General features: G+C 40.1%; 3 protein-coding genes across 3 annotated transcripts in view; 2 read left to right on the top strand and 1 right to left on the bottom strand.

Moving 5' to 3' along the window:
* The window catches only part of LOC124776390 (proline-rich protein 2-like), a 2,937-nt gene extending 2,548 nt beyond the window's left edge, over positions 1-389 (bottom strand). The window contains exon 1 of the mRNA XM_047251361.1: positions 237-389. Within this exon, the coding sequence (XP_047107317.1) occupies positions 237-275 (39 nt within the window). The 5' untranslated portion in view covers positions 276-389. The remainder of the gene's footprint in view (positions 1-236) is intronic.
* Positions 390-19,136: 18,747 nt separating this feature from the next.
* LOC124776386 (proline-rich protein 2-like) lies at positions 19,137-22,749 on the top strand. Its single transcript, XM_047251355.1, has 2 exons — positions 19,137-19,288; positions 22,334-22,749. The coding sequence occupies exons 1-2, from the start codon at positions 19,250-19,252 to the stop codon at positions 22,592-22,594; spliced, it is 300 nt and encodes a 99-aa protein (XP_047107311.1). The 5' UTR covers positions 19,137-19,249; the 3' UTR covers positions 22,595-22,749.
* Positions 22,750-39,888: 17,139 nt separating this feature from the next.
* Positions 39,889-49,234, top strand: LOC124777832 (proline-rich protein 2-like). Its single transcript, XM_047253360.1, has 2 exons — positions 39,889-40,040; positions 48,788-49,234. The coding sequence occupies exons 1-2, from the start codon at positions 40,002-40,004 to the stop codon at positions 49,097-49,099; spliced, it is 351 nt and encodes a 116-aa protein (XP_047109316.1). The 5' UTR covers positions 39,889-40,001; the 3' UTR covers positions 49,100-49,234.
* Positions 49,235-72,089: the final 22,855 nt, after the last annotated feature.

Here is a 72,089-nt window from a genome sequence, read left to right as displayed (position 1 = left end):
TGAATTTTGTACCATCTCCCAATTCTCTTTATTTGTACGTGTAAACTAATGTGAAGACGCTTACAGAACCGACGAAGTTTCAAACACTTTCCAACACTTAGTTTCAAGAATTGCATGTTACGGATAATTGTGCTACATTTTCAAGCATTCATTGTTTGTAAGTGGATGTAGAAGAATATACCAATAAAGATACGTAGAGCACAAATTTCGATAAAGTCTCACTCATTACTACTCACCACAAGACACAGGAGGAGAGCTGCCACTGTCGCCCTCATGGTGATGGAAGTGCTGAGGTGAAGATGGGCTGCAGAGCTTTTATAAAGCTCGCCACTGCGTGATGTGGAGTACTCGTGATTCCGTGACTCTTCAACAAAGGGACGAGCAGAGACAGCAGTGTAAATGTGACAGTGGAGTATCTGGTTGTATCGCAAGCTTACAGAGAACAGCTGCGAATAACTGAATATCTTATTGTCGCTCAGTTTTTCATCGACACCTGCTTGTTCGGAGGTGGCTGCCTCAAAGAAATAAAGAACCAACAAGGCATGACGAGAGTACTCCTACATGAAACTTTTTGTGCCTTGACACAACAAAAGATAAGCGAGGTGGCGCAGTGGTTAGCACACTGGCCCGCGTCGGGCCATCCTGATTTAGGTTTTCCGTGATTTCCCTAAATCTCTTCAGGCAAATGCCGGTATGGTTCCTTTGAAAGGGCACGGCCAACGTCTTTCCCCATCCTTCCGTAATAAGATGGGAGCGATGACCTTGCAGTTTGGTCCCCTTCCCAAATACCAACCAACCAACCAAGTCGTCTTTCTCCGCACACTCCTTCATCGACCTGTTGAATCTCAAAGCTCATCCAGAGTCCTCATTATTTTCCAGTGTGTAAACTGGGAGATTATCTGTCACGTCGAAAAAGAAAGTGGTTATGCGTTATTAGGGGTGACGTACAACATTATCGTACATATGCGACTTCATGAAGTATGTTTATGGTCCGGTACCGTGGTATCAGCCGTTTAAATGACTAATATACTTGTAGCTGCCTTGTAAAAGCTTATATTTGAAGTAAATCATGAATGCAATTTGTAGGATAGACATCCTGAAACGCATAAAGCAAGCACGGTTCTGCAGCTGTTCAGGACTGGGAAGAGTGTGGTTAAAAACCCTGGCCAGCCGTATAGAGTTATGTTGTCCGTGGTTGCCATAAAGATCAATGGTGTTGGGGTTCCTGTGATAAAAACACGCCACGGTTACTGTCCAGGTTTATCCATTTCAAGTTTGTGGTCTGTCAACATGTTGTCGTGACGTTAACTCCCTATCATTCTTTCCATCTTCAGCCTCAGAAGAGAAAATCCTCTGCAAAACTATAGCGAATCCTCGATATATAATTACTAATCTATATTTCGCAATCACTCCTCGAAAGTTGTCTCCTGGTGAACGGAAAATGGCATAGCCAAGCTCTTTTCACGTTTCGGTCTTTGTGGCACCCCACGTAGCCACGTCGTGAATTCCGTTTTCTACTCCTGTCCATAGATTCTCTTCATCCTTCTCTTTCCTTCTTTCGAGATCGTCAGTACATTTTGTCCGCTCCACTGGTGACTCTCTGTCGTTTTCTTGGCCCTCTCTGCCATCGAAGTCTGGTGCGTTGCAAAATACATATGCACTTGCTTCCTCAGTTTCCCAACTTCATCAACAATTTCGAGCAATACTTCCTGAGCTTAACAAGCCAACTCCTACTTGCCTCACGGCTTGTCATACTAGTTTTATCCTACACTCTTTTTTTTCGTACTATCCACATTCATCCTCATCACATATCCTGCAAATCTTACCCTTTTCAGTCTGTTTTTCCTTATACAAGTTTCAGGCACTGCACCCCCAATGGAATAGAATAGAAGCATCCCATCTATAGGAGGCGGCATAAATGGTGGGCTGCGAACGTCCCTTGTCTTGGAACTACTGCACGCTTCGTGTGGTATGTCCCCGTTAACGGCAAACAATCGTTCGTGTCTCCACAAAGTTCATCTCGCCGACTCTCCGATTTTCTGGGCGGAGATCACGTGCAGTAGATGTCTGGCAGCTGGTCCAGCGATTCTGGCTTTCTTCACACGTGCCACTCTTCACAGACTCACACCACAAATGATACCTTTGTTCCAAGATTATTTGTATTACCGGCAGGCGAATACTCACTGTGTGAATTGGTTCACACAGCAAGTTCACTCCAAGAAAGAAAAATTCTGCTCTGGTACACACATAAACAAACCACTAAAACGCAACCTCATCATTAGAATAAAAAATATTTTCTTCTCTCTTACAAACATATGATATCCTCTCGCCCCTTTCCGTTTCACCTTCGTTATGTTTAGGTACAGTTATTGGGATAGACGTAGTTAGGGGTACATGTCAGAAGTGACGTGGATGTTACTTTTTCTTTTATGGTCTAATTGGCGGTGGTAAGTAGATCCTTCTTCTGTTGTAGTTTCCTTTATAATCAGGATAAAAGGAAGGCTAGCTGCCATCTGTAATAAAGGAAACTGTGAGAAGAAAAGAGTAAAGAGTTTTTGACTAGTTATAAAAAAAGTCCTGGATTCCAGATGCGAACATCTCAACTACTTAAAATTTTGAATAAAAACCATCAGCAATGGCAGCCAAAGAAATCTGGCAAAGGAGTCACCCTCGTTCTGCCAACGTCTTTGTTAAAGAGGATGGAGGAGCGGACAGAGATCCAGGGCACTCTCTCGCCCCATGGTGTAGGAGACTGCCCCTAAAAGACGGAAAAATCAGCAATGATCACCGGTATGAGGATGCAGAATCCAATGGAAACCACTGCGCTAAGGACACGTAATGTCTATCCCTAGTACGTGAGACCAGTACTGAACAAGTGTCATGATGATCTCTCTGTAAGCAAAAGATTTCGGACAGTCCCCCATCCAGATCTGCGGAAGAGGACTGTCGAGGGGGGAGGTGACCATGAGAAAAAGATTGAATGACCAATGCAATGTTGACGTTCTGAGAGTCGGGGTGTGGAAATGGCTCTGAGCACTATGGGACTCAACATCTTAGGTCATAAGTCCCCTAGAACTTAGAACTACTTAAACCTAACTAACCTAAGGACATCACACACATCCATGCCCGAGGCAGGATTCGAACCTGCGACCGTAGCAGTCCCGGACTGCAGCGCCAGAACCGCTAGACCACCGCGGCCGGCTCGGGTTGTGGAAGTCAGAAGTCTAAACATGATAGGAAAGCTAGCAAATCTGACGAGGGAAATTCTAAAGCTCAGTCTAGACACAGCTGTGTTCAGTGAAGTGAAAGGGAGAGAAGACAAGGATTTCTGGTCAGACGTGTGTAGGGTAATATCAACTGAAGCAGAAAATGATATATCGGAATTGGGATGCGTTGTGAGATAGGAAGATAAGCAAAGAGTGTGTTACTGTGAACAGTTCAGTGATAGGGTCGTTCTCATCAGCACCGACAGCAGATCAACACCGACGACAACGTTCAGGTACACATGGAGATGCCCAAAGCTGAAGAAGAAGAGATAGGATATCTGTATGAGAATACTGAACAGGTCATTCAGTACCTAAAGGGAGATGAAAATCTAAAAGTCATTGACGATTGGAATGCGGTTAAAGGGCAAGGAAAAGAAGAAAACGTTACTGGAGAATATGGGTTTGGTAACTGAATGAGAGAGGAGAATGACTAATTGAGTTCTGCAATACATCTCGGCTAGCAACTGCAAATACTTTCTTCAAGAATCACAAGAAGATTGATATATTTAGACAGGACCTTTATATATAGGAAGACTCCAAACAGAGGATGGGTAAGCGAAGATTTCGAAATCGAATAACGGACTGTAAGTCGTACCAAGGAGCAGATAAAGATGCAGATCACTATTTAGTAACGTTGAGGAGTAGGCTGACGTATAAGAAAGTAGCCAGAAAAAATAAATTCGTAGATCAGTAGTCGGTTCAGTTATAGAGGTAACGACAGTTGTAGAGGGCATTCACAGAGGCGGAAAGATAAAGTTACGTTCAAGGAAGGTAACTGCGAATAAGCTATGGCCGATACAGAAATAGTTCATTTGATCGACCAAAGAAGGAAGTACAAAAATATTCAGAGTAATTCGGGGATACTAAAACACAAGTCACTTACGGATGAAATGAATAGGAAGTGCATGGAAGCTAAGGATAAATGTGAAGAAATCGACAAAGAATGATTGTCAGAAGAACTGACTCAGCAAACAGAGGCCGAAACGATCTTCATGGAAATTAAAATCAAAGACGGTAACATTAAGAATGTAGTCGGAATATCACCGCTAAGCAAGAGTCTACAAGCGGGAGAATTACCGCACAGCTCATGCATCAAAACTACTGGCAGGAATAATATACAAAATAATAGAAAAGGAAATGAGGACCTGTCAGATGACGATCGGTTTCGGTTTAGGAAAGGCAAAGAAACCTGAGGGGCAGTTCTGATGTTGCAGTTGATAATGGCAGCAAGGCTGAGGAAAAATCAAGGCATGTTCACAGGATCTGTTGACCTGAGAAAAGCGTTCGAGATTGTAACATGGTACACAATCTTCGAAATTCTGACAAAAATATGGCTGAACTATTGGAAAAGACGGGTACTATACAGTATGTACAAAAACTATGAGGGAACATTAAGACTGGAGGACCAAGAAAGAAGTACACGGATTACTGTAAAATGGGTGTAAGACAGGATGTAGTCTTTCGCCCCTATTTTTCGATCTGTACTACGAAGAAGCAATGACGGAAATAAAAGGTATGTTCAAGGGCGGGATTAATTCTCAAGCTGAAGGGATAACAATGACAAGATTCGCTAACGCCACTGTCTTCAGTGAAAGTGAAAAAGAATTACAGGATGTTTTAAAAGGAGCTGTAGAGGGTAAAAACTGTAGAGGAAGACAGAAACTGTCATACACCTAGAAAATAACTCTGGACGGAGGTTGCAGATGCTAATCTGAGACAGAAAGGTTCGCACATGAGAGGAATTCGCGATAGGACCGCATCAAAGCAATGAGAACTCTGATGACGTGCGACTCAGCAGCTCTTTTTTTCCTTCTAACATAGGAATCAACCGTTTCCAGACATGGATTCCTATGTAAAACGAAATCTCCTAAGTCCCCTCTACAAGTTCTTGAAGTGTGTAAGATAACTTGTGAAACACCCTGTAGTTGATATTATTTATAGTGTTACACTCCTGTAACTTGTGTACAGTTGCACATTATTCTTCCCTTTCACAACTTAGACCCGAACTTGAATTGCTATTCACATCTAAACTAGCCATCATTAATAAGAAATAGAGATCTAGATGGCGTATACCAATGAAGATCCTGGTTTCATGACGCATACCTTAAGCTGTAATAAATGCGAACGGTGTTGTATATATGGATTCACATTCTTGAGAAAAGAACGACTCGATGCTCTTATTCGAGGTAGGTTATGAAAGGGAGAAGATAATAATTAAGATACTAAACTCATATTAAGGAGGCCGAAGTTCAAATGAGTTTATGTCCGACACGATTTCGTTATGAGTGGATCCCTGACACTCACAAGGGAAATGCTGTGAGAGTGTTTGTTAATAGGACTCGTCCAATTCCCTACCTCCTGTTAGCCCTATCATCGATATGTTAGTAGTGACCCCGCGGTCGACACGAAATTAAATCACAACTTTCATTTTCCCTCTTTGTATGTTTTCTAGACGAAATAAACATGTTTCCCCGAAGATTTTACGAGGAGAGAACATAAATGCATATGTCCCCTACAGATAATTGTTTCTTGATTTCTCACAGTTGTATATTCCACCTGATCACAGACGAGATGTACTATCTCTACACAAGCATTCGGACACCCTTATGTAACGCAGAAATGACCAATAGATGTCACCCCGAAACGGATCTGTCACTATAAAAATGACGGCTGTACTCTTTTGTCAATGGAAAAGAAGTAACAGCAGAATGGGTCGATCAGGAGAGCTCAGTAACTTGAGATTTGGACCAGGCATCAGATGTCACCTGAGTAACGAATCCCTTAGTAACATTTACATCCTAATAAAGCGCGCAAATGGTATCATTGTGATGTGTTGGTGAAGTGGAAACGCGAAGGAATAACAACAGACGAACTGAGACCAGGCAGATCTCGTGTACTAACGGGCAGGGAACTGCAAGCACTCCAAGAGTGGCTGAAATCGCACGTGAGTTCAGTAGCTCTTCAAGCAGTCCGGCTAGCGCACTGACTGACAGAAGGGAATTAAAAAGAATGGGATACAGTGGTCGAGCAGCACCTCATCCGAGGTGCAATAGATAGCGACGCTACTGGACAGTGGACGACCGGAAACAGGTGGTCTGGACTGGTGAATCACACTATACTCTGTGGAAATCCGATGGAATATTTGTATTTAGCGAAAGCTTGGACGAAGTTACCTGCCGTCACGCGTCGTGTCAACAGTGAAGCGCGGAGGAGATGGTGTTACAGTATGGTGGCATTATCAGTGGTTAAAGTGTGGTACCCATATTACGCTTAGGAAGATGTTGAATTTGATATCATATGAACACACTTTACAGCACGGTTTATTGTGTACAGTAGAGGATCAGTTTGCAGACGATGCACCATCTCACAAGCCAGCATCATTCCTGAAATGGACTTACGTGAACAGACTTCCGTTTCGGCTCTTCTGGAAGAACGAGCTGCTATTCTTCGACAGACATACATGTACCTCATTGAAAGTAGAGTTCAAGACGTGAAGAGGACAAGACCCCGCATGATAATGTCCACTGATAACTGTCCAGAAACTTTTAATTGGATAGTGTATATTTAGTAGCGATAGGTATAGTGCATTTGCCACTTCATATACGCGCTCTTCGATGCACTAATATGTGTGTTATCACCGTCTGTGCTCGACATCAGCTCGAAATAGCCATGCACAGATGACAGTTGGCAGCATAGATGACAAGGATGACCAATGGCTGTGGTGTGTACCGGCACATAGACATACAGCTCTCGTGAGACTGACAGCCTAGATGAATCATTGGCAACCAACAGCGTCTCCTCAACGACCAATTGGACCTCTACAGCAGGCACGTAGTTCATGGACCCATGCTGACTGCTCTTCATCTGCGACGAAGACTAGAACCTGCACGGCAGTACCTCAACTGGACGTCCACTGAATGGTGACAAAAAAAAAATGGTTCAAATGGCTCTGAGCACTATGGGACTTCACATGTGAGGTCATCAGTCCCTTAGAACATAGAACTACTTAAACCTAACTAACTTAAGGACATCACACACACCCATGTCCGAGGCAGGATTCGAACCTGCGACCGTAGCGGTCGCTCGGCTCCAGACTGTAGCGCATAGTACCGCTCCGCCACTCTGGCCGGCAACAATATTATCTGACATATGTGATTTCATGAAGTACGTTTATGGTCCGATACAGTGGTATCACACGTTTAAATGACTAATACAGCTGTAGCTGTTTTGTAGAAGCTTATATTTGAAGTAAATCATGAATGAAATTTGTAGGATAGACATCCTGAAACGCATAAAACAAGCACGGTTCTGCAGCTGTTCAGGACTGGGAAGAGTGTGGTTAAAAATCCTGGCCAGCCGTATAGAGTTATGTTGTCCGTGGTTGCCATAAAGATGAATGCTGATGTGGTTCCTGTGATAAAAACACGCCACGGTTGCTGCCCAGGTTTATCCATTTGAAGCTTGTGGTCTCTCAACACGTTGTTGACATATTACTGATTACGTGATTTCGATAGAACATGACACCTAAAAATATTCGCTTTGGTGCATACGACACTAGAATAATATTCTCCAAAGCATATAATGCGCTCTGCCTACAAACCTTAAACCATTATATGGATTATGCTTAAATGGACCAGATACTTGGTTCGAATACAATAGGTACCAACGACCAAAGCATGTATATGCGCTTAATTACTCCTACTAAATATTGTCATGGGCATTGTAAAGTAAATTTTCAGAAACTGCTCTGACTCTGAGTTACTAAACAAGTGTCTCCAAAGAATTACACGGAATCAGAATTGGAGAGTGAAGAACGTGGTTTTTACCAGATTTCTGATCCTCATATACTTGAAACTTTTTTTGCAGAGAACGTCGTAGTTGATGTGATCTTATACCTCATTAGAGCTAGGAGCGTTGTCCGCATTATAACAAAAATCCGTTGTTGTTTCGTTACTGATTACGTCCATGAACACTTGATCTTCATACAGTAGCTATTTTCAGGCATATAACAAGTGCAGTGTACTAACGATACAATACAAAGACAACACCATGGTATTATATAATTCTTGAGGCTCGCCATTTCAAACTGAAACATTTGACTGCTGTCCCACGTTCGCCAACTGTAGGAAGATGTGAGACAGATGATTTGTTATATATTCCCAGCTAATATTTTACGAAAAGCTTGTGTATAGATACTTATTAGAAAATAAAATACCGTACTTGGAATTAAGCTAAACAAAAACTAAGTATATTATTTTAAGAAGAAAGTCTCTACTATTTCAGTTCACAAGAAGCACAAAAATTACATTTTCATTATTACCTTGGTCCAGGGAACGTTAATGACGGCGACTTCGAAGATAATAGGGAAATTGTGGTATAATAAGGGAAAGACATCAATAAATAATAATATAACCAGGAAAATGTCATTCGTTTATAGCATACAAATAGGGAGTAGCTGGTACTACACAAACCTGTATATCAACGCATACAAATTTATACACAGCCAAAATTGTACAACATTGTGCTTTGGGATATGTACTCGGAGTACCTAGTCAGTAGTAAGCTACAATAATACAAACAAATCTTGTGTATCAGATGTTTCGCACAAAATCCGACCACACACTGAAAAGTCCGCAACTTTTATCAGGTTCAAGAAAAGAGAAACCAGATAGCTCGGACTGTCAGGAAGTAATTGATCGTGACACATCACTGAGAAAAAGTTTTCGGACTTTGAATTAGATCATTACGTTTGGACAAATTAAAAAAAAAACATTCATCGCAGCAGCAGTGAACGAGCATCTCATCAAAGACGTGATCTCTCGTTACGGAGGAAAAGGGAGGAAGAGACACCGGGAAAAGCTCTGTCGACGAAGCAAAACTTTTGGCACTTTTGTCATAAGAATCAGATCTCAACTAAACATTTTCGTTGTTATATAATCTCAGCAGACAGTCCATGGAAAGAAAATGTACGTTGGTAGTATTGTAGATTTAGAAAACATCTACATCCGCATCTACGTGACTACTCTGTAATTCACGCTTATGTGCGTCGTAAAGGATTTTTCGAAGCACCTTCAGAATATATCTCTACCGTTCCACTGTTTAACAGCATGTGGGGAAAAGAATACACACATCATTCTGTATGAACTCAAATTTCTGTTACTCTATCATGATGATGCTCCCTAAGTATGTTGGCGATAATAAAAAAGGTTTCACATTCAGAGGAGAAAACTGGTATTTGTAATTTCGTTATAAGATCTCACTGCAACGAAAAACCCTTTTGTCTTAATGACCACCAAACTCTTTTATCATATCCGTGACAGTCTATCTCCTGTCTTCCGATAGTAGAAAGCTGCCCTTCTTCGAGCTTATCTGTCTGGTAAGGATCCCATACAGAACAAAAATAGTCCAGCAGAGGACGAACAAGCACAGTGAAGGCCGTCTCTTTAGTAGAACTGTTACAGGTTTTCTGTCAATAAAACGTAGTCTTTGGTTTGTCCAAATAAATGGCTGTGCTAACGCATAACGACAACGGATGCACTGTTATCCTCATCACCCTGACACGCATTATGCACCCTTAACTGCTAGTGCTGCCACCCGCCAACTGTGCGTGGCTACTGAGTTGATGTCGAGCATTAATGGCGATAACACAGACAATAGTGTATGGAAGAGTGAGTATATGAAGTGGCAAATGCACAATACCGCATCGCTACTAAGTATACACTATCTAATCACAAGTATCTGGACATTTTTCAGTGGATATTAATATGCGGAGTCTTGCCTTCTTGACGTCTTGAACTCCACTTTCATTGAGGTATCTGAATTTCTGGCGAGGAATGGCAGCCCGTTCTTCCTCAAGAGCCGCAACCAGTGAAGGTAGTGGAGCTAATGGCTGGAGCGGCCTCGACGTTCTGACTCAACTCAAAGTTGTTCCATTGGCTTCAGGTAGGAAGTCTTCGCACCCCCAGTGCGTTTCAGGTATAATGCTGTCTTTTAAGCGGGACCATCGTCTCCAAACTGAATCTCTACTGTACACAATAAACCATGGATTAAAGTGTGTCCACATGATGTCACATTCAACCTTTTCCTGAGCGTGATATGGCTACCAGAACTAAAAATGCGACTACACTGTAACACCATCTCCACTGTGCTTCACTGTTGACACATGATGGCAGGTAACCTCATCCAGCCTTCCGCCAAATACAAATCTTCCATCATATTGTAAGAAGGCTGTTTAGGTTTTTATGTTGGTAACGCCACCACTGACTGTGCTGTGTGCGGTATGCGGCTGGTTGGACCCATTGTTAGAATATTCGCTTGTATACTGTTGGGCTGTTGGATGTGAACAGCACGTAGCGTTGTACAGTTGGAAGTGCCCCCCAGCAGTGGTGGATGTGGGCAGAGAGATGCCAGAGTATGAGAGGGGACGATTTGGACGTGCGTCCGTCAGAAAAAGGAAATTTGTAAGACTGGATGTCATGAACTGATATATATATACTATGCCTTCTGAACACTATTGAGGTAAATACATTGTTTGTTCTCTATCAAAATCTTTCATTTGCTAACTATGCCTATCAGTAGTTAGTACCTTCAGTAGCTAGAATCTTTTATTTAGCTGGCAGTATTGGCGCTCGTTGTATTGCAGTAGTTCGAGTAACGAAGACTTTTGCGATAAGTGATTCATGAAAGGTAAAGGTTATTGTTAGTTAGGGCCGTTCTATCGAAGGATTATTGAAAGTAAGATTGCGTTGCGCTAAAACATTTTGTGTCAGTTTAGTGATGATCACTATAAGTAATGAGAAATCTGTCTATCGACTTCCAGTTTTGCTCCGCTGTTTGCAAATCAAATAACGTAGAAGTTTACCAGCACAGTCACTTATAATTTTTCTAAGGGGATGTTACAATACAGTCACTTTGTGTACCATGATTCATCGTTCCAGACCACCTGTTTCCAGTCATCAACTATCCAGCAGAGTCGCTCTATATTGCACTTCAAATGTGTGGGTTATGAGGTGCTGCTCGACCATTGCATCCCTTCCGTTTAAATTCCCTACTGGTAGTCACTGCACTTGCTGAACTGCTGGTAGCGCTTTTGAACTCACGAGTGAATCCTTGCCTCGATTTCAGGCACTTTTGCAATGCTCGGAGTCCTGCCTGGAGTCAGTTTACCTGTGTCTGTTCCTTCTCGTTTCCACTTCAACATCACGTCAAAATTAGTCGATATGAGCGCTTTATTTGGGCGTAAATGTTACTGATGGATTCGTTACGCAGGTGACCTCTGATGCCTGGTCCAAATTTGAAGTGACTGACCTCTCCTGACCCACTCATTCTGCTGCCCGAATGCTTTTGATCAGATACTATTCCTCGCCTGTGCTTAGGTAGAATATATAACCGTATGAAATCAGGAAACATCTGTAGCGGACATATCCAGAAATGTTCTCTCCCCATAAAGTATTCTGGGAAAGAACTTTATTCTGTCCACTCAAACATAGTAAGTGAGAAAATGAAAACTGAGTTTTAATCCTGACGACGACTGGGTCACTACTAACATAGCTATGAGGAAGGGAACTGGACGAGTACTATTGACAATCAGTCTCACAGCATTTGCCTTGAGAGTGTCAGGGATCCTCAGAACTTCGGTCCTCTTTCATACGAATCTAGTTTCTTTATTATTATCTCATTCGTCTCATAGGCAACCTTGCATAAGAGCATCGACACGCTATTTTCTCGAGAATCAGAATCCATCTATACAACATCGCTCACGATTCCTAAAACTTAAAATGGTTCAAAGATGGTTCAAATGGCTCTGAGCACTATGGGACTTAACATCTGAGGTCATCAGTCCCCTAGAACTTAAAACTAATTAAACCTAACTAACCTAAGGACATCACACACATCCATGTCCGAGGCAGGATTCGAACCTGCGACCGTAACGCTTGCGCGGTTCCAGACTGAAGCGCCTAGAACCGGTCGGGCTCAGAGGCCGGCCCTAAAACTTAAGGTATGCGTCATGTAACCACGATCTCCTTTTCATTAAGCCATCTAGATTCCTATTTATTATTAATTGTGACTAATATATATCGACTAGCAATTTAGCTTCGCGTCTAAGTTGTGAAAGGGAAGAATGAGCTGGAACTACACAAAAATTACGGGATTGTAACACTATAAGTAGTTCTACCTATGGGTGTTTCACAAGTCATCTTACACACTTCAAGAGCTTGTAGGAGGGAACTAATGATATCTCGTTTTACATAGGAATCCATATGTGGAAACTGTTGATTCTCATGTTAGAGGGGAAACAAGAGCTACTCAATCGCACGTCATCAGTCTGCTGTGACGTGCCACCCCCCCCCCCCCCCCTGAATTCATCCAATCTGCCAACCTTCCCATATCAGACTAGCATTTGCAACCTACGTCCACAGTTATTTTCTAGGTGTATGCCATTCTCTGTCTTCCTCTACAGTTTCTGCTCTCTACAGCTCCTTATAGTACTATGGAAGTCATTCTCTAATGTCTTGACGCATGCTTTACCATCCTGTCGCTCCTTCTTGTCAGTGATTTCCATATAGTCTTTTTATCTCCGATTCTGTCCCTTCTACCTGTCACTGTTTCTTTCCTCTCCAATTTTCTTGAGAACCTCTTCATTCCGTAACTGATCAGTGATTTAATTTTCCACGTTTTTCTATTGCACCACATCTCAAATGCTTCGATCCTCTTTTGTCCTGGTTTTTCCACAGTCCATGTTTAACTAGCACACAATGTTGTGCTCCGAACGTCATCAGAGTTCTCATGTACAAAATTTTCCATCTCAGAGTAGCACCTGCAACCTACGTCCAGAGTTATTTTCTAGGTGTATACCAGTCTCTGTCTTCCTCTACAGTTTTTGCCATCTACAGCTCGATCTAGTACTATTGATTCCTTGTAACACATCCTAGAATACTTTTTCACTTTCACTGAAGTCAGTATGGCATCAGCGCATCTTATCATTAATATCCCTTCACCTTGCGTTTTAATCCTGCTCTTGAACCTACCTTTTATTTCCTTCTTCGTTGTACAGATTGAAAAGTAGTGGCGAAAGACAACATCCTGTCTTACACCCATTTTACAGTAATCCGTGTACTTCTTCCTTGGTCTTCCATCTTATTGTTCCCTCATAGTTTTTGTACATACTGTATATTACCCATCTTTTCCAATAGTTCACCCGCACTTTTCTCAGAATGTAAAACATTTTGTAACATGTTAAATGTCTAACGCTTTTCTCAGGTCAACAGATCCTGTGAACGTGTCTTGATTTTTCTTGATCCTTCCTGCCATTTTCAACTTCAACATCAGAACTGCCCCTGAGGTGTCTTTGCCTTTCCTACACCCAGACCGATCGTCATCTAACAGATCCTCCTTTCCATTTCTATTATTTTGTATATTATTCCTGTCAGCAGCTTTGATGAATGAGCTGTGCGATAATTCTCCCACTTGCAGACTCTTGCTTAACAGTGATATTCTGACTCCATCTTAATGTTGCTGTCTTTGCTTTCAATTTCTCTGAAGATCGTTTCGGCCTCTCTGTTTGCTGAGTGAGTTCTTCTGACATTCATTTGTTTGTCAGTTTCTTCACCTTTATCCTTAGCTTCCATGCACTTCCTATTCATTTCATCCCTTAGTGACACGTATTTCAGTATCCCAGAATTACCCTGCATATATTTTTGTACTTCCTTCTTTCGTCGATCAAATGAACTATTTCTGTATTGGCCATAACTTCTTCGCAGTTACCTTCCTTGTACGTAACTTTTTCTTTCCACCTTCTGTGAATGCCGTCTACAACTGTCCTTAGCTCTATAACTGAACAGACTACTGAGCTACGCAGTGATTTTTCCTGGATAGTTTGTTAATCGTCAGCCTACTCTTCAACATTACTAAATTGTGATCTGGATCTTTATCTGCTCCTTGTTACGACTTACAGTCCAATATTCGATTTTAAAATCTTCCCCTGTCCATGCTCTGGTTGGCGTCTTCCTACATATACCGGTCCTGTCTAAACATGTCAATATTTTTGTGATTCTTGAAGAACGTATTCGCAATTCCTAGCCGAAATGTATTGCAGAACTCAATTAGTCATTCTCCTCTCTCATTCAATTACCAAACCCATATTCTAGCGTAACGTTTTCCTCTGATCCTTCCCCTTTAACCGCATTCCAATCCTCAATGACTATTAGACTTTCATCTCCCTTTAGGTACTGAATGACGCGTTCAATTTTCTCATACAGATTTTTCCTAAAGCCAAACCGATCGTCATCTAACATATCCTTATTTTCTTTTCCATTCTTTGATACATTATTACTGTCAGCATTTTGGATAAATAACCTGTCTAATAGCTTGTGCCTTAATTATCCCAACTGTAGTCTCTTGCTTGACTGTGGTATTCACATAACATTCTTAATGTAACCGCCTTTGCTTTTAATTCCCCTGAAGATCGGTTCAGCCTCTCTGTTTGTTGAGTAGTTTCTTCCGACAATCATTTCTTTTTCGATTTCTTCACATTTATCCTTAGCTTCCCTGCACTTTCTATTTATTTCATCTGTAAGTCACTTGTATTGTAGTATCCCCGAATTTCACAGAAAATTTTTGTTCTTCCTTCTTTCGTCGATCACCTGAACTATGTATTGTGTTAGCCATGGTTTATTCCCAGCTGACTTCCTTGTACCTACCTTTTTCTTTCCAGCTTCTGTGAATGCCCTCTACAACTGTCCTTACCTCTATAGCTGAACTGACTACTAAGCTGTACATTGATTCTTCCTGGCTACTCTGTTAAACTTAAGCCTACTGTTCATCATTACTAAATTGTGATCATTATCTGTGTCTGCTCTTTGGTACGCCTTACAGTCCAGTATTTGATTTCTAAATCTTCGCCTGACCATGCTCTGACTGGGGTATTCCTATACCTTCCAGTCTCTTCCAAGCATACATCCTCCTCTTGTGATCCGGAAAATTTTTTTTTTGATATTGCTAGCCGAATTTTATTGCAAAAAACAATTAGTCTTTTATTTCTCTCATTCAAATATCAAGTCCACATTCTCCCATAACGTTTTCTTCCGCTCCTTCCCTTTCAACCGAGTCCCATTCCTCAATGACTGTTGCACTTTCATCTCCCTTTACGTATTGAATTATCCGTTTGATATTCTCATACAGTTTTCCTATCTCTATGTATACCTGAGCATTGTTGTCGGTGTTGAGTTGATGTCGATTTTGAGGAGAGCAACCGTATCACTGAACTGTTCACAGTAACTCACTCTTTGCCTATCCTCCTATTCACAATGAATGCTACTACGGGTATATCATTTTCTGTTGCAGTTGATTTTACGCTATACTCGTTTGACCAGAAATCCTAGCCTGCTCTCCAAGTCACTTCACTAAACACCACTGTATCTAGAATGAGCCTTAGAATGTCAGCCATCTTTATTGCATCAAAGTGTTTGAGGCCTGAGAAATAAAATTAATGAATTATCTGCGTAGATGAATTAGTCTTCAAACCCAACTGACATAATCTGCCTCTCTGAACATCATGCGATCACTGGTATAGAACTTTTAAGTGTTACAGGGTTTAGCTTGGCATCTCACTTTTGTAAATCAGAAATGGAGAAAGGAGGAGTTGCCACATTCATCAGGAACTGTCATAAATTTAACAACACAGACATTCATAAATTTTGCCTAGAACAGCATATGGAAGCATGTGCAACAGAAGTAGAATTTAACTTTAATCTATTCGTAAACCACCTTGAAGCTGTACTGGCCCATTTAACAACCATAAACAAAGAAATAGTGGTTGCTGCTGATTTCAATGTAGACTTCCTTAAAGACTCTCCCAATAGGAACTTATTTGAGTTAGTAACACTATCATTCAACTTAATTCCTACTGTAAAGTTCCCCACTAGGGTAGCCAATTATTCACAAACAGCCATTGATAATATCTTATAGAAAAGTCCAACAAACAAAATTATATTACAAAACCAATAGTCAATGGCCTCTCAGACCATGAAATGCAGTTCGTTCTGTTAAATGTTAATACTGAACAGGATATAAAACCTGTTAAATCTGAGCTCAAGAGGGTAATCAATAAACCGAAAATTTATTATTTTTGGACACTCCTCAGAGACATTCACTGGACTGATGTTTACAGTGCTCATGGCATGAATGAAAAATATAACACTTTCGCTAATAAAGTGCTTCTCTTATTCCAACACTGTTTTCCCCCAAAACTTACCAAGGTTAGAGCAAGGCCTACAAAGAAGCCATGGATTGCTCAAGGAATAGGGGTATGTTGTAAAACAAAAAGAAAACTGTATCTGTCAGTCCCGAACAGTTCTGATGATGATACTATAGCACATTACAAGAAATACTGCAAAATATTAAAGACTGTAAAATGGACATCAAAGCAAATATATTACAAGGAGAAGATAGTCATATCAAATAACAAAATAAAGACAATATGGGATATAGTGAAGTAGGAGACTGGTAGAACCAGACATGAAGAGGAACAAATAGCATTAAGAGTAAATGATACATTGGTGACAGATGTGTATAGTGTTGCAGAACTTTTTAACTAACACTTTATAACTGTTACTGAAATGTTGTGGTTGTCAGGTTCAGTAGAAGCTGCTATGGAATACCTCAGACCAGTCATTTCAAGTAACTTCCATATATGAATTTGACCCACACTACCCCAGCAGAAATAATGTCCATCATAAAATCTTTAAAATCAAAAACATTTAGTGGATATGATGAAATATCAACAAAGTTAATTAAAGAATGTGATTCTGTGATAAGTAACATATTAATCTATCTGTGTAACCAGTCGTTTATCAGTGGAATATTTCGTGAATGGATGAAATATGCTGAAGTCAAGCCACCGTTTAAGAAGGGAGATAAAGAAACAGCATCAAATTTCTGTCCAATTTCACTGTTGCCAGCATTCTCAAAAATTTTAGAAAAAGTTATGTACAATCGACTTTAAAACTGTCTTATTTCAAACAGCATACTGTCAAAGCCACACTTTGGATTTCTTAAGGTTTCTGATATTGATAAGGCTATCCACACGTACAGTGAAAATGTGCTTAATCCATTAGACAAAAAATTTCAAGCAACTGGTATATTTTGTGATCTGTCAAAGGCATTTGACTGTGTAAATCACAATATCCTTTTAAATAAATTAGAATATTATAGTGTAACAGGAAATGCTGCAAAATGGTTCAAATCTTATATCTCTGGCAGGAAACGAAGCGTGTTATTAGGAAAGAGACATGTATCAAGCTATCAGGCATCAACCAGTTGGGAACTAATTACATGTGGGGTCCCACATGGTTCGCTTTTGGGGCCCTTACTTTTTCTTGTGTATATCAATGACCTTTCATCAGTAACATTACAAGATGCCAAGTTCGTTTGGTTTCCTGATGATACAAAAATTGCAATAAAGAGCAAAACAAGTATAGTCTTAGAAAGAACAGCAAATAAAATATTTGTGGACATTAATCACTGGTTCCTAGCAAAATATTTGTCACTAAACTTTGAAAAAAACACACTACATGCAGTTCAGAACTTGTAAGGAGCGTCCCACGAGTATATGCCTAACATACGATGACAAGCAGATAGAAAAAGTGGACAGTGTTAAATTCTTGGGTTTACAGCTTGATAATAAATTATACTGGGAGGAGGACACCACAGAACTGCTGAAGCGTCTTAACGAATCTCTATTTGCAGCCCTAGACCTCAGGCTCCCCTGCAACTTGTACGTGGAAAATAAGACTGGGAAGGTCAAGATTCGCAGGGTATGTGATAAGGCTGAATGTGGACAGAATGACCAAAAGAGTATGGAAAAAATGGGTATGACAAGCGGAGAGCCAAGTAGCAATTGGGAAGGATGATTCAAAACTGAAAATGAAGTTGAAAAACTGAGAAGGCAAATGCACACATATTTTGCAATGCACCAGAGATCGATGACAGAGAAGGGCAGGAAAACGACAGAGAGACACCAACGTAGCGGACAAAATGATACGGAAGATCTCGAAAGAAGGGCGGAAGAGAAGGATGATGAGGTTCTGGGGCAGAAGTAGAAAACGCAATTCACGAGGGCCGAAATGAAGGAAAAGAAGAACTTTTCTCACGCTCTAATGGGTGAAGAGAGCTTCGCTATGTCATTTGCTGCGCACCACAAAACAAATTTCCAGGAGTTATAGTTGTGGAATACAGATTAGAAGGTAGGAATGATTCGCAGTAAACGTCACGACAACGAATGTGTTAGAGCCTGACCACAAGCTTGAAATGGATAAACTTGGGGTAGAAATTGTGGAGTGTCCTTACCACAGGAATCACATCAGCATTCATCATTATGGCAACCATGGAGGACATATGTCTGTATGGCTGGCCAGGGTTTTTAACCACACTCTTTCCGAAGGACGGTCCAGTCCTGAACCATTGGAACCTTACATTCCTTAAGAGTTTCAGGATGCCTACCCTACAAACTGCAGTGATGATTTACTTCAAATATATGCTTCTACAAGGCAGCTACAGCTATATCAGTAATTTAAATGGTTGATAGCACGGTACCGGAGCATACACATACTTCATGAAATCACATTTGTAAGATATTGTTGTATGTCACCTCCGCTATCACATTACTATTTTCCTTTTCGACGAAGTTTCGTGAAGTCTCGACTGACAGCTACGTCATGACTTGTTGGTTCATTATTTCTTTGAGGCAGACATCTAGGAACTATGGCGTGTCGATGAGAAACTGAGCGACAATGAGATATTCATTTAGTCGCAGCAGTGCTCTGTGACCTTGTGATTATACCAGATCCTCCACTGTCGCATTTGGACGGCAGTCTCTGCTCAGTTCCTTTGTTAAAGAGTCACGGAATCACGAGTACTTCACATCACGCAGTGGCGAGCCTTATAAAAGCTCTGCAGCACGGGCTCACCTCAGCACTTCCATCACCATGAGGGCAACAGTGGCAGCTCTTCTCCTGTGTCTTGTGGTGAGTACTAAAGACTTAGACTTTATCTACATTTGTGCTCTACGTATCTTTACTGGTACTTACTTCCAAATCCACTTACAAACACTGAATGCTTCAAAATGTACCACAATTTTCTACCTGTAGCATGCCATTCTCGAATCTAAGGGCTGAATAGGGTTTGAAACTTTGTCGGTTCTTTAAGCGACTTCATATTAGTTCCATAAGTGCAAATAAAGACAGTTGTGAGATTGTAACCAATTCATCAACTTCGTGTGAATCGTTTATGAACTATACATGCATAATATCAGTAAATAATCTGCATCCTCCTTCTTACTCGAGCAATGTTTGCGAGGGTAACAGCCGAAATCCGTGTCTGAGCATCCACACGTTATTAATGGCGGATTTCAAAAATCGTAAAACATCAGTCCAAAAACTTTCGAGATTACGTTACTACAAAGTACAGAAAAATTAAGATGGTGGTTTTAATGCTTAAGGTATCCAACGTACCCCTTCCCACCTCCCACATTTGATTACAAGGCACAGAACATCCACACACCCATGAGTAACTGTCAGCGAGATCCATCTTTGACATGTTGTTCAACTGGTGTGTCCCATTGGTTTGAAAGTCGGTTATATCGTCAAAGCGTTAACACTTCACGTAAATTTCTGCACTTTGTCGTTCTACTGTGGCCTCGATTTCATGACACTAAATCTCATCGCCAGTGATGATTTGTCCGAGAAAAGAACTGTCCACGTGTTTCGTTTCAAGCTAGTCACGACAGGTGACCAGGCATCGTCGCTTTCGTTCAGGAGAAAGACGTATGGGACAAACCTTGTACACACTTTCCTTCTCTTCAGGACATTCTCAAGAATGCCTTAAACACTTAGATATGGTGCTCCATCGCGATTTCTGACACAACAGTGATTACACCGTATGGTCGCACGTCGACTATGTACTTGACACAGCCTACTTACCTGCTTAAACTGACTCGTCGAATGTATGTCTGTGTTTTTTAGTTGTTCGGGTTGCCACTGTAGTTACTGGGCTGATTCGCTTATACGCCAGAAATAAAATCAGTCTCGGAATTTTCTGGGTGGTCGGTGAATGTAGAAAAATGCCATCAGATTTTCTTCCTCGTGTCTAGCTGGTACTCCATTTCTAATGCTTCTAATGATCTTGCATCTGCATGTCTACATCTTGTATGAAAGATTAATGGATATTTGTTATCATCTGTTCGCAGCATACGTTTATCGCCGTATGTCACTTCATCAGAGAGGTTGAAAATTCTCTAGTTCTGCAAGTACAACATCAGTAATCCCTTTACAAGAGCCTATTTTCAAGTGATATTATTGGGTCAATCCTTATTCTTCACTCATGTTGTGGTAATAATCAAAGTAGTACAACTCTGACGATACACAGCTAAATATGAGAATTCAACAAACATAGCGATTAATCACGAATATAAAAATTGGAATAATCATGAATCAAAACCCTAAAATATTGCTATCGAGTAATTGAACAAAGTAACACATGTTACGAAAGAACATTATTTAGTATACTAGAAGCTCGTTACCAGGAGTAGTTCGCTTGCTTATTTATTCCACTCTGATAGTAGACAGCAAGGGAAATCAAATCTTATATACTGACGGGGAAAACCGCAACACCAAAAAATAAATAATGTCGAGTAATGAAATTTCAGGAATAGATTTGCCGAGGTAACATATTTAAATCATTAACTTTGCAATATCACACGTTAACGTAAATGCGAGATAAGGTATTGGAAATATAAAACGTTGGTACGTCAGTAACCGATTAACGGTCAGATTGTTGAATGCAAGCACGCAAACACGAATGCGTTGTGTTGTACAAATGACGGATGTCAGTTTCTGGGATGGGGTTGCACGCCTGTTGCACTTGGTCGGTCAATACAAGGACGGTTAATGCTGTTTGTGGAAGACGCTAGAGTTGTCAACCGATGATGTCCCAAGGCACATGTGGACACTGTAGAGCGTAGTGGGTTGCAACACCAATATGTGGACCAGCGTTATCCTTTTGGTAAAAGCTGTTAATGGATGGGAGCACTGCAGGTCGAATCACCAAACTGATGTGCATACTTCCAGTCAGGGTGTGTGGGATGTCCACGAGACTGTTGGTGCTGCCATACAGTGTGGCAATCCACACCAGACCATAAATCCAGTCGTAGGTCCCGTGTTTCTAGCACGCCAATAGATAGGTTGCAGGCATTCGGATGGTCTCCAAAACACAGCCACCATTGGCACTGAGGCGGAGCCAGCTTTCATAAGAGATCACAACAAACTTTTGCCCTGCCCCCTTGCGGGCTCTCGCTTTACAACACTGACGTCGCAAATGGCGGTGGTTTAGGACCAGTCGAGTGGACGTTACAGAGCGTCTACAGTAGACCCGTCCTTGAATTAACCAATTTATAACAGTTCTTTTTATCATTGTGGTGGCAACTTCTGCTCAGATTGCTGCTGCAGATGCAGTACGATGTGCCTGAGCTACACACCGAGCACGATGGTCTTCCCCCTCGGTAATACCACACGGCTCTTTGGAACCCAATCTTCTTGCTACTGTATATTCTCGCGACCATCGCTGCCAGAAATCATGTGCAGTGTCCACATTCCTGCCAAGTCTTTCTGCAGTGTCACGTAAGCAAATTCCAGCTTCTCGAAGCCCTTTTATAGGACCCTGTTGAAACTCAGTGACGTGTTTCTGGCGAAACACAAATAATGCCATGGTACTAACTCAAATTGACATCAATGCATACATTTCTTTATGATTACTTGATGTAATCATCAATAATCGTTGAAATTGTTCATTCGTTCAGTTTCTGTAATAAAACAGTAAGACTAATTTCTAATTTGTCTCAGTGTAAAAAGATGCATCTGGCATACAGTCCTAATAGTCACAAGTCATCATTTCTGCGATTCATTGTCTTTGTTTCAAAACTACATTAGCAGAATCTTAATCTCCGTTCAGAAGGAATACCACTTAATTTCCATCTACATATATGATGTGGTTTACAATATGACATTCTACTACAGGTATCAGCATGCCGCAGCCAAGAGACTCCACCTGGCCCTCCTGGACCAACTGAGGGGCCACAACCAACTGGTCCACCAGGGCCACCAACCGGAGGTCCTGATCCAACTGGTCAACCAACCGGAGGTCCTGAACCAACTGGACCACCAGGTCCACCAACTGGAGGTCCTGAACCAACTGGAGAGCCCCAACCAACTGGTGAACCTCAGCCTACTGGAGGTCCTCAACCTACTGGACCACCAGGGCCGCCTGGCCTTTTTTAGCCTGGTGTTTTCTAGTGATGCAAGATTAGCGCACCTGGAAATGTTAAAGGATTTCAGCTTTTACTTTTATAGTTGGCTTTAACTGCGTTAATCGATGGAAGTGTTCTTATGTATCATAAAAATCAATTCTGATTAAACCAGCAATGAAAAAGCTCCATTAACGTTTTATTTACTGTAAAAGCAACCAGTTCTCCAAAATATGGTACCAATATGTAAAAATTATTACAGTAGTTATTATCGGTTCATACCTCATGAAATTCTTTACCACATGATTTGCAGTTCCAGAAGATCCTGTACGTTGCTGAAGGAGTCCGTGTTACCGACTACGTGCACTTCACGAATTGATATGAGCAAATATATCTTCAGGAAATACTCTTGCCATCTATAAAAAGCCCTTTTCACAGTGTACTGATATATAACCTTTGAACGATATTCGGACTTTGATGTTCTGTAATACAACTTGTGACCTGAGATGATGTCTTTGAAATCTATTTTCTCCTCCTTCAGTTACATATTTTTTCCTCTATTTATGTATGAGAATTGGTACACATATATAATTATTTCGATAGTGTGAGTCTTAAACTTCATGGGTCTTATTTTATTTAATTTATATGTTGCCTTCTAATAAAAATATTCATCTGGGATCTTCGTAGATCCTAGCATATCTCCCAGGACGAATATTAACCGTAACTTAAACCTAACATATCTCCCAGAACGAATATTAACCGCAACTCAGTGTAACATCAGCAGTAGCAATGACAGAATGGATGGGAAGGAACCTCTTTTTTACTGCTCTTACGTGGTGCAACCATTTACAAGGAACATGTCGCTAATGAGAAATTAAGCTCTATTTATCGAGACATAAATAGTAATCAATATGAGTAGATGACTCTCCTCAGTATTGTTTTAGGGTACCAGCACCAATAAAATAGAAGTCAATAAACTTAATCATACCGATATGACCAAACTGTTCAGTTTGAACCAGAATGGCTATGGGGATGCTACAACATTAAATGTAAAAGATTAAATAGGAAAGAAAATGAACTGCGAGTCATTAAGGAAATAACGAGCAGATGCATTTTCTTTACAGTCGAAATATTCTTGAAGTCTCTCTAGGCAATATGCAGCTCTGAGTAATACACAGCCATCCATTTCAAATTGGGTAAACTGGAATATTTTTGAAAGTCTAAAGAAGAACTATTTGATTGCTGATGAAACTTCAGTAAGAAATTCTTCAACCCTGACGTTTCAAATTATTCAAGGTTTGTTTTTCCAAAAATTTCCGAACTAGCTTTTCGTGATGTATATGAGAATATACTACAGCCCATTTATATGTAGGGGCAAGATATTAGCACTACATAAACTTAACGCGTTTCCACATATTTAAAGGCTCATTTTTTCTCGCATAGCATACTTGAATGTGACATGGAAGGGACTATTCTAAAGCACAAGCAATACATTATTATATTGCACTCTTTGAGGAGACCCAAACCCTGCTATATGAGCCATGTCAAATTAATGGAAATTTTATATTGTGCTGCATGGCCTGTAATGATAATGTTGTATAGAGAGATGATGAGTTTGTTTGAGGCATGTTCTCAAAAGAAATTCAACGCAATGGTAATTATTCTTCAGATAATCCATTTTTATTCTCCTTTTCTATAACTAGAAAAATTAAAACAATGATAAAATGCGGTAGTTGACAGGCAGTACAAATGCCAGAAATTGTATGTCATTATCGCTAGTAGTTAACTAAAAAGTGTTCCTTATATACCAAAAGAGAATACTTGTGGGAAATGATGTTCGAATTTTTAACAACAGTTCATGAATGCTTAGCCTGTATTGCTCATGAAAGTATTTCTTTTTCCTCGTATCACTCCTCTTTCTCTCCTTGTGTATGAATGGCATATTACTGGTTACATGATTTCGATAGAACATGACACCTAATAATATTCGCTTTGGTGCAGATGACACTAGAATGGTATACTCCAAAGCGTATAATGTGCTCTGCCTACAAACCTTGAACCATTATATGGGTTATGTTTAAGTGGACCAGACACTTGGGCGAATACAATAGGTAGCAACGACCAAAGCATGTATATGCGCTTAATTACTCCTACTAAATATTGTCATTGGCATTGTAAAGCAAATTTCCAGTAACTGCTCTTACTAAACAAGTGTCTTCAAAGGATTACACGGAATCAGAATTAGAGAGTGAAGAATGTGATTTTTACCAGATTTCTGATCCTCATATACTTCAAACTTTTTTGCCGAGAACGTCGTAGTTGGCGTGACCTTATACTTAATTAGAGCTAGGAGCGTTGTCCGCATTATAACAAAAAACTGTTATTGTTTTGTTATTGATTACGTCCACGAACGCTTGATCTTCATACAGAAGCTATTTTCAGGCATATAATAAGTGCTGTGTACTAACGATACAATACAAAGACAACAAAGATATTATACAATTCTTGAGGCTCGCCATTTCAAACTGAAACATTTGACTGCTATCCCACGTTCGCCAACTGTAGGAAGATGTAAGACAGATGATTTGTTATATATTTCCAGATAATATTTTACGAGAAGCTTGTGTATATATACTTGTTAGAAAATAAATTAAAAATACATTACTTGGAATTAAGCTAAACAAGAACTAAGTATATTATTTTGAGAAGTATGTCTCTACTATTTCAGTTCACAAGTAGCACAAAAATTACATTTTCATTATTACCTAGGTCCAGGGAACGTTAATGACAGTGACTTCGAAGATATTAGGGAAATTGTGGGATAATAATATAACCAGGAAAATGTCATTCGTTTATAGCACACAAATAGGGAGTAGCTGATACTACACAAACCAGCATATCAACGCATACAAATTTATACACAGCCAAAATTGTACAACATTGTGCTTTGGAATATGTACTCGGAGTACCTAGTCAGTAGTAAGCTACAGTAATACAATCAAATCTTGTGTATCACATGTTTCGCACAAAATTCGACCACACACTGAAAAGTCGGCAACTTTTATGAGGTTCAAGAAAAGAGAAACCAGATAGCTCGGACTGTCAGGAAATAATTGATCGTGGCACATCAGTGAGAAAATATTTACAGATTTTGAACTAGGTCATTACGTTTGGACAAATTAAAAAAAAAATACAACATTCATCGCAGTAGCAGTGAACGAGCATCTCATCAAAGATGTGATCTCTCGTTACGGAGGAAAAGGAAGGATGAGACACCGGGAAAAGCTCTGTCGACGAAGCAAAAGTTTTGCCACTTTTGTCACAAGAATCAGATCTCAACTAAACATTTTCGTTGTTATATAATCTCAGCAGACAGTCCATGGAAAGCAAATGTACGTTGGTAGTATTGTAGATTTAGTAATCATCTACATCTGCATCTACGCGACTACTCTGTAATTCACGCTTAAGTGCGTGGTAGAGGATTTTTCGGACCAACTTCAGAATATTTCTCTACCGTTCCACTGTTTAACACCATGTGGGGAAAAAGAATACACACATCTTTCTGTACGAGCTCAGATTTCTGTTATTCTATCATGATGATCATTGCTCCCCAAGTATGTTGGCGATAATAAAAAAGGTTTCACACTCAGAGGAGAAAAGAGCTCACTGCAACGAAAAACCCTTTTGTCTTAATGACCACCAAACTCTTTTATCATATCCGTGACAGTCTTTCTCCTGTCTTCCGGTAGCAGAAAGCTGCCCTTCTTTGAGCTTATCTGTCTGGTAAGTATCCCATACAGAACAAAAATAGTCCAGCAGAGGACGAACAAGTTCAGTGAAGGCCGCCTCTTTAGTAGAACTGTTACAGGTTTTCTGTCAGTAAAACGTAGTCTTTGGTTTGCCTAAATCAATGACTCTGCTAATGCATAACGACAACGGATGCACTGTATCCTCATCCACCTGACACGCCTTTTATACCCTTAACTGCTAGTGCTGCCACCCGCCAACTGTGCGTGGCTACTGAGTTGATGTCGAGCATTGAAGAGATAACGCAGATGTGTATGGAAGAGCGAGTATATGAAGTGGCAAATGCACAATACCGCATCGCTACTAAGTATACACTATGTAATCAAAGGTATCTGGACATTTATCAGTGGACATTAATATGCGGGATCTTGCCTTCTTGACGTCTTGAACTCTACATTCATTGAGGTATCTGAATTTCTGACGAGGAATTGCACCCCCTTCTTCCTCAAGAGCCGCAACCAGTGAAGGTAGTGGAGCTAATGGCTGGAGCAGCCTCGACGTTCTGACTCATCTCAAAGTTGTTCCATTGGCTTCAGGTAGGAAGTCTTTGCACCCCCAGTGCGTTTCAGGTATAATTCTGTCGTCTCCAAACTGAATCTCTACTGTACACAATAAACCATGATTCAAAGTGTGTCCACATGAGGCTACATTCAACCTTTTCCTGAGCGTAATATGGCTACCAGAAGTAAAAATGCGACCATACTGTAACACCACTTCCTCTGTGCTTCATTGTTGACACATGACGGCAGGTAACCTCATCCAGCCTTCCGCCAAATACAAATCTTCCATCATATTGTAAGAAGGCTGTTTAGGTTTCTATGTTGGTAACGCCACCACTGACTGTGCTGTGTGCGGTCTGCGGCTGGTTGGACCCATTGTTAGAATATTCGCTTGTATACTGTTGGGCTCTTGGATGTGAACAGCACGTAGCGTTGTACAGTTGGAAGTGAACCCCAGCAGTGGTGGATGTGGGCAGAGAGATGCCAGAGTTTTGAGAGCGGACGGTCTGGGATCTGGACGTGCGTCCGTCAGAAAAAGAAAATTTGTAAGACTGGATGTCATCAATTTATATATATAGTGTTCAGAAGGCATTATATACACACACACACACACACACATATATATATATATATATATATATATATATATATATATATATATATATATATATATATATATATAATGCCTTCTGAACACTATTAAGGTACATAGATTGTTTGTTCTCTAACAAAATCTTTCATTTGCTAACTATGCCTATCAGTAGTTAGGGCCTTCAGTAGTTAGAACCTTTTATTTAGCTGGCAGTATTGGCGCTCGTTGTATTGCAGTAGTTCGAGTAACGAAGATTTTTGCGATAAGTGATTCATGAAAGGTAAAGGTTATTGTTAGGGCCATTCTTTCGAAAGATTATTGAAAGTCAGATTACGTTGCGCTATAATATTGTGTTTCAGTTTAGTGGTGATCAGTATAAGTAATGAGAAATCTGTCTATCGACGTCCAGTTTTGCTCCGCTGTTTGAAAATCAAATAACGTAGAAGTTTGCCAGCACAGTCACTTATAATATGTCTAAGGGGAAGTTACAATACAGTCACATAGTGTAGCATAATTCATCGTTCCAGACCACCTGTTTCCAGTCATCAACTATCCAGCAGAGTTGCTCTATATTGCACCTCAAGTGTGTGGGTTATGAGGTGCTGCTCGGCCATTGCACCCCATCCGTTTAAATTCCCTACTGGTAGTCACTGCACTTGCTGAACTGCTGGTAGCGCTTTTGAACTCACGAGTGAATCCTTGCCTCGATTTCAGGCACTTTTGCAATGCTCGGAGTCCTGCCTGGAGTCAGTTTACCTGTGGCTGTTCCTTCGCGTTTCCACTTGAACATCACGTCAAAATTGGTCGATTTGAGCGCTTTATTTGGGCGTAAATGTTACTGAGGGATTCGTTACGCAGGTGACGTCTGAAGCCTGGTCCAAATTTTAAGTGACTGACCTCTCCTGACCCACTCATTCTGCTGTCCGAATGCTTTTGATCAGATACTATTCCTCGCCTGTGCTTAGGTAGAATATATAACCGTATGAAATCAGGAAACAGTTATCTGTAGTGGACATATCCAGAAATGTTCTCTCCCCATAAAGTCTTCCGGGAAAGATGTTTATTCTGTCCACTCAAACATAGTAAAAGAGAAAATGAAAACTGAGTTTTAATCCTGACGACGACGGGGTCACTACTAACATAGCTATGAGGAAGGGAACTGGACTAGCACTATTGACAATCAGTCTCACAGGATTTGCCTTGAGAGTGTCAGGGATCCACAGAAAGCGATATCTTTACGGGCAGAGGGTCATTTGAACTACGGTCCTCTTTAATACGAGTCTAGTATCTTCATTATTATCTTATTCGTCTCATAGGCTACCTTGCATAAGAACATCGACACGTTATTTTCTCAAGAATGAGAATCCATCTATACAACATCGCTCACGATTCCTAAAACTTAAATTGGTTCAAAAGGCTCTGAACACTATGGGACTTAACATCTGAGGTCATCAGTCCCCTAGAACTTAAAACTAATTAAACCTGACGAACCTAAGGACATCACACACATCCATACCCGAGGCAGGATTCGAACTTGCAATCGTAACGCTTGCGCGGTTCCAGACTGAAGCGCCTAGAACCGCTCGGCCACAGAGGCCGACCCTAAAACTTAAGGTATGCGTCATGTAACCACGATCTCCTTTTCATTATGCCATCTAGATTTCTATTTATTACTAATTGTGATTAATGTAGATCGACCAGCAATTTAGCTTCGGGTCTAAGTTGTGAAAGGGAAGAATGAGCTGGAACTACACAAAAATTACGGGAGTTTAACACTATAAGTAATGCTACCTCAAAGTGTTTCACAAGTCATCTTCCACACTTCGAGCTTGTAGAGGGGACTAAGGAGATCTCGTTTTACATAGGAATCCATGTCTGGAATCGGTTGGTTTCCATGTTAGAAAGAAAACAAGAGATACTCCATGGCACGTCATCAGACTGCTGTGATGGGGTCCCCACACGAATCCCTCCCTTCTGCCAACCTTCCCATATCAGACTAGCATTTGCAACCTACGTCCACAGTTATTTTCTAGGTGTATGCCATTCTCTGTCTTCCTCTACAGTTTCTTCCCTCTACAGCTCCCTATAGTATTATGGAAGTCATTCTCTAAAGTCTTGCGCATGCTTTACCATCCCGTCGTTCCTTCTTGTCAGTGATTTCCATATAGTCCTTTTATCTCCGATTCTGTCCCTTCTACCTGTCACTGTTTCTTTCCTCTCCAATTTTCTTGAGAACCTCTTCATTCCGTAACTTATCAGTGATTTAATTTTCCACGTTTTTCTATTGCACCACATCTCAAATGCTTCGATCCCCTTTTGTTCTGGTTTTTCCACAGTCCATGTTTAACTAGCACACAATGTTGTGCTCCAAACGTCATCAGAGTTCTCATGTACGAAACTTTCCATCTCAGAGTAGCACCTGCAACCTATGTCCAGAGTTATTTTCTAGGTGTATGCCAGTCTCTGTCTTCCTCTACAGTTTTTGCCCTCTACAGCTCGCTCTAGTACTATTGATTCCTTGTAACACATCCTGGAATACATTTTCACTTTCACTGAAAACAGTATGTCATCAGCGAATCTTATCAATATTATCCCTTCACCTTGCGTTTTAATCCCGCTCTTGAACCTACCTTTTATTTCCGTCATTGCTTCTCCGTTATACAGACCGAAAAGTAGTGGCGAAAGACTACATCCTGTCTTACACCCATTTTACAGTAATCCGTGTACTTCTTCCTTGGTCTTCCACTCTTATTGTTCCCTCATAGTTTTTGTACATACTGTATATTACCCGTCTTTTCCAATAGATCACCCGCATTTTTCTCAGAATGTAAAACATTTTGTACCATGTTAAACGTCTAACGCTTTTCTCAGGTCAACAGATCCTGTGAACGTGTCTTGATTTTTCTTGATCCTTCCTGCCATTTTCAACTTCAACATCAGAACTGCCTCTGGGGTGTCTTTGCCTTTCCTACACCCAGACCGATCGTCATCTAACAGATCCTCCTTTCCTTTTCTATTATTTTGTATATTATTCTTGTCAGCAGCTTTGATGCATGAGCTGTGCCATAATTCTCCCACTTATAGACTCTTGCTTAGCAGTGATATTCGGACTCCATTCTTAATGTTATCGTCTTTGCTTTTAATTTCTCTGAAGATCGTTTCGGCATCTCTGTTTGCTGAGTGAGTTCTTCTGACAATCATTTGTTTGTCAGTTTCTTCACAATTATCCTTAGCTTCCATGCACTTCCTATTCACTTCATCGATAAGTGGCACGTATTTCAGTATCGCAGATTTACCCTGAATATATTTTTGTACTTCCTTCTTTCGTCGATCAAATGAACTATTTCTGTATTGGCCAGAGCCTCTTCGCAGTTACCTTCCTTGTACGTAACTTTTTCTTTCCACCTTCTGTGAATGCCGTCTACAACTGAACAGACTACTGAGCTACGCAGTGATTTTTCCTGGATAGTTTGTTAAACGTCAGCCTACTCTTCAACATTACTAAATTGTGATCTGGATCTTTATCTGCTCCTTGTTACGACTTACAGTCCAATATTCGATTTTAAAATCTTCCCCTGTCCATGCTCTGGTTGGCGTCTTCCTATATATACCAGTCCTGTCTAAATATATCAATATTTTTGTGATTCTTGAAGAACGCATTCGCAATTCCTAGCCGAAATGTATTGCAGAACTCAATTAGTCATTCTCCTCTCTCATTCAGTTACCAAACCCACATTCTAGCGTAACGTTTTCCTCTGATCCTTCCCCTTTAACCGCATTCCAATCCTCAATGACTATTAGATTTTCATCTCCCTTTAGGTACTGAATGACGCGTTCAATTTCCTCATACAGTTTTTTCCTAAAGCCAAACCGATCGTCATCTAACATATCCTTATTTTCTTTTCCATTCTTTGATACATTATTACTGTCAGCATTTTGGATAAATAACCTGTCTAATTGCTTGTGCCTTAATTCTCCCAATTGTAGTCTCTTGCTTGACTGTGGTATTCACATAACATTCTTAATGTAACCGCCTTTGCTTTTAATTCCCCTGAAGATCGGTTCAGCCTCTCTTTTTGTTGAGTAGTTTCTTCCGACAATCATTTCATTTTCGATTTCTTCACATTTATCTTTAGCTTCCCTGCACTTTCTATTTATTTCATCTGTAAGTCACTTATATTGTAGTAACCCCGAATTTCCCAGAAAATTTTTGTTCTTCCTTCTTTCGTCGATCACCTGAACTATGTATTGTGTTAGCCGTGGCTTACTCCCAGTTGACTTCCTTGTACCTACCTTTTTCTTTCCAGCTTCTGTGAATGCCCTCTACAACTGTCCTTACCTCTATAGCTGATCTGACTACTAAGCTGTGCATTGATTCTTCCTGGCTACTCTGTTAAACTTAAGCCTACTGTTCATCATTACTAAATTGTGATCATTATCTGTGTCTGCTCTTTGGTACACCTTACAGTCCAGTATTTGATTTCAAAATCTTCACCTGACCATGCTCTGACTGGGGTATTCCTATACCTTCCAGTCTCTTCCAAGCATACATCCTCCTCTTGTGATCCGGAAAATTTTTTTTTTGATATTGCTAGCCGAATTTTATTGCAAAAGTCAATTAGTCTTTTCTTTCTCTCATTCAAATATCAAGTCCACATTCTCCAGTAACGCTTTCTTCTGCTCCTTACCTTTCAACCGCGTCCCAATCCTCAATGACTGTTGCACTTTCATCTCCCTTTATGTATTGAATTATCCGTTCGATATTCTCATACAGTTTTCCTATCTCTATGTGTACCCAAACATTGTTGTCGGTGTTGAGTTGATATCGATTTTGAGGAGAACAACCGTATCACTGAACTGTTCACAGTAACTCACTCTTTGCCTATCCTCCTATTCACAATGAATGCTACTACGGGTGTATTATTTTCTGTTGCAGTTGATTTTACGCTATACTCGTTTGACCAGAAATCCTAGCCTGCTCTCCAGTTAACTTCACTAAACACCACTGTATCTAGAACGAGCCTTAGAATGTCAGCCATCTTTATTGCATCAAAGTGTTTGAGGCCTGAGAAATAAAATTAATGAATTATCTGCGTAGATGAATTAGAGTCTTCAAACCCAGGTGACGTAATCTGCCTCTCTGAACACCATGCGATCACTGGTATAGAACTTTTAAGTGTTACAGGGTTTAGCTTGGCATCTCACTTTTGTAGATCACAAAAGGAGAAAGGAGGAGTTGCCACATTCATCAGGAACTGTCATAAATTTAACAACATAGACATTCATAAATTTAGCGTAGAACAGCATATGGAAGCATGTGCAACCGAAGTAGAATTTCACAAAAAAATTCTTCATAATATTAAGTGTATATCGAGCACCTACAGGTAACTTTAATCTATTCGTAAACCACCTTGAAGCTGTACTGGCCCATTTAACAACCATAAACAAAGAAATAGTGGTTGCTGCTGATTTCAATGTAGACTTCCTTAAAGACTCTCCCAATAGGAACTTATTTGAGTTAGTAACACTATCATTCAACTTAATTCCTATTGTAAAGTTCCCCACTAGGGTAGCCAATTATTCACAAACAGCCATTGATAATATCTTTATAGAAAAGTCCAATGAACAAAATTATATTACAAAATCAATAGTCAATGGCCTCTCAGACCATGACATGCAGTTCGTTCTGTTAAATGTTAATACTGAACAGGATATAATACCTGTTAAATCTGAGCTCAAGAGAGTAATCAATAAGCCGAAAATTTATTATTTTTGGACACTCCTCAGAGACATTCGCTGGACTGATGTTTACAGTGCTCATGGCATGAATGAAAAATATAACACTTTTGCTAATAAAGTGCTTACCTTATTCCAACACTGTTTTCCCCCAAAACTTACCAAGGCTAGAGAAAAGCCTACAAAGAAGCCATGGATTGCTCAAGGAATAGGGGTATGTTGTAAAACAAAAAGAAAACTGTATCTGTCAGTCCCGAACAGTTCCGATGATGATGCTATAGCACATTACAAGAAATACTGCAAAATATTAAAACTGTAAAATGGACATCAAAGCAAATACATTACAAGGAATGGTAGTCATATCAAATAACAAAATAAAGACAATATGGGATATAGTGAAGTAGGAGACTGGCAGAACCAGACATGAAGAGGAACAAATAGCATTAAGAGTAAATGATACATTGGTGACAGATGTGTATAGTGTTGCAGAACTTTTTAACGAACACTTTATAACTGTTACTGAAACGTGGGGGTTGTCAGGTTCAGTAGAAGCTGCTATGGAATACCTCAGACCAGAGATTTCAAGTAACTTCCATGATATGAATTTGTCCCTCACTATCCAAGCAGAAATAATGTCCATCATAAAATCTTTAAAATCAAAAACAGCTAGTGGATATGATAAAATATCAACAAAGTTAATTAAAGAATGTGATTCTGTGATAAGTAACACATTAATCTATTTGTGTAACCAGTCGTTTGTCAGTGGAATAAGTCCCGAATGGTTGAAATATGCTGAAGTCAAGCCACTGTTTAAGGAGGGAGATAAAGAAACAGCATCAAATTTCTGTCCAATTTCACTGTTGCCAGCATTCTCAAAAATTTTAGAAAAAGTTATGTACAATCGACTTTAAAACTGTCTTATTTCAAATAGCATACTGTCAAAGCCACACTTTGGATTTCTTAAGGGTTCTGATATTGATAAGGCTATCCACATGTACAGTGAAAATGTGCTTAATTCATTAGACAAAAAATTTCAAGCAACTGGTGTATTTTGTGATCTTTCAAATGCATTTGACTGTGTAAATCACAATATCCTTTTGAATAAATTAGAATATTATAGTGTAACAGGAAACGCTGCAAAATGGTTCAAATCTTATATCTCTGGCAGGAAACGAAGGGTGTTATTAGGAAAGATACATGTATCCAGCTATCAGGCATCATCCAACTGGGAACTAATTACATGTGGGGTACCACATGGTTCGATTTTGGGGCCCTTACTTTTTCTTGTGTATATCAATGACCTTTCATCAGTAACATTACAAGATGCCAAGTTCGTTTGGTTTGCAGATGATACAAAAATTGCAATAAAGAGCAAAACAAGTGTAGTCTTAGAAAGATCGGCTAATAAAATGTTTGTGGACATTAATCACTGGTTCCTAGCCAAATATTTGTCACTAAACTTTGAAAAAAACACACTACATGCAGTTCAGAACTTGTAAGGGGTGTCCCACGAGTATAGGCCTAACATACGATGACAAGCAGATAGAAAAAGTGGACAGTGTTTAATTCTTGGGATTACAGCTAGATAATTAAACTGGGAGGAGCACACCACAGAACTGCTGAAGCGTCTTAACGAATCTCTATTTGCGATGCGAATTGTGTCAGACATAGGGGATATAAAAATGAAAAAGCTGGCATACTATGCTTACTTTCATTCCATAATGTCATATGGGATTATTTTTTCGGGATTATTCATCAGGCCGGGCTAAAGTTTTCTGGGCACAGAGACGTGCAGTAAGAGTTATATGTGGTGTGAACTCAAGAATATTCTTCAGAAGCCTGTTTAGGGAACTAGGGATACTAACTACTCCTTCCCCATATATTTATTCCTTAATGAAATTTGTCATTAAAAGTATATCACTTTTTCAAAGCAACAGCTCAATTCATGGAATAAATACTAGAAATAAGAATAATCTTCACAAGGATTTAAAGTCACTTAATCTTGTACAAAAAGGTGTGCATTATTCAGGAACACACATTTTCAATAACTTGCCAGCAGCCATAAATAGCTTAGCAACCAATGAAATTCAGTTTAAGAGAAGACGAAACGATTTATTGGTGGCCAACACCTTCTACTCCATTGATTAATTTCTCAGTAAAACCAACTAATATAACGTCTGCACAATTTCAGTGCAGTAATATGTTGATTGTCAATATATGTGTGTGTGTGTGTGTGTGTGTGTGTGTGTGTGTGTGTGTGTGCGTGCGTAAGTACAATCTAACTTCTGCACCATTTCTGTGCAGTAATGTGTTAATTGTACTATAGTAGTTGTATCACACGTTCATTACCCTATAAATAAATAAAAAAACCTTTTTTATTTTAAATTCAGTGGATTAGTATGTGTAAAATGACTCTTTCATATAGTGTTCATAAAAAAATGACGATCATTCCACTTGGGACCTGTGGAATGGTACATTAGCTTATTTGTTTTAGTTGTAAATATCTGTCATGTATTGTTAATTTTCTGACATGTTCTACAAACTGTAGGACCTACTTACTATGGATCAATTGGAATGAAAGTATATCTAATCTAATCTTAGAATTTCCCTTTTCAGATTGTCTAGCTTCCCTGCCATGTTGAGACTCCTTAAATTCGACAACCCGGTTCTTAGAACCTTAACCTCTGATTAGTCATTCAGTCTTTTTCTCATTGTTACCTTCCTTTGGCAGTCTTCTCCCGGAGATCGAAATCGGGGACTGTTGTGAAATCTTTTGCCTACAGAGAGATTATCAGGACACTTGTTCAGTTACAGGTATCACGTACTGTGGATACACATTATGTGTCTTTAATGTAGTGGTTTACACTGCCTTCTACATGCTCATGCCGATGATAATTGACTATTCGTCCGCCTTTTTAGCTCAGTTTCCTACCCCATGGGGCGAGAGATTGCTCTGGATCTCTGTCCACTCGTCCGCCCACTTTGACAATGACGTTGAGACAGCCAGGGTGACTTGTTATGCCAGAAGTCTGCGGTTGCCATTGATGATGATTTTTATTTAAAATTTATGCAGTGTCGATGTTCGCACCTGGGACCCAGGACGTTTTCATTAATAGTCAAAAGCGCTACACTTCCTTTTCTCTCAGTTTTCTTGTTACAGGTGGTAGCTCGTCCTCCCTTTGTCCTTGATTACAAAGGAAGTTACGAGGATGAAGTATCTATTTGCCACAGCCACTTTGACCCCTAAAGAAAAGATGACATCTACGCTAACTTTAGACATGCCCCCCTAACTATGCATATTCCAGTAGCTCTACCTAAACATAACAAACGAGGAAAGGGGAGGGGCGAGAGGTTTTCATATGTTTGTAAGAGAGAGGAAAGTATTTTGTATTCTAGTGATCACGTTGCGTTTTAGTGCTTGTTTATGTTTGTAACAGAGAAGAATTTTTCTTTGTTTGAGTAAACTCGCTGTGTAAACCATTGCACATAGTGAGCCTTCGCCTGCCAGTGGTACGCATATATTTTGGAACAAAGGTATCATTTGAGGCGTAGGTCTGTCAAGAATGGCAAGTGTGAAGGAAGTCAGAATTCGCTGGACCAGCTACTGGTGATGATCTCCACCCTGCAAAGCGGAGAGTCGGCCAGATGAACTTGGTCGAGACAGGAACGATTGTTAACCGTTGACGGTGACATACCACACAGAGCGTGCAATAGGGTGAAGACAAAGGGCGTTCGTAGCCCACCATATATGACGCCAACTATAAATTGGCTGCCTCAATTCTATCACACTGAGGAGCAGTCTTAGATCAAGGGTTCCCATGTAACTTGTACCAGGAAAGGGGTAAGATTCACAGAACATGTGATAAGGATGAATGTGGGTAGTATGACGAAAAGAGTGTGGGTATGACAAGCCGAGAGGAATGCAGCAGCTATGTTATTAAACACAGGAAGTATTGGCCGAAATTTTGAATGAAGTTGGGAAACTGAGGAGGCAAGTGCGCATACATATTGCAAAGCACCAGAGATCAATGACACATAAGGCCAGGAAAACGGAAGGGAGGCACCTGTGGAGCGGACAAAATGATACTGACGATCTGGAAAGAAGGGCGAAAGAGAAGGATGAAGGGGTTCTATGGGCAGGAGTAGAAAACGCAGTTCACAACGGGGTTACCTGTGGTGCCAAAAGACCGAAACGAAAGGGAAAGAACATTTCTCATGCTCTAATATGCGAAGAGAGCTTAACTGCCCCATTTATCTTGCACCAGGAAAGGAATTTCCAGGAGTCATAGTTTTGGAATACAGTTTAATAATTATATATCGAGATTACACGATATTTTAAAGCCAGTTCAGCACAAAAATATGCAGAGGAATCTCTCTTCTGAGGGTGTGGATGGAAAGAATGATTCCGCAGTAACGTCACAACGAATGTGTTAGTGACAGACCAAGCTTGAAATGGATAAACTTGGAGCAGAAATTGCGGCTTGTCCTTATCACAGGAACCATATCAGCATTCACCTTTATCGTAACCACGGAGGGTATACACTATGTGATCAAACGTGTCCGGACACCTGGCTGAAAATACTAACAAGTTCGTGGCGCCCTCCATCGGTAATGCTGGAATTCAATTTGGTGTTGGTCCACCCTTGGTCTTGATGACAGCTTTCATTTTCGCAGGCATACTTTCAATCAGGTGCAGGAAGGATTCTTGGGGAATGGCAACCCATTCCTCACGGAGTGCTGCACTGATGAGAGGTACATATGTCGGTAGGTGAGGCCTGGCACGAACTCGGCGTTCCAAAACATCCCAAAAAAGTTCTATAGGATTCATTTCAGGACTTTGTGCAGGCTGGTCCATTACAGGAATGTTATTGTCGTGTAACCCCTCCGCCACAGGCTGTGCATTATGGACAGGTTCTCGTTGGGGTTAAAAGATGCAGTCGACATCCCCGAATTGATCTTCAACAGTGGGAAGCAAGAAGGCGTTTAAAACATCAATGTAGGCCTGCTTTGTGATACTGCCATGCAAAACAACAATTGGTGCAAGCGTCCTCCATGAAAAGCACGACCACACCATAACAACACCGTCTCCGAATTTTACTGTTGGCACTACATACACTGGCAGACGACGTTCACCGGGCATTCGTCATACCCACAGCCTGCCATCGGATCGCCACATTGTGTACCGTGATTCGTCACTGCACACAACGTTGTTCGACTCTTCAATCGTCCAATGTTTACGCTCCTTACAGTAGGCGAGGCGTCGTATGGCATTTACCTGCATGATGTGTGGCTTATGAGCAGGCGCCCGGCATTGAAAATCAAGCTTTCTCACCTCCCGCCTAACTGTCATAGTACTTGCAGTGGATTCTGATGGAATCTGGAATTCCTCTCTGATAGTCTGAATAGATGTCTGCCTATTACAAAATACGACCCTCTTCAACTGTCGCTGGTCATTGTTAGTCAACAGATGAGGTCGGCCTGTACGCTTTTGTGCTGTACGTGTCCGTTCACGTTTCCACTTCACTATCACATCGAAGACAGTGGATATGGAGATTTTTAGGAGTTTGTAAATCTCGCCCACAGTCGTATGACACAAGTGACACCGACTCACCTGACTATGTTCAAAGTTCGTGAGTTCCACAGAGAGGCCCATTCTGCAGTGTCACGTCTAATGACTACTGAGGTCGCTGATATGAAGTACCTGGAAATAGGTGGAACCACAATGCACATAATATGAAAATCGTATATTTTGGGGGTGTCCGGGTACTTATGATCAAATAGTGTACATCACCCGCATTTTTCTCAAAATTTCGAACATTCTGTACCATTTTATAGTGTCGAACGCTTTTTTCAGATCAACACATTCTGTGAGCGTTTCTTAATTTTCTATCAGTCTTCTTGCCATAGAAAGTCGTGGGACTAGGGTCTCCCGTCTGGTAGACCGTTCGGCACTTTCGGAGTCCGTGAATTCCGCGGGTGCTACATTCTGCTCTCTCACGATGTCTAATGACTACTGAGGTTGCTGATATGGAGTACATGGCAGTAGGTGGCAGCAAAATGAGCCTGATATGGAAAACGTATATTTTGGGGGTGTCCGGATACTTTTGATCATGTAGTGTAACTATATGCGGCTGGCCACACTCTCCTTAATGAGGACCCAGTCCTGAACAACTACGGAAATGTGCTTGCTTTAAGAGTTTCAGGATGCCAACCTTACAAATATCATTGATGATTTACTTCAAATATAAGATTCTACAAGGCAGCTACAGGTGTATTTGTCACATAAATCGTTAATACCACGGTACAAGGCCATACACGTGCTTCATGAAATTACGTATGTAACATAACGTTGCACGCCACCCTCAGTAACGCATGACCACTTTCTTTTTCGATGTGACGGATAATCTCCAAAGTAACACACTGGACTTAGTTTGAGCTTTGAGAATCAGCAGGTAGATGAAGGAGTGTGCGGCTTAAGACGACTACTCTCTTGTTGAGTCAAGACACAAAAAGTTTCATGTACGAGTACTCCCGACGTAACATATTGGTTAATTTTTTCTTTGAGGCAGACATCATGGAACAAGCGGGTGTCGATGAAAAACTGAGCGACAATAAGATATGCAGTTGGTCGCAGCTGTGCTCTGTGACCTTGTGATACAACCGGATCCTCCACTGTCGCATTTGGACTGCAGTCCCTGCTCGGTCCCTTTGTTAAAGAGTCACGGAATTACGAGTACTCCACATCACGCAGTGGCGAGCCTTATAAAAGCTCTGCAGCCCGCGCTCACCTCAGCACTTCCATCACCATGAGGGCGACAGTGGCAGCTCTTCTCCTGTGTCTTGTGGTGAGTAGTAAGGACTGAGGCTTTATCGAAATTTGTGCTCTACGTATCTTTATTGGTACTTACTTTTACACCCACTTAAAACACTGAATGCTCCAAATGTACCACAATTTTCTGCCTGTAACATGCTAATCTCGAATCTAAGGGTCGGAAAGTGTTTACAACTTCGTCGGTTCTGTGGGCGACTTCATATTAGTTCCACACGTACAAATAAAAAGAGTTGTGAGGTTGTATCAAATTCATCAACTTCGTGTGAATCGCTAATGAACTATACACGCATAATATCAGTAAATAATCTGCATCCTCCTTCTTACTGGATCAATATTTGCGAGAGTGACAGCTGAAATCCGCGTCTGAGCATCCATACGTTATTACTGGCAGAGTTCAAAAATCGTAAAACATCAGTCCAAAAAGTTTCGAGAATATATTAGTACAAAGTACAGAAAATTAATATGGTGGTTTTAATGCTTAAGGTATCCTACGTACCCCTCCCCCCTCCCCCACTTGATTAGAAGACACAGAACATTCACACACCCACGAGTAACTGTCAGTGAAATCTGTCTTTGACATGTTGTTCAACTGGTGTGTCCTATTAGTTTGAAAGTCGGTTATGTCGTCAAAGCGTTAACACTTCACGTGAATTTCTGCACTTAGTCATTCTGCAGTGACTTCGATTTCATAACACGAAATCTCATCACCCTTGATGATTTGTTCGAGGAAAGAATTGTCCACGTGTTTCATTTCAAGGTAGTCACGCCATGTGCCCAGGCATCGCTGCTTTCGTTCAGGAGTCAAGACGAATAGGACAAACCTTTTACACAGTTTTCTTCTCTTCAAGACATTCTGAAGAATGCCTTAAACACTTAGAGATGTTGCTCCATTGCGATTTCTGACGCAACCGTGATTACACCGTAGGGTCGCACGTCGACTGTGTACTTGACACAGCCTACTTACCTGCTTAAACTGACTCGTTGAACGTATGTCTGTGTTTTTTAGTTGTTCAGGTTGCCACTGTAGTTACTGGACTGATTCGCTTATACACCAGAAATAAAATCAGGCTCGGAATTTTCTGGATGGACGGTGAATGTAGAAAAATGCCATCAGATTTTCTTCCTCGTGTCGTGCTGATACTCCATTTCTAATGCTGCTAATGATCTTGCATCTGCATACCTACATTTTTATGAATGATTACAGGATATTTGTTATCATCTGTGTCAATCCTTGTTCTTCACTCATGTTGTGGTAAAAATCAGAGTAGTACAACTCTCATGACACACAGCTAAATATGAGAAGTAAACAAACATAGCGATTAATCACGAAGATAAGAATTGAATTCATCATGAATCAAAAGCCTAAATTATTTCTATAGAGTAACAGAACAACAGTATTATTTAGTGTACTAGAAGCTCGTTAACGGGAGTAGTTGGCTTGCTTATTTATTCCATTCTGATGGTAGACAGAGGGGGAAATCAAATCTTATATACTGACGGCGAAAACCGCAACACCAAAAAATCATTAAGGGGCTCCGGAAAGGCTCAAAATCATGAAAAGTTCAATTTTTACTTTTTTGCGTTTTCTGAATCTGCAGACTATTACCTTTCAATAGCTATATAATTTATTCAATTCCGAAGACTACAACTATTTTTAAATTTTTTTTGAAATGTGTTCTACATGGGCGTGACCCACTGTGGCGCTGTTAAACTGCTGTTAAATGCTGTTATTATTAACGTCCGTGTTCATCAGGTACATTTTAGTGATGTGAGATAAAGTATGTGTTGTGGCTAACCTGTGATGGTTCAATATATATCGCTGGTGTGACTGTCGATTGTTTCATGTTTATTTACTCTGTCGTTATCTCGAAAATATTCGTAATTAATTCTGTTTCTTGAGTCTCTGTTTTGTTGAAGTATAATAATGAGTAAAAGTAAAGTTATTAGAAATCCTCTGAAGGCTTTTAAGAAAAGGAGAAATGTTGGAAAGCCAAAGGTATGTGTTATTACTGTAAACAATAAAGACGATAACCAAGTGAGTGAACCTAACCTCTCAAGTAAACCTGCCCATAGCAGTCAAAGTGGGAAAGAAAATACTTCACAGAAGAAGCTTGGTTCAATGAGTGAAAACTGTGAATGTTTTATGGGCGAATCGGATGTGAATGAAATATTTGATATGTCGGTTCTCAAAGTAATTTTTTCAAACTGTGTAAGATGTATTCATTGTAGTGAAGTTGGTCTGGAACTCTCCATAATAAAGCACGTAGGACTTGCTAGTGAAATACAACTGAAATGTGATAAGTGTTCATACATGACCACCTTTTGGAACAGTGTTGCAGTAACTGCAACTGAAGAAAATGGTAGCAAAATCTACGAACACAACAACGAGCGATGCTTATTTTAGACAAGGAACGCCTTCGGGCTGCAGACAGGGCTGTAAAGAGTCTAGAAATACAAGCAAGAGTAAACAGGAGGAGGAAGAAGAGGAAGCTGGAGGAGGAGTTTGCAGAGGATGAAGATAATCCATCCTATGGACTTGGAATGCACTAAAAAGTTAATCCAATCTTTGTCGCTCGATTCCCAAAACTTTTATTTTCTCATACTAATTACATGTTTTCTAAGGATCTTCCAAACATATTTGTTTCAGACTTTCAGTAAATGTTACACAGTACCTTCTGCATAATTTAACACAGCCTTTTTCCAAAAAACTGTATATTTTTGAATATATAAATAAAAAATTGCAAAAAAATGTAGTGAATTTTCATTACAATTGAAAAAAAAATCATCTTTAATAACTGAACTAAAATTTTGTAAAATCCCTGTGTTAAGCTGTAGCCCATATTCCAATAAATAATCTGTAAAAAGTTCAACTTCCTACCTCAAATACTTTGTGAGGAAAGATGTAATTTATAAGCGTTATTTTAACATTGCAAGTATAGGGCTTTCCGGAGCCCCTTAATGTCGAGTAATGAAATTTCGGGAATAGATTTGCCGAGGTAACATATTTAAATCATTAACATTGCAAGATCACAAGTTAACGTAAGTGCGAGATAAGCCACTGCAAATTTGAAATACTGGTACATTAATAATCGGTGTAGCCTCCAGAATGTTGAATGAAAGCGTTCAAATGTGAATGCGATCTGTTGTACAGGTGCCGGCTGTTAGTTTGCGGTAATGGGTTCCACGCCTGTTGCACTTGGTCTGTGAATACATGAGCGCTTAATATTGTTTGTGGATGATCTGCAATATCACGACTCACTGCAGAGCATATTGAGTTACAACAGAGGTACGTGGGTGAGCGTTATCCTGTTGAAAACACGACCTGGATTGCCGTTTATGAACGGCATCACGACAGGTCGAATTATCAGATTGCCGTACAATTTTGCAGTCAGGGTGGGTGGAATAACCGCCGGGGTGGTCCATTTGTCACACGAAATCGAATACACCTCAGACCATAACTCCAAGCGTAGGTCAAGTGTGTCTAGCATGCAGGCAGGTGGGTTGCAGGCCTTCATCTGGCATCTTTCTAACCAGCTCTCGTCCATCACTGGTACCGAGACGCATGCAGCTTTCATCAGAAGACACATCTGGCCTTCACCATGCCCTCCAGTGAGCTCTTTCTTGACACTACGGAAATCGCAAATAGCGGTGGCTTGGGATCAGAGGAACGCACGTTACAGGGCGTCTGGCTCGGAGCTGTCCTTGAAGTACCCGATTTGTAACAGTTCGTTGAGTCACTGTGCTTCCAGCTGCTGCCCAAATTGCTGCTGTAGATGCAGTACGATGCGCCAGATCCATACACCGAACACAATGATCTTCTGTCTTGGTAGAGCCACGTCGCTCTAGCTGCTGTACGTTCTCGTGACCACCGCTACCAGCAGCCCTATACAGTGGCTGTCCTTCCAAATCTTTCTACAGTGTCACAGAAGGAAGATCCAGCAACCTGATTTACAGGGCCAGCCGCGGTGGTCTAGCGGTTCTAGGCGCTCAGTCCGGAACCGCACGACTGCTACGATCGCAGGTTCGAATCCTGCCTCGGGCATGGATGTGTGTGATGTCCTTAGGTTAGTTAGGTTTAAGTAGTTCTAAGTTCTAGGGGACTGATGACCACAGATGTTTAGTCCCATAGTGCTCAGAGCCATTTGAACCATTCTTTTTATCTACATTCTTATACTGCCGCAAGTAGCGCGACTCTTATGCGACTGGTGCGAAGTTTAAACAGGCATCTTCCTTCAGCTGCAGTACCAACTTTCGTTTATGTGGCGCAGCTCCTTCTTGATACTACGAAATCTTTCCGTCAGTGTATATAGAGCCACAATGGCAGGGAGGGGTGATGGAGATGAAGAGTGAGCACAAGAGGTTCCAGAGAAGGTCAAAAATTCTTCATTGAAGCATCTGTGTAGCACACCAGGTCAGTGGACGACTTGCCTCTGAATTGTGCTGGGCTGCGTGCCTGCATGCCCCACGATGCTGCCGCAAATTCTCTACAGTGCGCGGGCGGCCTCGTTGCATAAGCTGGCCCACAGTTTCCGCGCGTGTATCCTCGTCAGTATCTGCTATGGCCCTGTGCGGTGCCTCGGTTGTCTCACAGTGGGAAATGCTCATCGCTTAGAGGCGCCCGTCCTCCGATAGAGGAAGATGGCTGGCATGCATGGGTGGGAGGGGGGGGGGGGGGGGGGGTGACCCGCTGCATCCTGAGCAGGAGACTACCTAGCTGCTGAGGTAGACATGGGATTGTCTGCTGCGCTGTGGCACTAAATCCGGGAGGGACTTAGTGTGTAGATCTGTTGCCCTGCTGTGACCTCAAACCGGTGACTTCTGCTGCAGGTCCATGTGATGACCTGCCACAATCCTGTCATGCAAACCTGAGGATAATTTCGTTGCAAACCGTCTGGTACTTACAGTCGGCAGTGGCATATTTGTTGTGCATATGGTCCAGTACCAGTAACGTATCCTAAAACACCACTATCACTACCAATGTGGAAATCTGCCTTGCCACTTGCTGCAGGAGCTTGTGCAGTCCTGTTGAGTCCTCGCTACAGTGCATCGGCCTTGGCGAATTATCAGAGTGAGAATGTCCTACGCTAGTCTGCTGGCAATGCTGCTGGAATACACTGTTCTAGTTCACATTAATATTGTCATATATGGTCAGTATGCTGCAGTATGTATGAACCTAATCTTCAGTAAGAAACATCTTTTTCTAGGTGTAATATACTTATCTCCAATAGACTATCCCTTTGATTTACTGATCATAATAGAGTATGAATGGCACACTAAAGGTCACTGAAGTTAAAAGAAAGATACGTTGAAAAGAGTTGATTGCAGGACATAAAGACTGTTTTACTACATACCCATCCTGTTAAGATTTTCTCTTCAGTTAAATATCCCAGCATCATCCTTATAGGTCTTGTATTATTGCAAAGTTGTGACGTATATAAATTCCATACAAGATAATTGCAATCTCATTTTACTCTGAAAAGCCAAAGAAACTGCTTAACATCGTACAGGGCCGCCGCGATCACGCAGAAGTGTCGCATCACGACAACACGACGTGGCATGGAACGAGTAATGTCTGAAGTGGTGCTCGAAGGAACTGACACCATTAATGCTTCAGGTCTGTCCATAAATCCGTTAGAATAAGAAGTGGTAGGTATCTCTTCTGATCCGCACTTTGCATGGCATCCTGATATGCTCAATAACGTTTATGTTCTTAGACTTTGGTGGCCAGCGGAAGTGTTTAAACTCAGAAGAGTGTTCCCGGAGTTACTCTGTAGCAATTCTACGCATGTGGATCGTCGTATTGTTCTGCTACACTTGACCAAATCTCTTTCGGAATGCACAGTGGCCATAAATGGATGCAAGTGATAGGATGCTTACATAAGTGTAACCAGACGTATCAGGGTTCCCTTATCACTCCAGTTGCACACGCCCAACACCATTACAGAGCCTCCACCAGCTTGAACCGTCCCCTGCTGATATGCAGTGTCCATGGTTTCATGAGGTTGACTCTATACAAGTACACGTTCATAAGCTCGTTACAATATGAAACGAGACTCGTCCGACCATCAACAGTCCAATGTCGGTGTTAACGGGCTCAGGAGAGGCGTAAAGCTTTGTGTCGTGCAGTCATCAAGGGTACACAAGTGAGCGTTCGGCTCCGAAAGCCCATATCAATGATATTTCGTTGAATGGTTCGTACGCTGATACTAGTTGACGGCCCAGCATTGAAATGTTGCAGCAATCTGCGGAAGGACTGCACTTCTATCACTTAGAACGATTCTCTTCAGTCGTCGTTGCTGCCGTTCTTGCAGTATCAGCGATGTCGGAGATTTGATGTTTTGCCGGATTCCTGATATTTACGGTACACTGGTGAAATGGTCGTACTGAATAGTCTCTACTTTATCGCTGCCTCGTAGATGCTGTGTCCCATCGCTGGTACGCCGACTATAACACCACTTCAAACTCACCTAGATCTTGCTAACCTGCCATTGTAGCAGCAGAAACCAATCTCACAACTGCGTCAGGCACTTGTTGTCTTGTAGAGGCTTTGCCGATCGCAGCGCCGTATTCTACCTGTTTGCACATCTCTGTGTTTGAATACGCAAACCTTTACCAATTTGTTTGGCGCTTCAGAGTAAGTAAAAGATGATCTGATGCTAATTCAACTGGAACCCTGTCCAGACATTTGGGGTGTCAATAGAATCTACTGTGGTGTCGAGAATGAGACACGAGCGTCAGTTCCTTTTGATTTTCTTCATACGCCGATATCTTTCGTTACAGATCAAACTCCTAGACGTGAAACAGCACTGAGACTGTCATGAACATTAATGTCGGTTGTTTTGTGCAATTTTTACGAGTTACATCCTTATAGTCGGCGCCACAGTTAAGAATTTCTCCAATTTTCTCCAAGTGCTTCACAGTTATGCTTCACATGTCACTCCTGCCTGCCAACACGGCGACCTTGAGAATTTGACTTCATCAACAGCATCACCAATCAACTCAATAACCACAGACACTATGGATACGACAACTATTACTTTTATATGTCATATTTGCACTCAGAACATAAGAATGTCAGTGGTGTCTTACTCCAACGGTACATTTTCTCCTTTTAATCCATACCTATAAGGTAGAAGAAAAAAACTTATATTAACCATTATTAAAGAGGTCAGTGACTTAGAAAGGAGCTGAATATCTGTCAACAAAGATTTCTGATCGTTCCCCTAATGCCATAAAATAACTGACATACAGCAAAGCAAGTTTTAAAGGTAATTTAATACCATTTCTTCAGAACTGTTCGGTATATTCCATAGACGAATTTTTCTGTAAGAACTGGCAGTCTGTAAAAATAATAAAAACACCTAGTTATTAGGTGTAGTTATATGTGAAGGTCGAAAAATAAACGTGTCCGCTAATGTTAGAACTATTGTACAGACATCTTGCATCTCATTATTTCCACATAATTTCACTAATAAAAAAGAAAAAAAATGTTCAAATTTCACCACATTGCTCTTCCTTTCAAGTGTCGGAAACTGGTTTGACGCAGCTCCCCGTGCTACTCTAACCTGAGCAATCCTCTTCGTCTCTGTGTAACTCCTGTGTAGCTTGAAGGCCAAAAAATTAACACGCCAACTAATGTTAGAACTATTGTACACATATCTTGCAAGTTATTGTTTGCACATAATTTCAGTAATAAAAAAGAAAAAAAAATTGTTCAAATTTCATCACCGTTTCTCTTCCTTTGAAGTGTCGGAAACTAGTTTGACGCAGGTCCTCCTCCTAGTCTAACCTGAGCAATCCTCTTCGTCTCTGTGTAACTACTGGAAGCTCTAACCATTTGAACCACCTTAATAAAGTGATGCCTTGCTCTCCCACTATAATCGACCCCCCCACAACACACTTCACACTTCCTTCTATTACCAAACTGACTCCTCAGGATGTGTCCTACTAACTGATCACTTCTTTTAATAATGATGTGCTATAAATTTCTTGTCTCTGCAATTGTATTCAGTACCTCCTCAATAGGTATTTAGTGTATCCGTCTAATCCTCATCAAGGTTCTGAAGCAATACTTTTCCAAGCTTCTATTCTCTTCCTGTTTGAGGTACTTATCATCAGTGTTTCATTCTCGTAGAGGGCTACATACCACACAAATAATTCAGGAAATATGTCCTAACACTGAAGCTCGTATTCGAGATCAACAATTTTGTGTGTTTCAGAAACACATGGCTTCACTGTTGTCATCCACAATTTATATATTCGCAATTTATATCCTCTTTTCTTCGGCGACTGTTATTTTACTGAGAAAACAAGAAAATTACTTTTAGGTCCCTTCTTAAGCTAATGCTTTCAACAAATATAAATAATTCATTATCTATTTCTTATATAACTTCTTTATTACCTGTTCTGGGATATCAAGTATGCCGTAACAGTAATTATTTATTATTTCTTTTCTGGCGAAAAACAAATAATGGCATGAAACTACATTAAATTTGCATGAATGCATAGGCATACATTTCTTTGTGATTCCTTGAAGCAATAGACAATAATGGTTGATCATGTTCACTCATTCAGTTTCTGCAATAAAACGGTAAGACTGGTTTCTAATGTGCGTCAGGGTAAAGAAACGCATCTGATAATTCAGTCCTAATAGTACAAGTCATAATTTCTGCGATTCATTGTCGTCGTTTCAAAACTACATTAATCTTAATATCCCTTCAGAAGGAATACCACTTAATTTCCATCTATATTCCACTACAGGTATCAGCATGCCGCAGCCAAGAGACTCCACCTGGCCCTCCTGGACCAACTGAGGGGCCACAACCAACTGGTCCACCAGGCCCACCAACCGGAGGTCCTGATCCAACTGGTCAACCTACTGGAGGTCCTGAACCAACTGGACCACCAGGTCCACCAACTGGAGGTCCTGAACCAACTGGAGAGCCCCAACCAACTGGTGGGCCTGAACCAACTGGAGGCCCCCAGCCAACTGGCGAACCTCAGCCTACTGGAGGACCTGAACCTACTGGACCACCAGCGCCGCTTATCCGTATTTGGCGTGGTGTTTTCTAGTGATGCAAGATTAGCACACCAGGAAACATTACAGGATTTCAACTCTTTCTTGTTGAAGTTAGCCGAATTAATTGATGGAAGTGTTCTTATGATACATAAAAATTAATTCTGATTAAACCATCAAAGAAAAGGTTCCATTATTGTTTTATTTACTGTGTACTGTAAAATCAGCCAATTCTCCAAAAACATGATACCACTATACAGAAATCATTACCTCACCAAATCCTTCACCACAACATTAGCAGTTCCAAAAGATGCTGTGCATGGCCGAAGGAGTCCGTATTACCGACTATGTGAGGTTCATGAATTGATTCGTTTCTGGCGAAAATCAAATAATGTCGTGAAACTATATCAAATTTGCATCAATGTATGCCTTTCTTAATGATTCCTTTAAGCAATCGACAATAATGGTTGATCATGTTCACTCTTTCATTTTCTGTAATAAAACAGTAAGACTGATTTCTAATGTGTGTCAGAGTAAAAAAACTAATTGGTCTTTCAACTATATTCAGCCTTTGATGTTCTGTGATGCACCTTGTGATCTAAGGAGATTTCTTTGAAACCTATTTGCCCATCATTCACTTACAAATTTTTTTACCATGTCCGCCCCAATAGCTCAATGGTCTGCTTGTTGGATTGCCACGCATTGGGGCCCGGGTACGCTTCCAGGTTGCTGGGTGTTGTGCTGTCCTCATCATCATTTCATCCCCATTGTCGACGTGGAAGTCACCCAACCTTGCGACGCACTCACTAAGACTTGCACTTGGCGACCGAACTTCCCGTCTGGGAACTCCCAACCACTGACACCATACGATCATTTTTTCCCATTTGTTACCATTCTTTATGTATGTGAACTAATACACATATATAATTAGTTGGATAGTGTGATTCTTAAATTTCAAGGGCCTACTTGTATAATAAGTTGCCTTGTAACAAAAATATTTATCTGGGACTGGAATTTATGTTTTCTAGATCCTAGCATATCTTCCGAAAAGAATATTAACCGGAACTCATCGTAACGTAGGAAGCAGCAATAATACAAGGGATAAGTATGTAGCTGTTGTAGATTGCTTGTAGATGGTGCTGCCATTTAGAGGGAACCTGTCGCTAGTGAGAACTTAAGCTGCATTAATCAAGATACGATTATTTATCAGCATAAGTAGATGAATGTCCTCAGTACTGTTTGAGGATAACATCATCAATAAAAATAGAAGTAACTAAACTTAATCACACAGACCTGACCATTCCGTTCTATTTGATTCACAATGGCTACATGAATGTTACGACATTAAAGGTAAAAAATTAAAAAGGAAACATAACATAGTGCGAGTCATAAAGGACATAATGAGCAGATGCATCTTTTTTACAGTGAAAATATTCTTGAAGTCTCTCTATGCAATACTCAGCTCTGAGTAATACATGGCCATCCACATAAAATTGGGTGGACTGAAAAATTTTTCAAAGGCTAAAGAAGAACCGTGTAATTTGTGATCAATCTTCAGTAGGAAATTCTTCAAGCTGAAAGTTTCAAATTACTGAAGGTTGGCCCTCCAAAAATTTCCGATCGAGTCTTTCATGATGAATATGAGAATGTGCTGCTGTTAATTTCTATGTAGGGGAAAGATACTAGCAGTAAACACTACATCTACATATACATCTACACGGTTACTCTGCAATTCACACTTAAGTCCCCGGCAGAGGGTTCATCGATCCATTTTCGTACTACTTCTCTACCATTCCACTCCCGAATGGCGCGTGGGAAAAAGGAACACCTAATGGTCCCGTTCGAGCTCAGATTTCTCTTATTTTATTATGATGATCATTTCTCTCTACGTAGGTGACCGTCAACAAAATATTTTCGCATTCTGAAGAGAAAGTTGGTGACGGAAATTACATAAACAGATCTCGCCACAAAGAAGACCACCTTTGTTTCAGTGACTGCCATCTCAACTCGTGTATCATATCAGTGACACTATCATCCTTATTGCGCGATTACACGAAACAAGCTACCCTTCTTTGCACATTTTGGATGTTCTCTGACAATCCTACCTGGTAAGGAATCCACACCGCTCAGCAATATTCCAGGAGAGTACGGACAAGTGTAATGTGGGTTGTCTATTTAGTGGGTTTGTCCCATCTTCTAAATGTTCTGCCAACAAACCGGAGTCTTTGTTTCGCCTTCCCCACAATATTATCTATGTGGTCTTTCCAATTTAAGTTTATTCGTAATTGTTATTCATAGGTATTTAGTCGAACTGACAGCCCTTAGATATATGCGATTTATCGTATACCCAAAATTTATTGGATTTCTTTTAGTACCCATGTGGATGATCTCGCGCTTTTCTTTGTTAGTGACAACTGCAACTTTTCGCACCATACAGAAATTCTCCCTAGATCATTTTGTATTTGGAATTGACCGTCTGCTAATTTTACTAGAAGGTAAATTACAGTGTCATCTGCAAAGTATCTAAGGAGGCTGCTCAGATTATCACCTAGATCATACACTACTGGCCATTAAAATTGCTACACCAAGAAGAAATGCAGATGATAAACGTGTACTCATTGGAAAAATATATTATACTAGAATTGACATGTGATTACATTTTCACGCAATTTGGGTGCATAGATCCTGAGAAATCAGTACCCAGAACAACCACCTCTGGCCGTAATAACGTCCTTGATACGCCTGGGCATTGAGTCAAACAGACCTTGGATGGATTGTACAGGTACTGCTACCCATGCAGCTTCAACAAGATATCACAGTTCATCAAGAGTAGTGACTGGTGTACCGTGACGAGCCAGTTGCTCGGCCATCATTCACTGGACGTTTTCATTTGGTGAGAGATCTGGTGAATGTGCTGGGCAGGGCAGCAGTCTAACATTTTCTTTATCCAGAAAGGCCCGTACAGGACCTGCAACATGCGGTCATGCGTTATCCTGCTGAAATGTAGGGTTTCACAGGGATCGAATGAAGGGTAGAGCCACGGGTCGTAACACATCTGAAATGTAACGTTCACTGCTCAAAGTGCCTTCAATGCGAACAAGAGGTGACCGAGACGTGAAACCAATCGCACCCCATACTATCACGCTGGGTGATACGCCAGTATGGCGATGGCGAATACACGCTTCCAATGTGCGTTCACCGCGATGTCGCCAAACACTTCGCGACGATCATGATGCTGTAAATAGAACCTGGATTCATCCGAAAAAATGACGTATTATATTCGTGCACCCAGGTTCGTCGTTGAGTACACCATCTCAGGCGCTCCTGTCTGTGATGCAGCGCCAAAGGTAACCGCAGCCATGGTCTCCGAGCTGATAGTCCATGTTGCTACAAACGTCGTCTTGGAAACGTCCACATCTGTTGACTCAGGGATCGAGATGTGGCTGCACGATCCGTTACAGCCATGCGGATAAGATGCCTGTCATCTCGACTGCTAGTGATAGGAGGTCGTTGGGATTCAGCATGGCGTTCCGTATTACCCTCCAGAACCCACCGATTTCACATTCTGCTAACAGTCATTGGATCTCGACCAACGCGAGCAGCAACGTCGCGATACGACAAACCGCAATCGCGATAAGCTGCAATCCGACCTGTATCAAAGTCGGAAACGTGATGGGTCGCATTTCTCCACTTTACACGATGCATCACAACAATGTTTCAGCAGGAAACGCCGGTGAACTGCTGTTTGTGTATAAAAGTCGGTTGGAAACTTTCCTCAAATAAGCAGGTTGTAGGTGCCGTGATGGGTCGCATTTCTCCACTTTACACGATGCATCACAACAATGTTTCAGCAGGAAACGCCGGTGAACTGCTGTTTGTGTATAAAAGTCGGTTGGAAACTTTCCTCAAATAAGCAGGTTGTAGGTGCCGCCACCGGCGCCAACCTTGTGTGAATGCTCTGAAAAGCTTATCATTTGCATATCACAGCATCTTCTTCCTGTCGATTAAATTTCACATCTGTAGCACGTCATCTTCGTGATGTAGCAATTTTAATGGCCAGTAGTGTATACCGGGTGATCAAAAAGTCAGTATAAATTTGAAAACTTAATAAATCACGGGATAATGTAGATAGAGAGGTAAAAATTGACACACATGCTTGGAATGACATGAGGTTTTATTAGAACCAAAGAAACAAAGTTCACAAAATGTCCGACAGATGGCGCTGGACAGCAAAACGTCAGTGACTGCGCATGACAATCGTGTATAAAAGGAGCTGTAATGTTACAGAGTCGCATCATCCCCAGCCTGGCTGATAAACACCTGCTGGAACGTACGATGTTTATGGAGGATGGCGCTCCACCCCATATTGCTAGACGCGTGAAAGATCTCTTGCACGCGTCGTTCGGTGATGATCGTGTGCTCAGCCGCCGCTTTCGTCATGTTTGGCCTCCCAGGTCCCCAGACCTCAGCTCGTGCGATTATTGGCTTTGGGTTACCTGTAGTCGCAAGTGTATCGTGATCGACCGACATCTCTAGGGATGCTGAAAGACAACATCCGACGCCAATGCTTCACCATAACTCCGGACTTGCTTTACAGTGCTGTTCACAACATTATTCCTCGACTACAGTTATTGTTGAGGAATGATGGTGGACATATGGAGCATTTCCTGTAAAGAACATTATCTTTGCTTTGTCTTACTTTGTTATGCTAATTATTGCTATTATGATCAGATGAAGCGCCATCTGTCGGACAGTTTTTGAACTTTTATTTTTTTTTTTTCTAATAAAACCCCATGTCATTCCAAGCATGTGTGTCAATTTGTACCTCTCTATCTACATTATTCCGTGATTTATACTGACTTTTTGATCACCCGGTATATAAATCAGGAACAGGAGATGGTCTATGACACTACCTGTCGGATGGCCAGATATCACTTATGTTCTACTCGATGTGTTACCGTCTATCACTACGAACTGTTACCTCTCTGAGAGGAAATCACGAATCCAGTCCCACAACCGAGACGATACTCCATATGAACGCCGTTTGTGAGGAACGGTATCAAAAGCCTTCCGGAAATCGAGGAATATGGAATCGATCTGAGGTCCTTTATCGACAGCACTCATTAGATAAGTAGGCTGTTTAGGTTTTTATGTTGGTAACGCCACGTAGCGCTCTATATGAAAATCAGTGACTGTGCTGTGTGCAGTCTGTGGCTGATTTGCACTGTTGGAATATTTGCTATTGTAGTGCTGAGCAGTTGGATGTGAACATCGCGTAGCGTTGCGCAGTTGGAGGTGAGCCGCCAGCAGTGGTGGATGTGGGGAGAGAGATGGCAGAATTTTTAGAGTGTGTCCATCAAAAAGAGTAAATTTGTAATACTGGATATCATGAACTGATATATATATATATATATATATATATATATATATATATATATATATATATATATATGTATATATGATTACTTTTGAACATTATTAAGGTAAATACATTGTTTGTTCTCTACCAAAATCTTTCATTTGCTAACTATGCCTATCAGTAGTTAGTGCCTTCAGTAGTTAGAACCTTTTATTCAGCTGGCTGTATTCGGGCTCACTATACTGCAGTAGTTCGAGTAACGAAGATTTTTGTGAGGTAAGTGGTTCATGAAAGGTATAGGTTATTGTTAGTCACGGCCATTGTTTTGTAGGGATTATTGAAAGTCAGATTGCGTTGGGCTAATAATATTGTGTGTCAGTTTAGTGATGATCAGAATAAGTAAAGAGAGAAATGTCAGAGTATGTTCAGTTCTGCTCAGCTGTTTGAAAATCAAATAACGTAAGAGGATTATCAGCACAGTAATTCATTAATTTTTCTAAGGGGATGTTTCATATGTCGACCCTTAGCCGAGGATGCCTCACTGGAATCTTCTGATTTTTTTTCTTGTAGTTTGTGTAATTAGTGTAGCTATTGTTTATTGCTAGTGTGTAATTGTAGAGAGAATCTTCTTTGTTGTTGTAGTTTTTCGTTGTTGTACAGTAAAACAGATGTAGCATGCATGTAGATTTGCACCAAGTATTTTGTAGCTGTGTTTGAAATTAGTTATATATTATTTTCAGTGCTATTTTAATGTGTTTTCTTATTTTACTCTTCAAATTGTGCTTTTCTGTGTTACTGTGTGAAATAATGTGACAATTATGGAGTGTGAAAAACGTAATACTAGGCTCCAAGGTAAACTGTGAAATGACGACGAGCGTAGCTTATCAGCACCATTGATAATGAATGAACAGACATTCAGCGTAGTAGTTTGGTAATTGTGCATAGGGAATTGGACCAGGCGGCAAATAATGTTGTAAACAGTGAAACAATTAGAGAACAGGGAAGCGTTATCGATCGATTGGTCGGCAACAGCTCGCCTCAGGAATCCAAATTGACAGGATACAATCTTGCAAATACTGTAGATGCGGGTTTTGCGTCCTCACCGTTTTCTGAAATAAGTCAAGACACATTTTCTGCTTTTCAAAATGCACTGCCGAATAGTACTGAGGAACGAACATGTTTCAGACATCAGTGCATTGTTATTACAATTAATGCAACAAATGGGACAAAAGCATCAAAAGTTAGACACAATGGAATAACACCAGAGACAAACACAGCAACAAATGGAACGAAATCAGAAACAAATTAAAGAAACACTTCAACAAACACATGAAGATTTAACTACTGAGTTACATAGCATCGAATCGGAATGTCAAAAATTCTGTAATGACGTAAAAACACAAATTTGTGAGCATTTTCAACCTGTTTTTTCGCTGCATGAAAATGCATTACAGAATCACGAAGCAGCAATAAAAGAACTGCAAACTATTGTTCATAAAAATCACGTGACCTCGCGGCTAAAATTGAGTCAGTTGCATCTACCGATTCGGTTACACAACTTGCAAAAACTCAGGAAAATTTAAAGGACACAGTAGATACTCTGAAAATTTGTTCAGGAAGGCACATGGAGGAAATTAGTTCATCATCAAAGGAAGTAGTGGAACTTTCAGATCAGCTAAATAATTTATCTACGAAGGTAGATGAGAATCTGAATGACACAAGGCCGGTAGTCTTTAATGGCACAGAGGATTACGAACAAATTAGGAAATTCAAACAAAATCAGAATCAAATTAATACGCAACACAAAAGAGAAATCCGGGCAGTACAAGATCAGTTGTCACAAGTAATACGAGAATTACATATTTCAGAGAAGACTCGCGCTCCAACAGGGGAAGAGGGTCTTAGAAATACGGAAAAGCCACAAAATAGAAACACAGGGCATTTCGTAAGTTATGAAAGAAATTGCAAGGTGCACCGAATTTTGAGATGGAACCGCCTGCACGACGTAACAATGACCTATATGCGACTCGCCAACACGATGACTTTGAATATAAGCTGTACATTACTACACGTAAATTCAAAACATTTAAGAATTCTGGCAACGACATTCATCCACAAGCGTGTCTTCATCGATTCTCTCATAGTCTTCCTCCCAACTGGTCATTGGAGCACAGATTAGCATTTATGTGTGGCTACTTAGAGAATGAACCAGCTGTAAGAATGGTCTCAAGCTACTAAAGATTGCGTAAAACGTAGCATCATGATGATGAAACACTTTGAACAATCTGAATTTTCCAGTCTTGTCAAATATTTTGAAGATATGTTGCACAAGAATCAGTACCTGTCAAACCCATACAGCCCCTCAAAATTCATCCGCATTTCCTTAATCAAATTTCCTGGACATTTACGACATATTATTTTGGCAGGACGTTGCAAAGATGACATTGAAGCTTTTCAGGGACTCTTACAAGAATTAGAAATTGACACAGACAGTCTTGGGATGCGAAAACAGGGAAACAATCATTACAGGTCACATCTGCTACAATTCCGTGACGACAGAAACAATGACTGGACACGACAAGGCTATTCTTACAACGCAAATCGTGACCAAAACAGACACCATCGGTATGACAACCACTGCAGAGTAATAATAATCACAGGGAAAGATCAACTCTCCGTGGTAATGACTATGACAGAGACAATCAGAGAAACAGACAATATGGGAACCAAAATAATTATTGTCAAGGGAGACATAACAATTTCAGCCGCAACGGTCCACCTCGCAGTTACGATTCAGGGAGAAATTTTCCACCACGTGACTGACAAGAAAGAAACTATGGAATCTACCGAAATGACGACAGACGATATAATCGTAACGAGATACCTGAATTTCATCAGAACTGTCGGGATTCAAACAGGGCAGGGCTCTCTCGACAAGGTGAATTTGTAGAAGTTAGGTGTCCTAATCCTAATAACGACGCGCGCCAAAAAAGAGACAGTAGACAATGACTCACACCACTGTCAGGTACAAAACATACTTATGAAGCTGACGACGTTGATGCCGTCGCTAGTAATTACGTAAAAATGGAAGACATTAGAGATATCTTACTCCAGGAACACGACGTAAAACAGAACAACATTGCATATCCAGTAATTCACATTACAGTAAATGACGTAAAATTTACGGCAGTACTTGACTCTGGCAGTCCCATTTCAGTAATTAGTGAAACAGCCTTTTGAAAAAACAACAAATCTAACGATTGTCCCACACTTCCGTTACGTAAGATTAAATTACTAGGTGCAATCTTTGGAAAAATTGTAGATGTACGCCAACAAACCAACTTAAAATTCTTTTGTCAAAGCCACAGATTCTCAATGAACTTCCTTATCATTCCATTATTGTTGACGCAAATTATATTGGGAGTAGACTTTTTGAATGAATACAAAGCAATCTTAAACTTTTACGAGGCTGAAATAAGTTTAGAGAAAGAGGGTATGTCAATAGCTTTGAGATATGAAGATTGGCTCTCAAACCATGACGAGGAAATTAATCGGCTTTACCTCCTGTTACATAACAGTTCGGAACTTTCGGCGGAACTTGACACTAACAGTCACTCTGCAAGTATTGACAGGGATGATATCGACGGCGTATTTGATATAAATGAGGGATTTCAATACCAATTTTGTGTTCGTGAGCAGACTAATTTTGTGTCAGACCATACGTAATTCCGGCACATTATAGGGACCGTGTTAGAACAGAAATACAATCTATGCTTGACGAGGGTATTATTGAGCCTGCAGTAAGCTCATACAACAATCCATTACATGTTGTTGAGAAGAAAAATGGATCGATCAGGCTTGTCTTAGATTCGAGACAACTCAATACTATCATCATTCCTGAGACAGACAGGCCGCAAACTTTAGAAGAACTTCTTCAAAATTTTAATGGTGTGAAAGTGCTGTCTTCTATTGATCTCAGATCCAGCTTTTATCACATCGAAATTCATCCAGAATGTAGAAAATACACAGCTTTTCTTTGTTTCGGCGTTTGTTATCAATTTTGGAAACTTCTTTTTGGTTTGAACATTTCCTCGGCAGCATTCATTCGCGGGCTAAATTCCTTATTACGAGAGTTCTTAAAACGTCACATGGCCTTATATGTGGACGATATTCTAATAGCAGAAGCCTCATGGGAACAACATAATCGCATCCTCAACAGTTTGTTACGTATTTTTGCAGAATCTGGAATTACAGTTAACTTGGAAAAGTCTGAATTCGGTAAGTCAAAGGTGAGGTATTTGGGACATATTATTTCTTCTGAAGACATTCAGCCAGATCCTGAAAAGTTAGAAGCAATCAGAGCCATTCCAGTTCCATCCACAAAAAAGCAAGTCCGCAGTTTTCTAGGTCTCGTAAATTTTTACCGTCGTTTTCAGATTATGCAAATTCTAGTTAAACCAAAACTTTGTTCTCTCACTGGAAAAAATACTATTTGGAACTGGGACGAACAGGCACAGTTGGAATTCAATTCTTTGAAAGAAGCGTTACTTAACAAGCCAATACTAGCTCATCCAGATCTGTCACAAGATTTCTGCCTTAGCACGGATTCTTCTAAAGTCGCTCTTGGTGCCCATTTATTTCAAGAAGCCATAGAAAATGACACTACTGTTCAGAAAACCATTGCTTTTACTTGCTGAGTGCTAACAAAATCTGATAAAAAATTATTCCGTTACTGAATTTGAAGCTTTAGCTATTGTTTGGGCATTTAATAAATTCCGTTTCTTTTTTCTGGTAAGCACGTAAAAGTATACAGTGATCATACACAGTACAATTTCTTATGTCTTCAAAATTAAATCATGACAGGTTAAAACGTTGGGCATTGTTTCTGCAAGAATTCCACTTCACAATAGTCTACAATCCCGGCAAGGAGAACACTGTTGCGGACGCACTGTCACGCGCACCGGCTGGGCTTGAGAAAAGTAACACAGAAGGCAACCTCGAAAAAAATTTCAGTATTCTTTACATTCAGAAAGTCGCCTTTGAAAACTTCATTGCCACATCTTTAATGGACATTGCTCATGAACAAGATAAAGATCTGATTTGGAAAGACATCTTTATTAACGAAGATACAGAAACACAGTAGTGAACTCCGTGTCTACAGAAATCTGTCTAGTTCGAGTCGGAGCGGCTAGGTCAGCGTCGGCTGACGACAAACAACAACTCTGCAGCGATGAACACACAACTGACTAGCAAGTACACAATTCGGTGGCGAGTATACAACTGAGCGGCGAATACAGAACTGTCCTAGCGCTCGCGACTCCAGCGCTTAAGAAACCAGAAGCCAGCGGTGGCGCGCGCAGACTTGCGGCGATTTCCTGTCTCGCTGGCGCTGCTTATGCGGACGGCGTCCGGACTTTGATGCTGCCAACTTTTGGCATTGGGCTCGGGTGGCATTACTGGCTAGGATATAACAATTCCTTCTAAATTAGAAGAAATGGCTGCTGTTGATCTATTGAGACCCCTTGTCAGAACATCGAATGGATTTTCTTACGTTTTAGTCGCTGTTGAACTTACTTCAAAATTTGTTTCTTTCACACCGTTACGTAAAGTCGCTGGACGGTCTGTGTCCAACGCCTTTGTTAAAAAATTTCTTATGTGAAGTTGGACACGTTAGTAAAGTCATTTCAGATAATGGACCGCAATTCAGATCTTCTGTTTGGTTACGCATACTTCAGAAAATTAAACCTGTTTTTATTTCATTGTACTCATCACATTTAATCCGTCTGAACGTATTATGTAGACTTTATGGTCACAGAAAGCATCAGTATTGGGACAGATATTTACACTTATTTCAAAATGTGCTGAATGAAATGCCTCATGACTCCACTGCTTTACCACCTATTCTTGTACTGAAGAATGAAGAACCATCAAACAGAATCAGAGAGCTTGTACCTTTTTCGAATACGAGTAAACTTCGACACAAAGACGTAATTGATTCGGCTATGAAAAATATAAATTCTGCTGCAGACAAAAGGAGAAATCTACACGGTAAAGCAAATGCAAAGAAACTATATATTGGTCATAAAGTTCTCATTAAAGCTGATTCATTGTCACATGAGAAGAAACACTTGAGTCACAAATTCTTTGTGGTTTACAATGGACCTTACAGAATCCAACGTATGCCACATGATAATTGAGCTGAAGTTGAAACTCTGCGTACTAGGAAGAGTAAAGGTTTACACCACATTTCACATGTAAAACTGTTTATTGAAAGATAATCTGCTTTTTAACTTAGTCTTTGCCATAAAATTTTTCACTTCACGTTACTAGTACGCTTTGTCACACTTAGAAACTGTTAACATGCAACAATGTTTGAAGTTAACTATCAGGTCAAGAAACAAAAGAACTTATTTAAACGGTAATTACGAGTGCATTGTTATAGTGAACAGACGACACAATGTTATTATTTGTACATTCTTGCTTGTTAGTTGCACGATTATGTAACGAATATATGGATTACATACTTAGAACATCTACTGCTAATGATATTTTAATGCAACATTTTGGTTTACTTGAAAAGACATTCGTTATTTGAAGTACTTTCTGTGGGATTAAAGATGACTTAGTATTTGGTTTCTTTGACAGCTACACGATTATATCACGACGCTACTAATGTGTGACACAGTTTACACTGTTGCTTTTGTGGTGTATCTGTTTTATATCTGCACAGTTTCTCTGAATTCTTCTGGAAAGTAAAACATGTTTTAGTAGTAACTTTTATGGTATAGCTACAATGATACAGCCTTTTTCGTAGCACAACAATACGTTACAGTACAGTATTTTCTTGATCACGGTAATGTACGTAATAACTACGATATCTATACACATAGCATTTCACTTTTGTTTATTATGCGGTAAGTACATTGACTTCTACAGAACTTTACTTATGGACGACGATAATTACGGCACTTGGCACATTTTTAAGTAACGACAGAGATTATCTTACAGCAAGTCGCACAGTTTAGCGCTACAATACATGTATTTGAGTGATTAATTTTGTACTTAAAACATTTATTTTTAAAGATTTTTGAATTACAATGATACAGAGGTTTTCCGTGTTACATTCCATTCTATTGCTGTCATCTGTAACACCTGAGTCTATAATTACATTAATCCTCAGGGGATACACACCTACTTTGTGTAGTAAGTGTGTGGCAAGCGCTAGGAGCCCTAGCAAATATGGTATTTGCTTATACAACTTTACACATCAACATCATATTTCTGTAACACAGAATTACATAGCTATCTGATCATTTAACTGAGAGAGATAAACATTTTTTGTACTGCATCAGTGACACATGTTTACATGATTACACAATTGGATTACTTCACACTTATGAAATTGTATTTTGTCTGTACTTTGTGAACTGTTCAAATTTTTTAGGAACTATTGTGATACTATGAGAGTTTTTAATGATGTATTTGGTATGGAGGGCAACGGCCTTGTCGCAGTGGATACACCGGTTCCCATGATATCACCGAAGTTAAGTGCTGTCGGGTGTGGCTGGCACTTGGATGGATCACCATATGGGCCGCCACGCGTTGTTGCCATTTTTTGGGATGCACTCAGCCTTGTGATGCCAATTGAGGAGCTACTCGACCGAATAGTAGCGGCTCTGGTCAAATAAAACCATCAAAACGACCGGGAGAGCGGTGTGCTGACCACACGCCCCTCCTGTCCGCATTTTCAACTGAGGATGACACGGCGGTCGGATGGTCCCGATGGGCCACTTGTGGCCTGAAGACGGAGTGCTATTTGGTATGGGATCATGATTTTTAAAGTATGTTTGAGGTAGATGACACTACTGAAATGAGCAGAGAATTTTTTTTTAGGTTTTTAAATTATTGCAGAAAGGTATGACGTTTTTGAGATTTGACTGAGGTGTTATGATATTATTACGACGACGATGTGTATTATGCTGTTGAGATATGTTTATGATCAATAAGCTGATGCTATATGAGGAATTTGATTATGCTATGTATTTATGATGATGAAATATTGAAGAAGTGTCGACAAATATGTATATGTGTAATAAAGTAACGAATAATGAGTAGTGGTTAGGGACTCTGATTTGTGAAAATGGATGTTTAAAATGAAGAATCGTACTTTAAGAGCTATGTAATGTGTGTACATGCATAAATGTATCACAATGCAGGAGACAATTTTTTGAGCCCTGTTATATTTATAGGATTTTGATCTACACATTTGTAACGCAAATTCTCGACCTGTGAATTCTTTTTTTATAAGAGACTGTCACTGTAGCGCAAACTACTATCGTAAATATTTTGGCAAGGAAGTTAAGTGACCTTGATGTAATGCCTTGTGGGCGCCCAGCTGTGCCAGTCGCCTGGAGAAAAAGCCATTAAGTTGAGAAAAAAGAGGCCATTAACCTCGCTATTGACATTTCTTTGTAGAAAACATTGCAAATACGACACGCTCATTACTTGGAAACATATGATTACACTTTGAAGCTCGTACTTTGTGCTACTTACTGAAATGCTTATGAATTGATGGGAAATATTCTTGCATCTGCACACCTGATTATGATAAGTGTCTTTCTACGAGAGTTGAGAGAATTTCTACTGATTTATGAAATGCCACATGGCTATTGAATGATGTTTTTATGCTTTTCGTTTGTACATAGTTGCTTATTTCATTTGATATCTGGTTTCCAGCTGTGTTGCAGCATTGGTTTTATAAAATTAAATTAAATTCATTTGCTAATGTGAACACTTTCTGTCAACAGATCTGTTAAATAATAATTTTATGATCCACATTCTTCAAAAAAAGGAGCACTTGGAAAGGAAAGAACAATAAGAAGGGACTAATAACGGTAACTGCATAAATAATTTTCCTTTCAAGTACTTCGTAATTTGTTTTGTAGAATAAATTGTTGTGATGCACCACTTTGATGAGATAGACATTAAGATGTCAGTAGACAATTGCCTTATCTGCGTTGTTGTGTTTAGTGTACTATTTTTTCTGCTTGTGGGTTTGTCATATTTAGATATTAATAATTGCATTTGCTGCTGCTGTTTGCCAGTCATAGTACTACTAAATTTTACTTTGTATTACTCTGTTATGCCAGTTTTACTACTGATTTATTTTTCTTGTTGCTGCACATTGGCTCATATCAGTTGTAATATTGCATTAGCTTTGCTAATTGAGATATACTGCTGCTTGCTTTGTCAAATTGCATTTTTTTGTTGCTGTTTGTGTTAATTGTTTTGTGCTGCTGCATTGCCTCGTCCCTTAGTATATGCATCTGAGGTCAGTAGATTTATATTAGCTTAAGAGGGGGTAGGCTATATAAGAGAATGAGTTGCTATGAATTGGAGGAAATGCATTGAGAAGTTATAAAAAAAAGTTTGTAAAAAAGTGTACTGTACAATGAAGAATAATTATTTTGAAAGAAGATATGAATAGAATACAGGAAGCAGGTATAGATAGAACTTTTTGGGAATAATGATGAACGAAGGGAAATCTCCAAGAAGTTAAGAAATATTTGTTTGCAAAACACTGCAGTAAAACAAACCCTGTCCTTTCCTTTTGTGTCATTCTGCTATGTGTTTGTGTACCCTTGTGTATCAATGTTCTTCCGGTGTTTATGTGTTTATCTAATAAGAGTTATGTTGTAGAAATTTTCTAATAACATGTTATTTACTTTGTAAAGATGTTTAGACATTATTTATTCCCTTTTTTGTTTTTATGCTCATGTGTGAAGTTGATGTTTCGAAAGTTATGCTGATCTTTTATGTATTTAATTATGTCACAATTCCTGTAACACTGATGTATATGTTATTTCGATTCTTTTGTAAAGTCCATGTTACTACAAATGTTATGTGCATTGTTATGTTCTTTAATGATGTATTTTGTACCTTTGTAATTGTATTCTCCTCTGGTAAATTTATAATTGTATAGACACCAGTTCTGCAAATTAAGTTTCATTTCACTGCACACATTTCTGTTGGTCATCGTATATGCACAACATGTGTAAAAAAAGGGACTGTTAGTGCTCGCACATGTGTTGATAATTCAGCAATGGACTGGTTAACTGCATTGCTGGATCTAAGAACATACCAAAAAGTTTGTGAGTACACAAGTGGTGGTTTATGGACTTGCTATGTTGTCTGCAAGAGTCTTTAATGGTGATTGTGCACCCGCACAGTCGCAACAGATGGCTGCTGGCCATCTCTACAAGAACTACAATAGGTCTACACCTTTGATGACCCACCAATACCATTATTTCTACAAGGACTGCAGTGGGTCTACAACTCTGGTGGCCCACCAATACCATACTCTCTACCAGGACTGCAGTGGGTCTGCTCTGTTATGATCTACCTACCAATATTGTTCAAAACTTCGACTTACTCTCTGTGGGTCTGCTCTGTTGCGGCCCATTACCCGTCTGCATGTCAAGAGTGAGAATTGTCTTTCTGTTGGAAGGACAACACTACTTCTTCAAGACTGCATGGAAATCCACTACATCCATGGGCTTTTTCTTTTACTGCTCAGACTTTGAGAAAAGAAAACTGCAATTACTACTCTGATGAATATTCAGGATTGTCTTTATGGACTGTGAGAAAATTTTTGCTTTTGATCAACACTGTATCGATAAGTGTGTGCATTTGATATATTTGTTAGCGTTAATATAAAAACATTTTAACAAATATGTGTTGACCAATGCCCAAAACAATTTGTAAAATTTTTTGTGCGGAGCATGGGGGCTATGTAAGTAGGCTGTTTAAGTTTTTATGTTGGTAACGCTATGTAGCGCTCTGTATGAAAATCACTGACTGCGCTGTGTGCAGCCTGTGGCTGATTTGCATTGTTGGAAAGTTGCTATTGTATTGTTGGGCAGTTGGATGTGAACAGCACATAGCATTGCGCAGTTGCAGGTGAGCTTCCAGCAGTAGTGGGTGTGGGAAGAGAGATGGCAGAATTTTGAGAGCGGACGATCTGGACATGTGTTCCATCAGAAAGAGTAAATTTGTAATATTTGATATCATGAACTGATTTATATATATATGATGACTTTTTAACATTATTAAGGTAAATACATTGTTTGTTCTCTATCAAAATCTTTCATTTGCTAACTATGCCTATCAGTAGTTAGTGCCTTTAGTAGTTAGAACCTTTTATTCAGCTGGCAGTATTGGCGCTCACTGTATTGCAGTAGTTCGAGTAACGAAGATTTTTGTGAGGTAAGTGATTCATGAAAGGTATAGGTTAATGTTAGTCACGGCCATTGTTTTGTTGGGATTATTGAAAGTCAGATTGCGTTGCGCTAAAAATATTGTGTGTCAGTTTAGTGTTGATCAGAATAAGTAAAGAGAGAAATGTCTGAGTATGTTCAGTTCTGCTCAGCTGTTTGAAAATCAAATAACGTAAGAGGATTATCAGCACAGTAATTCATTAATTTTTCTAAGGGTATGTATCAGTTACTTCATGGGACTGACTTGAAAATATTCCTTATATAGCGAAAGAAAATATTTGTGAAAAATTATGTTGAAATTTTAACAACAGTTCATGAATTCCTCGGTAATGGGTATGGTTTTTGGAGTCATTAGGTAACTCTTCAGCTCTCCTTCTTTAAGCAAGTTCAGTGGTTTGTCTATCATGCTTGTGCAAATATTTCTTTTTTCCACCAATCACTCCTCTTTCTCTCCTTGTCTGTAAATGACATATTACTGATTTTGTGATTTTGGAAGAACATGACAAATTAATAATCTTTTCTTTGGTGTGTGTGGAACTAGAATGATATACTCCACAGAGTATGATTAGCTCTGCCTACAAATCTTGAACCATTATATGGATTACGTTTAAATGGAACAGGCACTTGGTTCAAATATGATACGTACCAAGGACCAAAACATGTTTATGCACATAATTACTATCTACCAAATGTTGACATGGGTATTGAAAAGTAAAATTTCAGAGACTGCTCTGATTCTGAGTTACTAAAGAAGTGTCTCCATGGGATCCTCATATGTTTGAAACTTTTTTGCAGAGAACATCGTACTTGTTGTTGCCTTATACCTCATTACTAATAGTTGTGTTGTCCGCATTATTACAAAAAACGTTAGTTATGTTGTCACTAATTATATCCACGGAGGCTTGATCTTCATAAAAATGCAATTTTCAGGCATGTCGTAAGTGCAATGTATTAACGGTACAATATAAAGGCAACAACAAAAATATTATGTTAGGCTTGAGACTCGCTATCTCAATCTGAAACACTCGACTTCCGCCATATGTTCTCCAACTGTAGCAGCAAGTAACACAGATGAGTTGTTATATATTTGCAGCTAATATTTTTGGCAAGCCCTTTATAAATAAATTTTTTTACAAAATAAATTAAAAATACCGATCATAAAATTAAACTAAACACTTACTACGTATATTATTTGGAGAAGAAAGTCTCTACCATTTCAGTTAACAAGAAGCCCAGAAACTACAGTTTCATCATGTTAACAGGATCTTCCGTCGGTTCTTGGTAGAAAGAAAGGTTATAATAAATGGAAAGCACCAGTTTCTATTGTTCTACAGTATTAATTTTTTATTGTGTAAACAGATTTTCGGATTACAAGGCCATCTTCAGATGTTAACCGAGTATTGTCACCAAAGAAGTTACAATGTGTGCTAACAACATTGGAAGAGACGTTAGACATCTAGACTGAAGCAGAAACATACAGTAAGTAACATCTTTGATAGTGTGGTGGTAATGCAATAAAGAAGTAAAAAAAAGGACTTAAAATAAATAAAAATGGAGTAGACAGGAAAAACATTAACGCAAAATAGGAGCAGCATGCCTACATGACTGTTTCTATTAGTAAACAAAACTAATTAAAATAAAATAAAATTAGCCGGCAGCAGTGGCAGAGTGGTTCAATCTGCCTCAGTCTGGAACTACATTGCTGCTACGAACGCGGGTTTGAATTTTGCCTCAGGCATGGATGTGTGTGATGTCCTTATGTTAGTTAGGTTTACGTAGTTCTAAGTCTAGGGGATTGATGACCTCAGATGTTAAGTCCCATAGTGCTTAGAACCATTTGAGCCATTTTTTGAAAATAAAATTAGTACTTGACAAGGCTACATTAGGAGGAATAAAACATGTAGACTGATACACAAACCAATTAACACAAGAAACAATTATCAATGTAACTACAGAAAACATAAGGAACTTAAGCAATATCAGTAACATAAACAGAAATAAGTAAATGCAGCAAAATGGGGGAGTTCGAGGGAACATACAGTAATGCAATCTTTTAGAGCGTGCTGGTACTGCATTTTAACATAAACATATTTAAAGCTGTGGCTATGTAACAGTTTGTATTAAATAAATGAACCAAGTACAATATAAACAATATTTGATGAGACTACTATAAGAGGTGTTAAACATGGACAGTAATACAAGTGACAGTTAAAAGAAAGCCTGAAAAATTGAAACTACAGTCTATATTGAATACATAGAAAACTTCAATAAAACAAAAGAACTTCATGTATAGAGGAAAATTTTGGAACAGACAGTGGGGAAGTAATGAAAACAGAGATAATTATATAAAGTTTAGGGAAGGGGATGTGTTGAGATATGTCTGGTCATTTAGGATTAGATCTGGACTGTGTGCTAGATGTTTGTTAATTTCCAAAGGTTTCAGCAGATTGAGTTTGTCGCCTTTGTGTGCTAAGTGAAGCACATGTGGCACTGGCTGTTAGTTGTGGCCCTCACTCAGTACATGCTCAGCAAATGTGCAGTCGGAATTCTGCAACCTCTAGCTGCGTTCATGTTCAGCTAGACTAGTTGCTGTGTCTAATCCTGACTCACTGATGTAAAATTTGTCACAATCATAATAGGTGATTTTGTGTAACCCACTATTGGCTAATAACCGTATCTTATCTTATCTATAAAAAATACAGTGGGCTAACGTGTTCTTAACATAGTAGGTAAGCATATTCTTGCAGTCTTTCAGTGCTTTGGCTACAACCTGTGATACCTCACGTAGATATGGTAGTGTACACCCTTTCTTCCAGACAGTGGGTACAGAAGCAGGTGGGGTACAAGGGAGGGGTATAATTTTCCATAGGCCTATTTGTTTCCTGTGCAAGATGTAGTCAATAAGAACTGGAGTGTAGCATTTGACTGTGGCCATAAAATTTATTGTTGCTAACTCTGCTTTAAATTAGACGTAATTCGTAATGTTCAAACACAGCATATTTTACAAAATCGTACTGAATATCTATGTTATTGATTTGGCCTGTAATTCAGCGGATTTCTCTTACCACCCCCCACCCCTCATGGACCTTGCCGTTGGCGGGGAGGCAGGCGTGCCTCACCGATATAGATAGCCGTATTGTAGGTGCAACCACAACGGAGGAGTATCTGTTGAGAGGCCGGACAAACGTGTGGTTCCTGAAGAGGGGCAGCAGCCTTTTCAGTAATTGCAGGGGCAACAGTCTGGATGATTGACTGATCTGGCCTTGTAACACTAACCAAAATAGCCTTGCTGTTCTGGTACTGCGAACAGCTAAAAGTAATGGGAAACTACAGCTCTAATTTTTCCTGAGGGCATGCAGCTTTACTGTATCATTAAATGATGATGGCGTCCTCTTGGGTAAAATATTCCAGAGGTAAAATAGTCCCCCATTCGGATCTCCGGGTGGGTACTCCTCAAGAGGGCATCGTTATCAGGAGAAAGAAAACTGGCGTTCTATGGATTGGAGTGTGGAATGTCAGATCCCTTAATCGGGCAGGTAGGTTAGAAAATTTAAAAAAGGAGATGGTTAGGTTAAAGTTAGATATAGTGGGAATTAGTGAAGTTCGGTGGCAGTGGAGGGAACAAGACTTTTGGTCAGGTGAATATAGGGTTAGAAATACAAAATCAAATAGGTGTAATGCTGGAGTTGGTTTAATAATGAATAAAAAAATAGGAGTACAGGTAAGCTACTACAAACAGCATAGTGAGTACATTATTCTGGCCAAGATAGACACGAAGCCCACGCCTACTACAACAGTAAAAGTTTATATGCCAACTAGCTCTGCAGATGACGAAGAAATTGATGAAATGTATGATGAGATAAAAGAAATTATTCAGGTAGTGAAGACAGACGAAAGTTTAATAGTCATGGGTGAATGGAATACAAGAGTAGGAAAAGGGAGAGAAGGAAACATAGTAGATGAATACGGAATGAGGCTAAGAAATGAAAGAGGAAACCACCTGGTAGAATTTTGCGCAGAGCATAACTTAATCATAGCTAACACTTGGTTCAAGAAACATAAAAGAAGAATTGTATACATGGAAGAACACTGGAGATACTAAAAGGTATCAGATAGATTATATAATGGTAAGACAAAGATTTAGGGACCAGGTTTTAAATTATAAGACATTTCCAGGGGCAGATGTGGACTCTGTCCACAATCTATTGGTTATGAACTGCAGATTGAAACTGAAGAAGCTGCAAAAAGGTGGGAATTTAAGGAGATGGGACCTGGATAAACTGAAAGAACCAGAGGTTGTACAGAGTTTCAGGGAGAGCATAAGGGAACAATTGACAGGAATGGGGGAAAGAAATACAGCAGAAGGAGAATGGGTAGCTTTGAGGGATGAAATAGTGAAGGTAGCAGAGGATCAAATAGGTAAAAAGACGAGGGCTAGTAGAAGCCCTTGGGTAACAGAAGAAATATTGAATATAATTGATGAAAGGAGAAAATATTAAAATGCAGTAAATGAAGCAGGCACAAAGGAATACAAACGTCTCAAAAATGATATTGACAGGAAGTGCAAAATGGCTAAGCAGGGATGGCTAGAGGACAAATGTAAGGATGTAGAGGCTTGTCTCACTAGGGGTAAGATAGATACTGCCTACAGGAAAATTAAAGAGACCTTTGGTGAAAGGAGAACCACTTGCATGAATATCAAGAGCGTTGATGGGAACCCAGTTCTAAGCAAGAATGGAAAGCAGAAAGGTGGAAGGAGTATATAGGGTGTCTATACAAGGGCGATGTACTTAAGGACAGTATTATGGAAATGGAAGAGGATGTAGAGGAAGCTGAAATGGGAGACATGATACTGCGTGAAGAGTTTGATAGAGCACTGAAATATCTGAGTCGAAATAAGGCCCTGGGTGTAGACAACATTCCATTAGAACTACTGACAGCCTTGGGAGAGCCAGTCCTGACAAATCTCTACCATCTGGTGAGCAAGATGTATCAGACTGGCGAAGTACCCTCAGACTTCAAGAAGAATGTAATAACTCCAATCCCAAAGAAGGCAGGTGTTGACAGATGTGAAAATTACCGAACTATCAGTCTAATAAGTCACTGCTGCAAAATAGTAACACGAATTCTTTACAGACGAATGGAAAACTAGTAGAAGCCGACCTCGGGGAAGATCAGTTTGGATTCCGTAGAAATACTGGAACACGTGAGGCAATACTGACCTTACGACTTATCTTAGAAGAAATATTAAGGAAAGGTAAACCTACGTTTCTAACATTTTTAGACTTAGAGAAAGCTTTTGACAATGTTGATTGGAATACTCTCTTTCAAATTCTGAAGGTGGCAGGCGTAAAATACAGGGAGCGAAAGGCTATTTACAATTTGTACAGAAACTAGATGGCAGTTATAAGAGTCGAGGGACATGAAAGGGAAGCAGTGGTTGGGAAGGGAGTGAGACAGTGTTGTAGCCTCTCCCCATTGCTATTCAATCTGTATATTGAGCAAGCAGTAAAGGAAACGAAAGAAAAGTTCGGAGTAGGTATTAAAATCCTTGGAGAAGAAATAAAAACTTAGAGGTTTGCCGATGACATTGTAATTCTGTCAGAGACAGCAAATGACTTGGAAGAGCAGTTGAATGGAATGGACAGTGTCTTGAAAAGAGGGTATGAGATGAAAATCAACAAAAGCAAAATGAGGATAATGGAATGTAGTCGAATTAAGCCGGGTGATGCTGAGGGAATTAGATTAGGAAATGAGACACTTAAAGTAGTAAAGGAGTTTTGCTATTTGGGGAGCAAAATAACTGATGATGGTCGAGAAGAAAAATTTGTTAACATCGGGTACATGTTCTGAGACATCGAGGGATCACCAATTCAGTATTGGAGGGCAGCGTGGAGGGTAAAAATCGTAGAGGGAGACTAAGAGATGAATACACTAAGCACATTCAGTAGGATGTAGGCTGCAGTAGGTACTGGAAGATGAAGAAGCTTGCACAGGATAGAGTAGCATGGAGAGCTGCATCAAACCAGTCTCAGGACTGAAGACCACAACAACAACAACTCTTAGTTCCTTTCTGGAGTATGAAACTTTCCAATCTTTTGCTACGGATTTTTGTCGAACGAACTGTGTTTAATAAATCCCCTTTAGTGGTGTTGTCATCGGTAATATTACCACTGGTATCCTACAGTGAAGGCACTAATTGTGTCTTGCCGCTGATGCATCTCTTTCGATTTTACTGGGAAATTTTGAGACGGTGTTTCGCTGGGGAAGTTACTAAAAGCATTTCGCTTTGTAGTCCGCACTATGTTTCGAGCTTCTGAAAAACATCGCCAGACTTGGAGGTTTTGTCTTGTTTTAAATATGGCGTGCTTTTTTTTGCTTCTACAACAGCGTTCTGACGAGTTTTGTGTA

The sequence above is a fragment of the Schistocerca piceifrons genome, chromosome 2 (genome assembly GCF_021461385.2).
Source record: "Schistocerca piceifrons isolate TAMUIC-IGC-003096 chromosome 2, iqSchPice1.1, whole genome shotgun sequence".
Taxonomy (NCBI): domain Eukaryota; kingdom Metazoa; phylum Arthropoda; class Insecta; order Orthoptera; family Acrididae; genus Schistocerca; species Schistocerca piceifrons.
Note: the sequence above shows the minus strand (reverse complement) of the source record. Positions and strands in the feature narration are given on the sequence as shown.

Excerpts from the sequence above, each read along its gene's own strand:
- LOC124776386 (XM_047251355.1), top strand. The coding sequence starts at position 19,250 with ATGAGGGCAACAGTGGCAGCTCTTCTCCTGTGTCTTGTG. Across the intron at positions 19,289-22,333 it reads CTCTTCTCCTGTGTCTTGTG|GTATCAGCATGCCGCAGCCA; the intron begins GTGAGTACTAAA and ends ATTCTACTACAG.
- LOC124777832 (XM_047253360.1), top strand. The coding sequence starts at position 40,002 with ATGAGGGCGACAGTGGCAGCTCTTCTCCTGTGTCTTGTG. Across the intron at positions 40,041-48,787 it reads CTCTTCTCCTGTGTCTTGTG|GTATCAGCATGCCGCAGCCA; the intron begins GTGAGTAGTAAG and ends ATTCCACTACAG.